The 72,089-nt window shown below is 37.6% G+C and overlaps 1 protein-coding gene across 1 annotated transcript; it reads right to left on the minus strand.

Annotated features, from left to right (window-relative positions):
• Positions 1-28,124: 28,124 nt before the first annotated feature.
• LOC114692397 (cysteine-rich secretory protein 1-like) lies at positions 28,125-44,455 on the minus strand. Its single transcript, XM_037199579.1, has 8 exons — positions 44,384-44,455; positions 40,630-40,746; positions 39,465-39,552; positions 36,639-36,784; positions 35,435-35,529; positions 31,985-32,073; positions 30,567-30,633; positions 28,125-28,811 (listed from the first exon to the last, which is right to left on the minus strand). Exons 1-8 carry the CDS (start codon positions 44,453-44,455, stop codon positions 28,688-28,690), a joined length of 798 nt encoding a protein of 265 aa, XP_037055474.1. The 3' UTR covers positions 28,125-28,687.
• Between the last annotated feature and the right edge of the window lie 27,634 nt (positions 44,456-72,089).

The raw sequence follows: 72,089 nt of genomic DNA on the forward strand, positions 1-72,089 counted from the left end.
ATATCTAACTTATCTTTTATCATAACTAAGGAAATTATAACTATCTAGTCTTCAACATAATCAAAGACCCCAGAAGGATATAATATTACCTGAGAAACAGGAGAAGGATGCAAGCAACTTTTGGAGTCTTCAGAGAGTAGACAGAGACAGCTGGCAACCTGGACAGTCATTCAAAATTCCTTTGTAAAGTCTGGGTATCTGTCTTCAGCCCACAGGCCTAGAGTCTCTCAGTCACTTCTCTGTATCCTGTAGAATGTTTGACAGTTTCTTCTGAGAAGCAGGAACCTGAAGGACCATTTTGCCAAGCAAAGTTCAGTGGTCACCTTCCTATGGGTCCTGCATGTCCAGTAGATCAAGCAGTCCAGGCAAGAACAAATTCTTGCCCAAATGGCTATTTTTGCCAAGAAGAAGATAAACTCCATATAGAGTGTCTTTGATGTCCATCCTCCTCTCTGAAGTAAATAGGTGCTGCCAGGAGCAGACATGTCTCATTGTTAGGAAAGTCTAAATTTTTTTAAACATTTTAATTGCCATATTCCATAGGTCTTTGAAGTGTTTGAAGAATATCTACCTAATTGAATTACATCTATGTATACCTAGAAAACTTAACTAACATTACTATAAGTTTGACTATCAAAGAAGACTGGGTATTAATCTGTATTTATTATTATCCATTACAATTTAAATGAGTTGCAGATACATAATACCTTAAACAAAAGTAGAAATATACATACAGTATAACAAAATTAAGTTTAAACTTGTATCAATAAACTAAAATCCATAGCAATGTAAAACATTTCAAACAAGTTGTAGCTCTTTAAAAGTAGGTTCAACAATGTATCCCTTTATCCCGTCATATCTAAACTATCTCCTTTTCTTCTTTAGAAGGAGACTGCATTTTTAATCAACCTGCTTTAAATAAAAATATTGGTTTTAGTCTGTTCCATACAAGAGCACTCTTCTGATATGGGACAGAAAAATCACTTGACCTTTTCTTTTAGCAATATGCTTGGGTTTAGAGAAGGAGTGAGCCAATCTCCAAAGCTAGCTTGGTATATTTGGGAATTTGGGCATAGCTTCTCATACTACTTTCTACTAGATGATAGTGTTGTATTCTTATGGGGATACAAAGAAAATTTTAGGATTTTAGGATTATGGGGTAGTCCATGAGGCTGTATTGTCTGAGCCAGCTGCCTTGAAACCATTCTGGATGTTGAAGCATCTGGGCCGTGGTGTCATCAGAGATCTTTCAGGAAGTCTTGGGTGGTCAAACCTGATGTATCTTAATTTGGAACAAATCCATAGCCTCTTGCTTTCTGTGGAAACAAAAGCAGATCCTCCTTTCCAAAGCAACATATTCTTAGATCCAAATTTTGAAGTCAAGGTACTATATATATATATATATGTGTGTGTGTGTGTGTGTGTGTGTGTGTGTGTGTGTGTGTGTGTGTTAAACTGAGCAGTCTTTACAATCAAACGTCTTTCTGCAGTTAAAAATCCCAAAGACAGCACAATCCAGATTCTCTGTGTGATATCCATCTTTACATGCATTATTTTTTATATTACTTTTACTTTCTCTTTAAAGACTTTATTTTTTAAAATTATCTATTTCTTTATATAGCTGTATATATTAATTTTTTTCTCTCTTCCAAGCCAACATACACTTTTACATACATTGTACACTGTTTAGAGGTTTGTCCCATCTGTCTTATTGTAAATCTATTGCTTTAAATTGCAGCATGCTCTGCCCACCTCAGCTTCCCAACATGGTGATGGTAAGTTTACCACCAGCTCTGGGAACCATGCTCCCACAGACTCTGGGAAGCAGTAGGTCTATGCTTCCATCCAACACCATGTAATCTAAAAACCTCTTTTTTTGTCTGTATTAGCAAAGGCTAAATCCATCCCATGTAGCAGCAGCATAATGTGTGGCTTGCAGATGCCTCATTCCCCCCATACTGTAGGTCAAGCACACACACCAGAAACCCGCCATATAGTGCTCAAGCATGCACACTGTGGCTAACTTGAAAGAAACTATTAGGAAGCTGTTTTAGCTCCATTTTAGAATCTTTTTTTAAAGCTTTCTCAGGTTTTAGGTGGAAATTCTTGCCCCACGTTCTGGCCCCATTTATAGTTGGAAAGTTTCTCTCTGGGTCCTGCCAAGCTCCCTCAGTCCTATAGCCCACTTATAAAATAATCACTCAGAAGCTTATATTACTTACAAACTGTATGGTTGTGACAGGCTTCTTGCTATCTAGTTCTTATATTTTAAATTCACCCATTTCTATTAATCTATACCTTGCCACATGGCTCATGGCTTACTAGTCTTTACATGTTGCTTGTCATAGCAGTGGCTGGCAGCATCTCCTGATTCGGCCTTCCTGTTTGCAGAATTCTCCTCTCTCTTTGTCCAGCCTATACTTCCTGCCTGGGTACTGGCCAATCAGCACTTTTTTTTTATTAACCAATCAGAGCAACACATTCACAGCATACAGAACATCCCATAGCACTCCACATTGTTATTTTTTTGTTTGTTTTCTTTTCTTTTCTTTTTCTAGCAGGGTTTCTCTGTGTAACAACCCTGGCTGTTCAGGAACTCACTGTGTAGACCACCCTGACTTTGAACTCACAGAGATCCACCTAACTTTGCCTCCAGAGTGCTGAGATTAAAGGCATGGGCCACCATTGCCTCCATATAGTTACTGAATGTGGAAATAAAACTGTCTTGTTGGTGTCTAACTCTGGTTCATTGAAGCCTAGTGGCCACACTATTGAAGCTTATTGGGTGGACTTGATGTTCATGAGCACAAGGTTTTCTCAGGACAGTCAAGACCAAGACAGTGGACAGGTATATCATGTGTTGAGTAACATTGGTCAAGCCTTCCAGTAATGTTTGGTCTTGGTAGAACCCCCAGAACATCATCTTCAAGACCTCTAAGATACTTCCTGTACCTTTGTCATCAACCTTGTTCAAGACAGCCTTGACATTTGTCTTGTCTTTGGCAGATAGGATAGATTATTTATGAGTCTGTTAGAAACCTGAAGTAGAAATGACTTCTCTCACAAGAATTATAGTTATAAATGTAAGGCCTAACCTTTGCATGTGCACCAGATTCAGTAAGATGGGATCAGCTGGGTGTTCATGGAATACCCTAGGTTTTACAGGGAATACTTGCCACCATATCATCTACATTTAGAGAGTTTGGCTCAGAGCAAGGGCAGACTTTCCATTCAGTACTAGGATTATTTCACATATTTGGAGTACATTTTTTAGGACTGGTCAATACCCAACTTTCAGATATTAATTCAATGAAATTCTTTCATTTTATTTGAGGACAGTAAATTGATCTACTGAAGGGATTCTCATTTTGTTCAGGTTAGTGGTAGAAATTCAACTGATGAGCTATTAGCACTGGTCCAACTTACACATTATCTGTAGATGTGTGTATATGAGTATCAAGTTCAAGGATAGAGCAATGCTTGTGAATTATTGGAACAAGATGTAAGGTTGGATTTACATAGCAGTGTGGTGGACTATGGCTGAGAGCAACAGTGTCATTATATATTTTCTCTGATATTTCTAGTAAGTTATTCACTCCACCATAAAAAAGATTGATTTCTTTAGATTCTTGGGATTCTAGCCTCATAGACTTCACCATAGAGTAAGGCAATTGTCTGCTCTCTGTGTGTATTTATCTCTTATTTTATTTTCCCAGGAAGAAGAGCATTAGTGAGTGCTTGAACAAATAGAAATAACACACTTACCAATTCCTTGTTGAAGGAGTGCACATGCTACATCTATAATAGTGAATCACAGTATTTTATCTAAACAAAAGCTGTCACTCCCATCCTATTTCTATTAAACTCAAAACCAAGTAAAAAGAAAATTCACTTCAAAACTGAAAAAAAGAGTTTCTGTAGGAGAAAAGTTAATGGCAATTTTCTGCTTTTTATGCTCTCTTCTTTTGTATATAAAACATCTTTTGGGTTGTCTCCAGGTTCTGGCTATTACAAATAATGCTGCTATGAACATATTTGAGCATGTGTCCTTGTGGTATGATTGAGCATTCCTTGGGTATATGCCCAAGAAGGGTATAGATTGGTCTTGAGGAAGATTAATTCCCAATTTTCTGAGAAACCGCCGTACTTATTTCCAAAGTGGCTGTACAAGCTTGCATTCCCACCAACAGTGTAGGAGAGTTCCCCTTAATCCACATCCTCTCCAACATAAGCTGTCTTCAGTGTTTTTTGATCTTAGCCATTCTGACAGGTGTAAGATGGATCTCAGGGTCATTTTGATTTTCATTTCTCTGATGATTAAGGATCTTGAGCAATTCCTTAAATGTCTTTCAGCCATTTGAGATTCTTCTGTTGAGAATTCTGTTTGGCACTGTAGCCCATTCTTTTAATTGGATTGTTAGATATTTTGATGTCTAGTTTCATGAGTTGTTTATATATTCTGGAGATCAGCCCTCTGTCAGATCTGGGTTTGGTGAAGATCTTTTCCCATTCTGTAGGCTGTCATTTTGTCTTATTGACCATGTCCTTTGCCCTACAAAAGCTTCTCAGTTTCAAAAAGTCCCATTGATTGATTGTTTTTCTCAGTGTCTGTGCTACTGCCAGAACCTGGAAACAACCTAGATGCCCTTCAACTGAAGAATGAATAAAGAAAATGTGGTACATATACACAATGGAGTACTACTCAGCAGAGAAAAACAATGACATTATAAATATTGCAGGCAAATGAGTGGACATAGAAAATATTATCCTGAGTGTGGTATCCCAGACTAAGAAGGACAAACATGGTATGTACTCACTCATAGGTCGATACTAGACATAAAGCAAAGGATAACCAAACTACAACCCACAGCTCCAGGGAGGCTAACTAGTAAAGAGGATCATAGGAAGAATGCATGGATTGCCCAGCAATACAGTAATGGATGAGATCTACATGAGCAAACTGGGGGTGAGGGGGGTAATAGAGGGCAAGTGATAAATGTTGAAAACATAGGGGAATGGGAGATTGAGGGGGGAACAGGGATAGACTGGGAGAGCAAGAAAAGAGATACCATGATAAATGAAGACATAATGAGAATAGAAAGACAGAGTGCTAGGGAAGTTCCCAGGAATCCACAAGGATGACCTCACCAATAGACTACCGGCAATAGTCAAGGGGGTATATGAACTGGTTTGCTCTGGTGATCAGATGGCTGAATACCCTAACTGTCATCATAGAGCCCTCATCCAGAGACTGGTGGAAGCAGATGCAGAGATCTAGGGCCAGGTGCCAGGCCGAACTCCAGGAGTCCAGTTGATGAGAGAGAGGAAGGATGCTATGAGCAAGGAACAATAAGACCATGATGGGAAAAATACAGAGACAACTAGCCAGACTAGTTGAAACTGTGGACCAATAGCTGAGGAGCTCCCATGGTACTGGACTAGGCCCTTTGGATAAACAGTTGTTTATCTTAAACTGTTTAGAGGGCCCCAAGGGAGTAGGATCAGAACCCATCCCTAGTGTATGAGCTAGCTTTTTTGAGCCTAGTGCCTATGGTGAGACACTTTGTGCAGCCTTGGTGCAGGAAGGATGGGTTTGGACCTGCCTCAGCTGAATGTACAGGCTCTGCTGACTCCCCGTGGGAGACCTTACCTTGGAGGGTGTGGAAATGGGGGGTAGATTAGAGGGGAAGGCTGGGGGGTCGAAGGAGGGAGGACAGGGGAATATGTGATTGGTATGTAAAATGAATTTTAGAAAATATCTTAATAATAATAATAATAATAATAATAATAATAATAAAGAAAATTAAAAAATCATCCTCTGAAGAAATGTAGATTTTTCTAATGAGTATTTTTGGAGCTTATACTAGGAGTCATGGAATTTTTAAAAAATTATTGAGAATAATGTAGAAAAATATAATATCTTAAGAGTTCAGTTACATGGACAGTATGTCATCAAACTTAGGAACCATCTTTATGTTACAGAAGGAGGAGGGGTTATATAACTCTTGAGAGTAAGGCAGTCTTCATATATTATAGAGTTTATAAATAGTTTTGGCTGTTGATCCTCAAATCCAACTTTATTTGATACAAGGTCCATTGTTAGCTGCTGGATTCCTCAGCCCCCATCTCACATTTGACAATGGGAACATTCCAATTGAAGACAATCTTCATATCTGAACTCAACTCTTCACGCTGCACTGACTGACATGCATCCCAATCCCCTTAATGTGCAATTTGATGTCTGGTTTGGACCATATCCTTGTAGTGCATTTCCCTTAAGTGTCCTGTTCCCACATGTCACTAGTGGGTACTATAGATGCCAGTGGTGAAGAGTGTAGCCTTACCTTTTATCTCCATAACCCTGTTTAGTGATCCTAGACCCCATGCAAATGCTGTTACATACCAGGCCCTCTGGATTGCTCTTCTCTCAAGTAGTGTACCATTTTGCATAGTTGTCAGGTATATCTGAGATGATTATCATTTTAATCTTACCTTTCCTTCAATGAGCGTAAATGACAGCAGCAGAGTTATGAGAAACAACATCCCTGAGAAGGAAGCTTTGGATGAAACCAATTAAAGAAAAAGGCCTGGTAGAATTAAGCAGTACATGGGACACAGACAGTAACTGGTAAAAGTTATGCCAAAGCAACTTTGGCTGAAAATTCATTAATAATATAACAAGGGAAGAGTTGCCATGTGGGCTCACAGTAGTGCCTATCTTGCCTGCAATAGGAACAATACATAAACTAGAAAAGTTTCCTGATGTCCTTGATGTGTAGTTGCAAAGGTTAGAGAATTCCTCATTTCTTTCTACACGCAACTATTCCTCAGTCTTCCAAAGAGAAATGTGGAAAGAAGATCCAATTACAAATTTTCAAAGTTGCTTTTTTATTTTGCTACTCCCTGTTTATAGTTTTCATCAATACTGGGCACTTGGGTTGTTATTATGCATCCATAAATTTACAAGCACCTAAGAAGTGGCAGTTTGTGAAGGACAATTGGAAGTTTTGCCATTTTTTTCTTATACTGGAATCAATATTCACTTTTTTCTTCAAGAAAAAAATACAAACACTACTCATGAATTTACTATCCAGTCAATTTAAGCTCACTCCATCTATTATTTGATAGATTAATAATTTCATATTTTCCTTAAGTGTTAAACATATTCTATTCATTATATATAATGTTTCTTTTCAATGAGTCACTAAGTCTTATACTCTTTAAGATGCTGCTAAAGGACACTTTGTATGGGATGCTTTATCAGTCCTGCTGGAACTCATATAGATGTCTTTCCTTTTAAATATAAAAGAGTGGTATCTTCTTTTGTATCCTGTGTAAACATTCAGCACCTCCAAATTCTTTTTTTTTAAGTATGTAATTTGCTTCAAATTGTTATCTGTATCAATGGCAATGGAGAGCCGCTATCAGCAAAGAACTAGTACATTTTACATTTTTATACAATTTTCTCCTTTCTTTAAATACATTCATATAGTTTCTAATGCTCTCTTTCAAATCACCATCTCCTTTTCTCTTGCCATTTATGACTAAAATCTGGGTCAAAATGTACCAACAGAGATCTGTAATGTCTTTTTCCTGTCTCTTACTTCATAGACAACCAATAACTACCCAGGATGTAGAAAACTTTCTGGATTACCTAGGATCTTTATATGCTTATTACCTATATCTTCCAGAGTGATGGCATTTACTATTATTTGTGGTGGGCCAGTAAAGTGTGAATGGTAATTAAGGTCTCTGCTCCCTATAGCACTTACTTTAGGCAAAATGTGGCCTCATTCTTTTATCATGGGGAGATGAGGAAATGCATTTGAAATGATGTTTCTAGTTATCAACGTGGTATGTTGCTCTATATTATGTCTCTCCTCCCCAGATTCACTTTTCAAGATTGCTGGGAAGTCCCTCCTTTTCCCCATATATTTACAGACTGAGACTCTCATGTGTCACTAGCCACTGCAATTTTAACTTTGTAAATACTGTCATCTTACCATGGAACTTGCTTTCATGCTTCATTTTCTTTAGTGGATATAGATGTAACAGTCTTATTAAATAATAAACACAGAGCCAAATGCAGAGTTAAAAGCCCAAGAGGTCAGAGCAGTAGCTAAGAGCTGAGACTTAAAACCACCTTCTTACCCTTCTGGCCACTGCCATCCTTCCCCTCAGAAAGAGGCCTATTTTCTGTGTGTCTGTCTTTATATTGACTTTTTGTTCTGCCTTCTTATTGGTTATAAACCCAACAATATGACCTCCTTGTCACTGTCTGTCTATACAGGCAGTGTATAGGTCACTGCCTGTCTAGGTCTCTATGGTTGGTATTGAGATTAAAGACATGTGTCTCCATGCTGGCTGTATACTTGAACACACAGAGATCTGCCTGTCATATGATCGGGATTAAGGGCATGTTCTAACACTGCCAGGCTTCTGCTATGGCTTGCTATTAGCTCTGACCCCAAGGTAACATTATTTTTTAACATACAAATAAAATCACATTTCAGTACAAATAAAATATCACCATAAGAAGAATCTAGCAATTTCCCAGCATCTGCCTGTTGATTCAATAAACTACTATTTTGTCAATGTTCCTGGAGATTTCCCCTTCTTCTTCTTCTTTAAAACAGGACATGGGGAGAGGAGACTCATGGCTCTTTCAACCCTTTTTTTTGTCTAGCACTTTAGGTCATAGTTATTGATTCCATTGTAGCTGTATTATGCAATATTTCTCCATTTTATCCAATCTTTCATATTGCTTTCAATGTTATCTTGCCTCTCTGTGCTTCTCACATTTTGATGACATGGAATTTTATGTTTGTTTTGTTACCACATTTGTGATCATTTAGTAGAATATTGCTTGCCTCAACACTGTCTTTTAAATGCCAACAAATATTGCAATAATTATCCTTGACATTATTAAAGAATCTTGATACTTGATACACATAATTCTCATGAAAGATTATGGTCATAATATGAAATGTCTTTGAGAAATATGGCAGAATAAAACAACAGTGCAATTGAGGAGTTGAAACCTATGGAAAAAATCTGAAAAAGAATTACAAGGGATTTGGTAGACAAAATGAAATACTTACATTGAACTAAGAAAACTGTTCTTAGTTTCATTTAAAGTTCATCTCTAATATCATTTTCATTCTAGAGTTCTCTTAGATTTACAGGGATTTGGCCAACACATTACACCACAATCCCACATGCTTCTCTTTCTCTGTCAGCTTGATTGGTTAGAGGACCTCATTTTAGCTTGGCATGTCTTCAAGAATCAGGATCCAACATCAGAGCTTAAAGGATTTTACATTTCATTTGTATTTCATCAATATCAATTTTTCCACATATCAACTTTTACATCTTCCAGAATCGGATCTTAGAATCCTATTTTAGTCTCTTGTTGCCTGCATATGTTTCCCAGAATTCTGTATTTCTCTGGAGTTTTAGTGTTGTGTGGCATATCCACACATTTAAGTAGATACCAAAGTAGATCTACACTTTGAAGAAAGTCCCACAATTTGAGAGTGACTGATGTTTTTAACTCATAATTAGACCCACAATATCTTAGTTTCCAAGTACTTGTTATTACATAAGTCAGTACAACAGTGTGGGCTTGAGGGAGGATCAACAGGATATAGGAGATAAGTGGGAAACAAAGAAACAGAGAGGTAGGCTCTAACTGGTGCTAGGGTGTGGTGATATATTGTGTCCCCCAAGATATTATGCATCCTAATAAACTTATCTGGGGTCAGAGGACAGACAGCTACTAGATAGACATAGAGACCAGAAAATGGTGGCACACATGCCTTCAATCTTATCACTTGGGAGGCAGAGATCCATCCAGATCTCTGTGAGTTCAAAGCCACACTGGAAACAGCCAGGCATGGTGATTCATGCCTTTAATCCCAGAAAGTTATGGCAGAAAGCAGAAAGTTATATAAAACATGAAAACCAGGAACTAGAGCTGGTTGAGCAGCAGTTCGGCTGAGAATCATTTGGATGAGGACTCAAAGGCTTCCAGTCTGAGGAAACAGGATCAGCTGAGGAATTGGTGAGGTGAGGAAGCTGTGGCTTGTTCTGCTTCTCTGATCTTCCAGCTTTTACCCAATCCCTGGCTCCAGGTTTGATTTTATTAATAAGACCTTTTAAGATTTGTGCTACACTGGGGGAAGGTCAATACAGAAGGAGACAGAATCACAGACAAATGACACAAAGGTTTACTGACACAGCACCAAGGCGGGAAAAATTTAACTAGAATTGTGTATAGATATGCATATATATCTATATATGTGTATGTATATATACACATATATACAGTGTGTGTGTGTGTCTTAAATGAAATTATGCTTCTCAGTCTAACAATACTGCCTCAAACAAGCATAGGTTTAAAAAGACCCAGTACAAGGAATAAAAACCTTTTCAATGGTTAATTCATCAGATTAGTCCAGCTAACTCCCATATATAGACTGTTGTTGTATTCTTTTGTTGTTTCTCTGAGACTGATTGTTAGACAGTATTGTTGAAGATGCTTAGGACACACAGGATTCAGATATTCTGAGTTGGTGTAAACATGAAAGCCTCCTTCCTGTAGTATAGCTTCCATGGTACCAGGCAATAGTGTACAAGCTTCTGAGGGAGTTAAGAAATTAATAGTCCTACAGAGACAATCAAACTACTGGGAACTCATGAAATTTAGATCAACAGCTGTGGAGACTGCATTGGACTGGATTAGGCACTGTAGGTATAGAGACAGTTTGTAGCATGATCTGCTTAAGGAGCCCCATGGCATTAGTTTCAGAATTCATCCCTGGTGCATGAGCAGGCCTTTTGGAGCCCCCTTCTATGATAGGACAACTCTCAGAGCCTTCAGGCAGGGGAGAGGGCTTGGACCTTCCTTTACTAAATGTATCTCCCCTTGGGAGGCCTTCCCTTCTTGTAGGAGGGAATGGGGATAGGTTAGGAGGGGGAAGCTAGAGGGGCAGGAAAAGGAAAGAGGGGGATCTCTGGTATGAAAATGAGTAAAAAAATGTTAATAGAAAAAAAGAAATTAAGAAAGCATTCAACCTATAAAAAATAAAAAAATTAATTTTGCTAGCTAATTGAATTAAGTTGAACTAATTTGAGAAGTAAAAGCTAATTCACACAACTTGATGAAAAAAAAAACAAAACAAAACAGGACCCAGGCAGTGGTGGGCATGCCTTTAATCCCAGCACTCGGGAGGCAGAGGCAGGTGGATCTCTGTGAGTTTGAGGCCAGCCTGGTCCAGAGCAAGTTCTGGGACAGGCTCCAAAACTACACAGTAAAACCCTGTCTTGAAGAAACAAGCAAAAACCCCACCCAAAACACAGTAAGGTAGAAATTAAGTTACTTTGTTAAAGAGAGGAAAAGGGGAAACAAAAGTTTCTATCCATTTTATTAAATTTCCTAACATAACTCATATTTATGTACTTTGCACTGTATTGCCATCTGGAGGAATGCCTCTTCTTCATAGTGTTTGTGTGTGTGTGTGTGTGTGTGTGTGTGTGTGTGTGTGTGTGTGTGTGTGTTTGCATGTGCATGCAAGCATGTGTATTGGTATATATATATATATATATATATATATATATATATATATATATATGTTATTAAGGCCAGAAGAGTTGGGCAAAAAAATAAGGAAACAGTTTCTGAATATTTACTTAAATGTAGTTTCTCCTTCCATTTTCCATCAGTAGGCTTGAAACTCTTGCTTGGGTTTAAGACTCTGAGGTGGCAGAACATTGCCATAATTTGGATATTTTCTCAAATACTCTGTTGTGGGTAAAGATATGCTAGAATGTTCATAAACTGTTGTGGATCCATGTGGACAACAATGCGATCTGTGCAACAAATAAACTGAAACATTATATTGCCTTTAAAAAAGATACCTTGGCCTGGGCGGTGGTGGCACACGCCTTTAATCCCAGCACTCGGGAGGCAGAGCCAGGTGGATCTCTGTGAGTTCGAGGCCAGCCTGGACTACCAAGTGAGTCCCAGGAAAGGCGCAAAGCTACACAAGAGAAACCCTGTCTCAAAAAAAAAAAAAAAAAAAAAAAAAAAAAAAAAAAAAAAAAAAGATACCTGGTAACACACAGAGATATATATAACAAAGTCATTTAATATTCTCTTGATGTTAAACACATACAGATTAAGGGTTTAAGTATATGAAATTGTATATGCTTCTTATAAGGGCCACACCCATTTGCTATGATTAAGTCACATAAATATATCATCACGGAAATGGTTGAGCATGTGTCTGTGTCAGCCACTTTGCCATTCACTTTGGCTTCATTTTACTCTTATCAAAGCCTAGTTGGAGATGGAGACCATTAAAGATGTTCCTCTGGTCACCTTCTTTCACACCTTCACACACCTAATACAGAACAACCAACCTATTATCAAAAACTGTTTCTCCTGCTCTCAGCACTCCTCAGGTGCCTGCAGATCTTTATGTAGGGTTGAGGTCATGCGGGCCTCATCTTGTCCCCATTCACTGTGGATGCCTGTTGGTGTCATCCATGTTCAGCTTGTGTTCAGGCAATCATGGTGAGGCTTTATAGGAGTTGCATCTGACAATTCTGGCAGATACAATCTCTCAGTAAACTCCCTGATCCACTGTTTCTTACAATCTTTCTGCCCTTTCTTCCACAATGTTCTCTTAGTGATGATGGAGTGCTTTGTAGATGTATCCTTTGGGGCTGGGCTCCTAACTTCAATTTGATATTAAGTACAGGGAAGCCAATTTCAGATGTCTCTGGCCATACCTGCTGATATCCTGGAGCTTTCCCCTTGGACTTTACTACAGGAGAGAAACTATGAGATTTTTTCTGGAAGTAAAATCTTCCCTCCCATGGTCTAGAACTCTTGTACTCTTGTTGACACTGGGTAGTCCTGCGGTTTTCTGATATTCTCCTGAATAATTTCCATGTACACACTGTAAAACATTCATGTGAATTTTCTGTCTCTTAAAGTTTACAGAATAAATTAAATTGAATATTCATTTAAATGAAAATGTTGTTTGAATAATATACCTGCTTAGCTATCACTTCTTGGGTTTAAAAATATGTTAAAGTTACTACTTACTTTCATTGCATGTTTTCAATTGACTTTTCAAAATTATAGATAAATGTACTACATTGATGAGTTATAAATGTACTGAAATGCTAAGATGTTTACCTTACTGAGCACCTTCTCTTGGTCCTAAGAACTGGGCTTCTACTTTCTGTTAGATGAAGATAGAAAAATACAAAGAAGGTCAGAGCTGTAAATAAATATTTTGCCTGTTTCCTTATTAAAATCTAATGGTGCAAATAAATCTCATTTAAAGAAGATTGAAAACATTTGTCTCATAAATAATTGCAAATTTTATTCTTGGTTTTGTTGTTAAGATTTTGACATTATTTGTCATTTTCCATATAAACAATATTAAATTTTTGTTTACTTTCTTTTTATAGTTAGATTTATTATGTATAAAGGCAAAAATGTAATGGAACATTGCCAATCAACATACACAAATTAAGTGACAGCTAACCATACATAAACCTTTGAATACTACTCCAGAGGTTCTTTGCAAGAGGAAATAGACATTGTAGAATTTTTTATAGATTTGTAGATTTTACAAAAAATATGCTATGTTGTTGCCATACCAACTACTATAACAAGTATGGATGAAGTAGGAGCTCTCAACAAGCAGAATAAAATTACATAGATGATATAATGGTCTATAGTATAGAGTCTAGAGGTTGATTTCTGTACCAATGTTTATCAGGTGGCTGTTTGACACTGACTGAAGTGAACAGGACCAGAAAAGAAACAAAATTTTACATGTATCATAGAGTTAAGATGTCCACAATGGGAATGAAGTGATATGTATCTTAGTTGCTACAGTGAGGATTCATGAGCCATGAAGGGTTAACAGTGACCACAGTCTACATCAGTTCAGAAAAGATACCTGGTAGTATAAGTTGTAGGAACAAAAGTCTCCATAAAAAGCCATTTGTGAAGATTAAAGTAAACTTGTCACTTTAAATAGTCATTTTGTGGCCAAAATAGGATGGCATTATATTTAATTAAGTTATTAACAAAGGGGATAATGTTTGAGAAAGAATCCTTCAATTTTTTTGCATTGAAATTGAGAATTTAGTTCAAAGCAAAATCACAACAACAATAAATACAAAGGAACTCAGCCACAAATCCCTTCAGGCCAGTCCAGAGGTAAGATCCTTCCAAACAAGGGTTCATGCATCTGTCACTTCCCACTTTGCTACTTTAAGTAAAAATAACCAACATAACAAATGGACTTTGTCTCTCAGACAGTAAACATGACCAGCTGTATCTTAGTGAACTTTTGGGGGGCTTATTTATATTAAAAAATTTATTAAATTTACATACCAACTATAGATCCCTCTCTTATCCCTTCTTCACCTCCAATCTTCCCCAACCACAACCAATCATACCATTCCCTCCTCCAAAAGGGTGAGGCCTCCAATCAGGAATCAGCAAAGCCTGTATATTCAGTTGAGGCAGGACTAAGCCCCTCCCCTCTGCATCAAGGCTGAGCAATGAGTCCCACCATAGGTAATGGGCTCCAGGAAGCCAGCTCATGCATCAAGGATAGATCTTGATCCCACTGACAGGAGCTCCTCAAACAGTCCAAGCTATACAACAGTCTTTCATATGCAGAAGGCCTAGTCCAGTCCCTGTCATTATAGAGCCTTACTCTAGTAACTGATGGAAACAGATGCAGAGGGCCAGAGCCAAGCACCAGGCTGAGCTCCAGGAGTTCAGTCGAAGAGAAAGAAGAGGGATAATATGAGCGGGGGGTCGGGGGGTCAAGATCATGATGGGGAAATCCACAGAGATAACTGAACCCATGCATGCTTGCTGGTTGTCACAGTTCCATCTCTGTGAGCTCCAAGGATCCCAGGTTAACTGATTCTGTGGTTTTTCTTGTGGTGTCATTGACCCCTCTGTCTCCAGCAATCCTTTCTCCCTATTAAATTCTCCACAGGTACCTGCCCTGAGGAGATTTCTACCAAGGTCCAGAACAGAAACTACAAGCAGGTAGAATATTGATCTGAGGGATATCAAATGAATCTAAGCACACTGAGTTCTTTAGTCCACTCACATTATTCTTGACAGTAAATTCTATCTACAGAGCTTTTCTATTCTCATACTTAGCTTCTCTCAGTCCCTTATGCTGTTTTCTTATATCTATCTAGTTCTTTTCATTTCTTGTCCCTCTTTGTTTCTCTAAGTATGATTATATATATATATATATAACTAGAAAGTAAACTTTCTGGGACAGGTATTCTGCTAAGAGTCACATTGGCAAAGACTTAGTTAACTTAATTGGTGACTGACAACAGCTGTAGGTTGTAAAATATTCTGGTTATCACTTAAAGGAATAGCTACAAAGGTTGCAAGGGAATAAATTAAAACAATGAGAGATTTGGGGAAAGGGAAAAGAATACATGTACTCTTATGTGATTAATAATATCCAGACATGGTTAGTTAGTTAACAGCATTTTTTGTTAATCACCTGAATCTCAGAACCTTTACATAAACAGTCTACTGAGCCTAAAGTCTTACATAAAAATATTGGTGTAGTAATAAGTTCAAAGTGTATATTGTATTTTGATCAGAGTGAGGAGGTGCCAGCGGAGGAAGCTTAGGGCAACACAAGTGCTGTTGATCTCTTGAAGGACTAAGATATACCAAGGCCACATACCTGCACTATCACTTCTAGTTCAATAATTGTTCTGAAGGGTTTTGTTCTAACAATGCCAGGCACCTGCAATTCTACTCTGTGAAAGTTCTATGAGGCCAATGTTTACTTTGTCCGTGGCTAAGGATGGAGAACAAGACCTCTAAGTGTCTACAGTCCACATGGCACAATAGACCCAGTTGTGAAGCATATTTAGTATGTTTCTAATCATAAAAATTGTACAGTTAAACAAGAAACCGTCTTCTAGACTATCGGTAATTATGTGTGCCCATATGACTGAGACACAGTCATGAGATTATATGTACACATAACATGGAAATGCACAATTAAAGAGGTGGTTTCACGGCTGATATTGCACAAGAACTTTACAATAAGAAACAGCCAATTTATTGAAAGGGAGTAATTCCATAATACCTTGTGTGATGGTTTCCTATAACAGAACACTTATTTCTGATAAGTTGACCTTCTGAACTCTAGTTGTCACCTGCTGTATATTCCCATGGTCTTTTGCTGGAAGCAGCTCTCAATACCTCCCTATCTCCTGAAGGATTTCATGAGCTCTGACTAGTATTTCACTGTGGGTCTGTGCATCTGCTTCCATCAGTTCTTGGATGAAGCCTCTCTGATGATGATTATGCTAGGCTCCAGGATGCAAGAAAAGCAAAGTATCATTAGGAATCATTTCATGAACTCTCTCACACCCCACGGTTGTTTCTATCCTAGGTCTCAGAGCTATCAAGCCTCTGGTTCCTGGTCCTCCAGGCTGTGTCAGGCATGGGCTCCCTCTGGTGGCAAGGGTCTCAAGTAGGACCAGTCATTGCGTGGCCACTCCCACAAGCTCTGTGGTAACTACCTTTCTTTACCCAGCACAACTTGCAGGCATGACAAATTGTAGGTCAAAGGTATTATGACTGGATCTGTGTCTCAATGCCTCCACTGGAAACCTTGCATGGTTACAGAAGATTTCCTGTTCAGGTTATGTATCCCTCATTACTATAGTTTTCAATAGCTTCACCCTTGTAAATTTCTGGGAGTTCCTACTGTACTAGGTTTCTACCCCAGCAAATGCCCTCCAGTTCCACCATCTCTCCCAGGACTCTCTCCTTCCATCCCCCAACCTGTTCCCCATGTTCCTATCTCCACCTGCCCCAAGTCCACCTGTGAAGTCTATTCTATTTTCCCTTCCGAGAGAGATCCATGTAACCTGCCTTGAGTCTTTCTGGGTATGTAGATTGTAGCATTCTTATCCATTATTTTACAAGTACAGAGCAGTCTTGTTTTGTATCTGTGTTATAAGAAGGAAAAATGGTGAAATGCTTGTAAAACCAGCTCCTTGGGGATCTGCTATAACATAGTTATTTTAATACAGTACCTGTATGGGTTGTGTTACTATGAAGAATATGGGATGGGATGTATTCTGCCAGCCTTGATATAGAAGTGGAAAATGTAAAATTTTTGAATGTTCAATACACAAGTAAGGCATCTTGTTTGTTTTTTTTTTTTTTCTGCAGTAGCAGTGTTAAGGTTACATGAGACCTGCATTTTAAACATATTATCTGCTTCAATAATAATAGATGTATTAATTCTATTTATGTACTGTGGACATAACCAAGATAAGCATATAGTTGTGAATATTAAGTTCTTATTTATCTCATTGATTCACAGTCCATTAAAGGTGGAAACCCTGATTGCAAATTTAGAGTAGCAGCTCACTCAGACAAGGTGCTTTAGCTCCTGCTTGTGACCTTGACTACATATCCATTTGATGTGGAACTACAAGGTAAATGGAATGAATATTTGTGAATCTGAGTCATAACACAAGCTGCATAGTGCTTGTGCTTTGAAGCAGGGGACATTGTTATTTTATGATAGTGGTCTATAGGCTACTTTCCACAGCATGGGATGCCTTGGTTGTAAAGTTGCTCTTGGATTTGTTACTATTATATCCAACCCTAGTCCTCTATATACACCCACCATATTCACTGCATGCTTTTCTGGGTATTGTTCTTGTCACACTGCCATGCCATAGGGTTGAAACTGGCTTCATCCTTGGGTCATATTGAGGATTCTAGGCATAGAATTGTGTCTGCAGGGACAGACGTGACCAACCCAAGGAGGTCGTATAGATACTGGAGACTAAGCTGAAATCCATCGTAGAGTCGGTAATTCTCTGCCTCTTGAGTTCCTTGATGCACATACAGGGTGAAGCCACCCCCACTGTAGTGTTAGGTTTTATCTTTGTCCAGGTGAGGGCAATCTTTGGTGAAAGAATGCTTGCTGCCTCCTGCAGGAGACTAGCACAGGATACTAGCAAAGAGAACATCACATCCTTTTCAGGAGTTATGATATTGTCCCTTTTCTTTTTTCCTTCTTTCCTTGACTTACTTCTTGCATAATTTATAAATCAAGTACTTCTTGAGTTGGAACTTTCTACCAAACTTAAAAATGAGTAAAAAAATTTCAAAAATATATTTATAAATGTTGGTTGAGTGATGAAACTAGTATGAATGATATCTCTCTAAGCTGCTCTTTTTGTTCAGGATTGCTTGGGCTGTCTGGGGTCTTTGGAGTTTCCACATGCATTTTGCGAGGTTTATTCTTCTGTTTCTGTGATGACATTCGTGTAGGATTGCTTTGAAATTGTAAATCAATTTAAGTAAGTTGACCAGATTCACAATATTATTTATACAAAACTGCAAAAGTGTGTGTGTGTGTGGGGGGGGTGTTTACACATTCTAGTGTCTTCCCCCATCTCTTTTAGAGATGTAAAGCTTTCATTCTCAAGGTCTTTCACTTTCTTAGTTCCCTCCCACAATTTTGTTTGCTTTTTGAGGCTATTGTGAATGAGAGTGTTCCCTCTTCCCATGATCTCTTTCTCCGGGTGTTTGTAACAGCAATATGGAAATCTACTAATATTTGTAAGGTAACTTTGTGTCCTACTTTTCTCAAATGTTGATAGTTTCTAATTTTTTTCTGGTGGAATTTGCTGCATCTTATATTTAATATAATATCATCAAAAAAGTAATAATTTGAGCTCTTTTCCTATCTGTATCCTTTTAATTTATTTCTTATGTCTTATTGTTCTAGCTACCCCTTCAAGCACTATGTTGCAAAAGTGTGAGGATAGTGGACAACCCTGCCTAATTCCCAATGTAACCAAATAACTGAGTTTTTCTCCATTTAGGGTAATGTTGGTTGTGGGTTTTTCATATAGAATCTTTATTATATTGAGGTATGTTCCCTCCCATCCAAGTTTGCTTCAAACTTTTATCATGAAGCCAGTCAGTTCCCAAATAACCACTGAGAGACATTATAAATTAGAAATGATCAATATATAGCTGAGGCTCATTTTTTTAGCTAGCTCTTATAACTTAAATTAACTTATTTTTATTAATGTATGTGCTGCCCTGAGGCTTATTTAACTCATGTACATACTTCACATCCTGCCTGCTCTGTATCTCATGGCATCTCCTCATGACTCTTTAGACTCTGCTCTCCTTCTTCCCAGCATTCTTTCTGCCCCAAATACTATCTAGTCATTGGCAAGTCAGCGTTTTATTAACAACAAGAGCAACACATTTTCAGTCTATAGAACGATTATTCCACAGCACTTCCCCTGATTTGTCTAATTAAAAAGTAAGGTTTTTATTTTAACAGAGTAAATTTATATACCACAAAAACAGTTATCAATTAAGAATTATAATTACAATATCCAGTCCTTTTGTCTTAGGCAAAATAGAGAAAATACTCCATTAGCTGTCTTCTGAAGAGTCCAGAGTTTCATATCTAATTTACTTTCTGCAATGATTTGGGAGAACAGTAACAGTAACTATCTAGTCTTCAACTACATCAAAGACATAAAACGGATAAAATAGTATTTTTGAGTAAACAGGAAGTGTAGAGCAAGCAATTTTCAATTTAAGACACCCTAGTTTCTTGTGTAACATTGAGGCACCCAACTTTATCCTAGATGCCTAGTAATCTGCCATATATTTTTGAGATGCAGGGAGTTTTGAAGGACTGTTCTAACCATGTCTTGGCCAAGTTTGGCAGCCACTCTTTTGTACATCTTGCTGGTCCAGTTTGAAATGAATTCTGTCAGAAATTGAGGCAAGTTTCCTTTGCCCAAATGACTAGTTTTAGCCATAAAGAAAGCAAAATCTGAATAGAGGTTCTTTGATGCCCATGATTCTCTTTTGAAATAAATTGGTACTGTCTGGAGCAGACATGACTCACTGTCATGAATAGCCTTTGATTATTAAACATCCTTAATGCCATATTCTGTAGATCTCTGAAGTGTTTGAAGACCATCTACCTAAATATATCTGTTTAACCTTGAAAACATTCTAATATGACAATTTTGATTATTATAGAAGACTAATTACTTACCTGTATATGTAATTTTAGCTAATTATAGTATAGCAAAAATAACTTTATATTTCTATCAATAAACCAAATCCATACCAATGTAAAATATTTTGAGATTAATATTAGTTTTTTGGATTAAAGTATATTCAATAATTTACCATTTTCCTATCATTTTTATATCTATATCTATATCATACAACTGTATTTCCTTTAGAAAGAGATGTATGATATAGATATAAATTCAAGGATCTCTTTCCTTTAGAAAGAATTTAACTCTTTGTTTAGCATTTTCTCTGACTGTGATCAATAACAATTTGTAACCAACCCCCATAAATAATGAGAAATATCCATAATCCATGGAATTACTAAAACCCACTTATACTCCATCTCTTGGGAATGTGGGCATCATTTTTTAGACTACCTTCTGTTATTTGTAGGTGATGATATCTTTGGGGAAAACTTGAGAAAATCAGGATAATTGTTAAGTCTTGACTAGAGTAATTTGTGAGGTTGGACCATTCAGCAAGCAGCCTTGCAGCTGTTTGAGATGCAGAATTCTGAGAAGACTGTAACAGAGACATTTTGAGATGCTTGCTCACCTGGGCCAAATATTTTCATTGGTGTCTGGTCTGCGTGTTCTGATAATACACAAACTTTTAAAGGTAACCTGCATGTCTGTATTAATGCAGTGTAGACTGCGTGTTTTACATAAGTTATCCAAAGATTACTTTTTGGTTTTATATTTGAGCAGATAAAATATACATTACCTGCTTTATAGATTTTCTAGGTTTATTTCTTTATGTATGTAATGAGGATTTTCAGGGAGATCTTCCCCTATCAACCCTGATCCATATCAACCTTGAATGAATCCACAGCCTCTCATTTCCTGTGGAAATAAAAGCATACCTTTTTTCCCAAAGCAACATATCTCTGACTTCTATTTTGAAGTCAAGATATTTTTAAATACATAGGTTGTTTTAATATGACAGCTTTCATAATCAAATGTCTCTTAGTTGCTATTGCCTCTTTATCAGTAGTCAAAAAATTTTAAAGACAACACCATAGCATATAGGATCCAGACTACCTGTTTATTTTCTATCTTTGCATGGCTTTTTCCTTCATATAACTTTATTCTTTCTTTAAAGACTTTATTATTTTAAAACTATTTTTATGACTGTCTATACCATTTCTTTTTCCTCTCCCAAACCTATGTACATTTTTAAACACACTTAAGAGGTTTTTTTCCTTCTTAATTTGTCTCTAATGCATATCTGTAATCTTTTCTGTCTGCATGAGCAAAACTTAAATTCACCATGCATTTTAGTTCATAGTGTTCTGGTGGAGCTCTCTCTGGCAGCACTTACACTGGCAGCTCAAGCCAGAAGGCAACAGCTGGGAGATGTATCTCTGTACTGCAGTTGGCATGAGAGACATGAGACAAGGAAGCCATGTTTGGCTCTATTTTTGTGTTTAGGACCTTTTTTTAAAAGATTTTTTTCAGGTCTTATGTGGATGTAGGTTTCCTACTTCGGGTGCCACATGTAGGCAGACTTATCTGTTTTACCAGTCAGTTGCCAAATAACCACATAGAGACTTATTAATAATTGTAAATGCTTTGTCAATAGCTTAGGCTTATTTTTTGCTAGCTCTAATAACTTAAATTAGCCCATTTTTATTCATGTATGTGCTGCCCTGAGGGTCATTTACCTCATACACATACTTGCCATCCTGCTCCCTCTGCATCTCATGGCAACTCCTCACGACTCCTCAGACCCCATCCTTCCTCTCCCCAGTTTACTCTCTGCACCAAATATCCCACCCAGCCATCAGCCAGTAGGCTTTTATTAAGAATGAGAGCAACGTATCTTCACAATGTTCAAAAGGTTTATCCCGCAACAGTGTTGGATTTTGTCAAAGGTCTTTTCTGCATATATTGAGCAGATTATATGATTTCTTATCATTTGTATGACTTATTGTGTTTATTGGCCTATGTATTGAACCACCTGTGAATCTCCTAAATGAATCCAACTTGATCCAGGTAGATGACTTTTTTTTATATATATATAGGACCATATGCAGTTTACAAGTATTTATTGAGGTTATTTCCCTTTATGTTTATTAGGGATATTGGCCAGAATTATCATGATCATCCATATCATTAATGTTATTCTCCTTTTCTTTTGCTTTCTCCCTCCTTCTCTCTTCTTCTGTTTCTCTTTCTCCTCTTCCTCCTCCTCCTCTTGATATTCTTTTTATTTTATAATTTAATTTAATTTTACATATCAGCCATGGATTCCCCTGTCCTCCCCCCTCCTCCCACCGCCTTCCTCCCAGCCCACCCCCCATTTCCATGTCCTGCAGGGCAAGGACTCCCCTGAGGATTCAGCTCAATCTGGTAGATTCAGTCCAGTCAGGTCCAGTCCCCTCCCGCCAGGCTGAGCAAAGTTTCCCTGCATAAGCCCCAGGTTCCAAACAGCCAGCTCATGCACTAAGGACAGGTCCTGGTCCCATTGCCTGGGGGCCTCCCAAACAGTTCAAGCTTATCAACTATCTGACTTATCCAGAGGGCCTGATCCAGTTGGGAGATCCTCAGCTATTGGTTCATAGTTCATGTGTTTCCATTAGTTTGGCTATTTGTCCCTTTGCTTTTTCCAATCTTGGTCTCAACAATTCTTGCTGATATAATCCCTCCTCCTTCTCACCAAATGGACTCCTGGAGCTCCACCTAGGGCCTGCCCATGGATCTCCGTATCTGCTTCCCTCACTCATTGGATGAGATTTCTAGCACAACGGTTAGGTTGCTTGGCCATCCTATCACTAGGGTAAGTCATTTCAGGCTTTCTCTCAACCATTGCCAGTAGTCTAGTGTGGAGGTATCTTTGTGGATTTCTGGAAGACACAGGGATTGCCCAATGACAGAGAAATGGACGAGATCTACATGAGCAACCTGGATGTGAGTAGTGGTAATGGAGAGCAAGGGTCGAGGGAAAGAGAGCTTAGGGGTGCGGGAGATCACAGCTGGATCAAGAACAGAAAGTGAGAACAAGGAATAAGAGACCACAATAAATGAAGACCACATGGGAATAGGATGAAGCCAAGTTGATGTTTCTGTACCTGGTTTCTGTTTTAGGTAATACCAGCTTTGTAGATGATGTTTTATTGAAGTTTCTGTTTCTAATGTTTTATTATTAATTTTTACTTCCTGGCTACTGTTTCTTCTTCTCCATCTCCTCCCAGTCCTTTACCTACCTCTCTTCTGCCCCAATATCCACTATTCCTCTATTTCTCTCAAATAAAGGGGAGATTTCTCATGGATATCAACCAAACATGGCATATCAAGTTGCAGTAAGTCTAGACATCTACCTTTGTATTAAGGCTAGATGAGGTGATCTGATAGAGGGGAAATGGTCAGAAAAGCACGCAAAAGAGTCAGAGACAGCTGCTGCTCCCATTCATAGGCGTCCCACAGGAAGACCAAAAGACACAACTGTAGCATACATGCAAAGGGTTTATAAAGGTTGGCAGTTCAGTCTCTGTGGGCCCCTATGAGGCCAGGTTAATGGATTCTGTGGGTTTTCTTGTGGTGTCCTTCACCCCTCTGGGTACTATAATCCTTCCTCCCCCTCTCCCACAGGAGTCCCTAATGTTGGCTGTTGGTCTGCATCTGTTTCCGTCAGTTGCTGGATGAATCCTCTCTGATAATCTTTGGCATCAATCTATGAGCATAATATAATATCATTAGGAATAACATAATATTGTGTTATTTAATATCCATGAGTTTATATAATTACTAGAGCATTGCTTGCTGTTGAATTTAAGCTTGTAATTCATGTGATATGTAAAAGATATGAAGTTATTTCAGTTTGTTTGAACCTGTTAAAATTTGTTTTGTGTCCAAGCTGTTGTCTATTGTAGAGAAGGTAAATAAAATGTGCATTTTTTGTTTTTAGTGAAATATTCTACAGAAATCCATTAGGTCTACTTGATATTTGATGCCATTTAATTCTGATGTTTCTTCTTTTTTTCTACATAATTCTTTTATTGGAGAAAGTGGGGTATTGAAATCACCTCTTAGTATTAGGCTTGTGTTAATCTATGTCTTAATTTCCACTAGTAAATTATAAAAAGATTTTTTTTCTGGCTCATTTTTTATTACAAAGTTTTTTCATTTTACACACCAATCAAAGATCCTCTTCTTCCCTCCTCTCACCCCCTTCCCTCTCCCCAACCCACTCCTCACTCCCCCCTACAAGAAGGCAAGGCCTCCCATGGGAAGGCACATCCAGTGGAGGCAAGTCCAAGCCCTTCCCCCTGCTTCAAGGCAGCACAAGGTGTCCCATCATAGGTAGTGGGCTCCACAAAGCCCCCTCATGCACCAGGAATAGATTCTGATCTACTGCCAGGAGGCCCCCCAAGCATATCAAGCTACATAATTGTCTTTCCATGCAGAAGGCCTAGTCCAGTCCCATACAAGGCTCCATAGCCATTGATCCAACTTTCACGAGTTCCCACTAGTTTGGTTTGGTTTTCTCTGCAAGTTTGCCCATTATGATCCTGATGCACTTGCTCATAGAATCCCTCCTTTCTCTCACTGACTGGACTCCTGGAGTTCTGTCTAGTGCTCGAAAGCCTGAAAGCTTAACCAGCCAAAAGCTTCTAGTTCCTGGTCTTCATGCCTTATATACCTTTCTGCTATCTGCCACCACTCCCTGGGATTAAAGGCTCACTTCTTGGGATTAAAGGCATGAGTCACCATGCTTGGCTGTTTCCAATGTGGCCTTGAACTCACAGAGATCCAGAGGGATTTCTGCTTCTGGAATGCTAGGATTAAAGGCGTGTGTGCAACCATTTTCTAGCCTCTGTATCTAGTGGCTGTTCTGTTCTTTGACCCCAGATAAGTTTATTAGGGTGCACAATATTTTGGGGAACACAATACCACCACAGGTAGGCAATGGAGGGTAGGGGGTGGGGATGAGAACATAAGGGAATGGGATGGTTGAGCTGGAACAGGGATGGAGTGGGAAAGCAATGAGAGAGATACCATGATAGAGGGAGATATCATTGGGATAGAGAGAAACCTAGTGCTAGGGAACTTGCTAAGAATCCCCAAGGATGACCCCAGCTTGGACTACTGGAAATAGTGGAGAGGGTGCCTGAACTGAACTGGCTTGTCCCAGAGATCAGATGGGTGAATACCTTAACTGTCATCACAGAGCTTTTCTCCAATGACTGATGGGGGCAAATGCAGAGATCCACAGACAATCACTATAAAAAGATTTTATATAACTTTCTATTATCATTATTATTAACCAACTGTTTATGCTTTAATAAAAATGTATTTAAAATATAGACACAACAGGGGGTTTGATCACTTTTCTAGTAGAATGTGTTTTCAAAACAGTAACTCGAGTTTCAGAAAATCAGGAGATTTAGGTCTTCATCAGAGTAACCTATACATACATGCAGTATGAAGTTTCCTATGCCTTAAGTATAAGGCAATCTATAAAAAAGAGCGTGTTCTGAAGGGATTTTATTTATTTATTTATTTTTTGAAAGCAAGAAAGTGGAGGGAACATAGGAGGTGCTTGGTCAGTTGGAAGGTGAGGGAAGGAAGAATAATTCAGTTCAATGGCCTAGACCATATTTCCAAAAAGATCATAGAAAACGTTCCCCAAATTGAGGGTAGACATACTCAAACAGATGGAGAAGCACACAGAACTCCAAATAGACAAGACTATAAAAGAAACACTCACAAAGTAAAAGATTTAAAACACTAAATAAATAGAACAAAGTGAGGATTCCAAGAGCTGCAAAATATAACTACAGGTCAGTATAAAAGAAAGCCTATAAGATTAACAGCTGATTTCTGAATGGAAACTGTAATAAGCAGAAGAGCCTAGAACAATGTATTTCACACTCTAAAAGACCATGAATGCCAACCTAGACTATTGTTCCCAGTGAAACCATCTGAATAGCTGAAGGAGAATAAAATATTCTCCCTTTTCTATGCCTAAAAGCCCAAGATTTAGTGCTTCCATGGTACACCACAGTTTTGCACATTGCTTTTTTGTATGTGCCTACTACATTTTATATTCTTTACTTGATTGGCCCAGTTCTTTTGACTTTTCTTCAAGTCCTGATAGTCTATCATCTACTTCATCCATTCATCTGTCCTTCCCCTGATCTTTCATATATATATATGATATATATATATATATATATATATATATATATATATATATATATACCTAACATCATTCAAGAACTACTTTATGTTATTTCAGATGTTTGTTCATGTCTTCTTTAAACTCTTCATATTTCTTGATAAAATTTTGTGATGTTTTAAAGTTTTTGTGTCCTGAGGTTCATTCTCAATGTAAAATATTTCTGTAAATGTAGTGTATTTGGTGGGACGCCATCACACTGCTAGGCTGTATATATCATGTTTTAGCAATGAGACCAGGGAATGTGGGTTTCTTTCACTGATTGTATGTCTGATGTTAGATTCTAGGGTGCCTCAGAGTTATCCCAGCAAATAAGATGTCTTAAAGTTGTGATAATACAGTTGATCTAGATTCCACTGCTCTCACCAGTCTGTGAGGGCATAGTGGATATATGATCTGGGCTAGGCCTAAAGGTTGGATATGGCTTGCCAGTGTAGGGTCAGAAATATTTATGAAACTGGGCTCCACTATTACTTATTAATTGAAGTGTGTACTGCTTACTGCAAACTCTTGTGAAGGCTAAGAACCTTAATGTAAATAAAAATTAAGTAAATGGTATCATAAATATTGTAATACCATACTAGAATAAACAAACTCCAAATCAGAAATTCAAACAAATACTAGGGGAGGATTAATATGCAAATAGTAAGATTTATTTAATTTTTTTATTGTTCTTATTCATTAGACATGATTTTTTTATTTATTTTACAATACTATTCAGTTCTACAGAATAGCCACAGATTCCCTTGTTCTCTCCCTTCCTGCCCCCTCCCCTTCCCCCCAGACCACCCCCTATTGCCACCTCCTCCAGATCAAGGTCTCCCCCGAGGACTGGGATCGACCTGATAGATTCAGTCCAGGCAGGTCCAGTCCCCTCCTCCCAGATTGAGCCAAGCGTCCCTGCATAAGTCCCAGGTTTCAAACAACTAACTCATGCAATGAGCCCAGGACCTGGTACCACTGCCTAGATGCCTCCCAAACAGATCAAGCCAATCGACTGTCTCACCTATTCAGTGGGCCTGATCCAGTTGGGGGCCCCTCAGCCTTTGGATCATGAGGTTTGCAGGCAAATTGATGGATCTAGAAAAAAATCATCCTGAGTGAGGTAACCCAGACTCAGAAAGAAAAATATGGTATGTACTCACTCATAGAAAGATGCTAGATGTGGAACAAGGATGACTGGACTGCTACTCACATCACCAGGGAGGCTACGTGGAAAACGAGACCCCAAGAAAGACATGGAGAAATGGATGAGATCTACATAAACAGCCTGGACATGAGTGGGAGCAATGAAGGGCGAGGGTTGAAGGAAAGAGAGTGGGAGATCCTAGCTGAATCAAGAAAAGAGAGGGAGAACAAGGAATAGGAGACCATGGTAAATGAAGACCACATGAGAAAAGGAAGAAACAAAGAGCTAAAGAGGCCCACAGAAATCCTCAAAGATACCCCCACAAAAGACTGCTGGCAATGGTCGAGAGACAGATGGGACTGACCTACTCTGGTGATGGGATGGCCAAACACCCTAATAGTTGTGCCATAAACCCCATCCAAGGACTGAAGAATCTGGATGAAGACATCCACGGCTAGGCCCCTGGGTGGAGCGCTGGGAGTCTAATTAGTGAGAAAGAGGAGGGTTTATATGAGTGAGAATTGTTGAAACCAAGGTTGGATAAAGCACAGGGACAAATAACCAAATGAATGGAAACACATGAACTATGAAACAAAGATTTATTTAAATTTTTTAAAACAATCAAGGTCAGTGCAATCACTTGGACATGCAAAATTTATTCATTAAGTTAAATTTTATAAGGTGCTTAAAAAACCCAAAAACTAAAATGTAAATTGAAGTTTAGAATTTGAACCACTAATTCCGTTGCATGTGAAGAAGAGCAAATGGTGGGAAGAAATCAAAGAAAGCTATTGGGAATTTGTTTTCAGATATAGTTAGCTAGGCAGAGCTAGGAAAGATGACTGACAGTTACAGTGGAAGTTTATGCTGTTCTTTACTCCATTGTCCTCTGGGAACCTGATTCTTATTTTCTGGATGGATTTTCAGTGACTTTAGTCATACAAACAGTATAACCTTGGGCTTGTCTCAACTCAATAAATGTGTCACAGCATTCAGAGGTTAAGGTACAAAGGTATTATTCATTATGTTATTTCAACATCTTTGGGTGTAAAATATTTTTACTAAATAGAACAATACAGAAGAAAGGAATGTTTACTGTGTGGAATCATTTCATTGTATCTATACCTCTAATTCCTAGTGGAATGTGACTAGCCTAAGTAGAGGAGGTGCTCTTTCTTCACATGGCCCTGTTCATTTGTACTGGAAATTTAATGAATTTTGCCTTCACAGTTGCATGTAGCTTTGCACTCTTGTTTAACCATTGGATAGTCACAGGTTAGTGAAGCCTTCAATTCTGCAGAGTTAGAATACTTATCTTCATATTCACATTTACTGAATATTCAAGTATTCATATTTGCTGAAAAAAGAAACAAAGATATTCATTACTTTGTTATTATTTTCCTCCATTAGCAGTGACAAAATAAAACAAATGAAATGGAAGAAGGGGATTGAGCAAATAAATGAATATCCTTTAAAATTAGAGCTTTATGACATGCCTTTGATATGAATTAATGTATTTCTTCACTCAAAAATGCTTGTGAAAATTAACTTCAGCAGTTCTTTGAGGAACTAAACTATCTAAAGGCTAGAAAGATGACTCAGTGATTAGGAGTCCTTCCTCTTGCAGAGAACTGGTTTTGATTTTCAGAATCCACATCATGGCTTGAGACCACCTGTAACTACAGTTCCATGGGACCCAGTACTCTCTCCTGTTCTCCATGGTCACTGGGTTAAAATGTATGTACATAAATACATACATGCACATCAACATTTATAAACATAAAATAAAGATAAATACTAAAAAAGAACCTCACTATTTAAAATGTCAGTCATTATACAAGTACCTTCTAAACTTGAGTATGGTTAATATTTCAACTCTATATTCTCAGCAAAACAAGATTCATTGATATGTCATATAGCTACTGTGCCTTGCAGTCAACCTCTTTATGTAAAAATACTGACCATTAAATCATTCCATAATATTCTGTTGTCCAAGATTGCCCTAAACTTTGATTCTGTTTTTCATACCAGAGGAGCTAATTTTATGAATACAGAGATTTGGAAAAGTAGATAGTAGAGAGTTTTCCTCTGATAATTAAATATTTATATTAAAATGTCCAGCAGTGACCACAAACTCAAGAAAACTCATTTGAATTTCATGACCCTACAGTTTTTGTCATGTCTTAGATATATATCGACAACTCATGGACCTCCATTCAGCTCACCCAGTCTCAGAGATTTGGAAACTCATAATTACCAAATCATTCAAAATAACTTGTTTATACCCTGTACTTTGGGTTCTGTTTATTGAGACAGAGTCCTATTTGTTGCCTAGGCTAGAATCTAGACCATACAATCACATACCTCTGCTAATTCCACCTCCAGAGAAGCACCACTCAGGCACATGGCTAGTCCTCTTTCACTTTGTGTGGTGGTTCTCTGCAGGCTTTACAGCTAGCAGGAGGAAAAATAACATAATCCATGAAGAGATAAGAATGAAAGTCAGCCTGATTTTATGGTAACAGTGCTCGGCCAGGATTTCTATAGTCTAGCCCAGACCATTTCACATTAGCCATGTTTAAGTCCAGCATAATTTTGGAAAAAAAAAGTTTTCTGATAACAATTAACTCAGTCCCAAGTGCACAGCAATTGACGACATGTTTACATTGAGGCTCTTTACAAAGTATATCTGTCTTCCTTCATAAGAGTGGGTACTGTTGACTCAGAGATAGTACCCAGGATTTAGGGTCTAGGAAGATGACTGATGGAAACATAATCCCTGCAGGTGTCAGGATTGGCCAGGCTCTAAGATAACATAGAAGTCACTTAGGCTGTTAAATGCACAAGTGACATCACTCGTAAGAATGGGTTTGATGACCTAACATCAATGCTGAAGATTTACAGATAAAGGGTCTAGGATAAGTAAAACAAATTCTGGTAGATACGATGGAGCCTGTCTCATCAGACAGCAAAGGATCACCAGGATGTAAAACCTTGTAATTCCTGACATTCCAGAAAGAGCAGTTATGCATCTCATTCCACTGAAGAGATAAGCTATTTGTCTAACTTTCCTCACTTCCCTGGTACTTATCTGTGTGCACAAGGCCTTTTTGCCCTTTAAACTTGTTGGTGTACAAACCTATGTTTATCAGCTCTGGACAAACACAATTAGCAAAAAAATATTTTTATTCTACCTTCTCTCTCTGCAAGTCATTTTCATAACTTTTAGAGCAATAAAACAAAAATAACTAGTTCTGTATCTATATCTCCTAGCTGGCTCTTTCAATATGCTTTTCCTAAGATCTATTTGGAGGATACAATTTTTGTAACATGTGGGAAATGATCACCAGAAATTCCAGAGGACTGGAATCAGACTATACTACATAGTAAGTTCTGGGTCAGCTTTGGTTATATAGTGAGATGCTATTTCAGAACTGAAAATGGCCTAAACCACAAATAAGTAAATTTAAAAACTACAAAAATAAAAATAAAGATAATTTTCTTTCTATTTCTATTTAAGTCTTCTATTTGTTGTTTGTTACTAACATAGATCAATTTATCAAACTGGTTAGGAACTTCTGATGCTCCTTTCCTCTGCCCTCAGAAAGTTGGGATTATATTTATTTTTGTATTTATATTCATAATAATACTAATAACAAGATACTATGACATTCATTTCACTCCCTTCTTGTGATGAAACACTAACATTTTAAAAGTACTCGTGATATGTATAGACTTGATTTAGACTCTAATCATGCACAGAAAATGGCTTAAAAAATCATGTAACTGATGACTAAATGGAAGGATATTCAAATAACAATCTAGGGCCAGTGAGATGGATCAACGTAATAGTACTTGCCACGAAGCCATCTCTCATACCTCTATCGTGGAAGGAGAGAACTAATTCACACAAGTTGTCCTCTAATATCAACACACAATCATACACAGAAGCCATTTCACACATGCATGTGTCTGTACATATAAAGAGAGACACAAATACCCATGCACAAATAAATATGTAATACAAAATTCAAATGATGTTCTAGAGGAGCTTGAGAATTTACTGTGCTAAGCTCCTTGGTGGGCGAAGAATTGTAGTATATTTCTTAATTCTCTGTGCTGACCTGTGTACTGCAGTCTCAACCACTTAGATTTATAGTGCTTTCTCTTCTTAAAATGCCAATGTTAAGTTCCTAAAGTCATTGAGGATAAGAAAATTCACTTTAAATTTAGTGAATTATAGCCACAGAAATATTTCTGTAGACTCCAATAGCAATAATAATAATATAGTTACAAGCATGCACTGATTTTAAGTGTTTCCTTAGACAACATAAATTATCATGTTTTTCAATGTCAAAAGTACATACATCCTAAACAAAGGAAAATATGTAATTCCAAAAATAATATTAAGTACATTTTTGTCTCTTGAAAATAAGGCCATGCTATTAAATCTAAAAACAGATTGATATTTTATATTATTATATTAGTATGTAAATAAAACTTACTGCATAGTCCATCATCACAGTGATCAGAACAAAGGGCACACGGTGGTCCTATTGTGTAAGGTATGTATTGCCTTCTTATAAAATTACCACTGAAATTGAAATGCAAAAATCAAATGCTTTTAATTTTTCTCTGTACACTCTAATGTTTGCATATATCACCAATATATATTTTCATATACATATGGATTCCTATTAAAAACTTTAGCTCTGCCATACAAAAACCTAACATTTCCTAAGAGTATTCAGACAGAGATGTGAAAAAATGGGGTAATTAGTCCATGCACTCTTTCCCACAACCATCATCTCAGAACCTGAGCAACTGAAATAAAGTAAATAAGAGTCTAAAGGTTATAAATGTTTTAATGTTGAAACACTCTCTTCATTTCTTGATAAACCTGAAAAATAATTATTTCAGGAATGTTGCTTAGGTATAAAATGTATTTCCTATAGAGAAAACTAGATACAGGTATATGCTGTGATTCCTATAGTGTGGAGGAGGTCCCATTGATGATGTACTGAGTTTCAGGTATTTAAGTGTATAATTGTGAAAGTCCTAGTGCTTAGGAATGTTTGGGGTTTTCTGAAGGTAGCATGTGGGTTTGAGACTTCTATGTTTATAAAAATGAGAATATTAATGAGAAAAACTCTTTATATAAACTATCTGAAAGTGATGCCCAGTCTACGCATCAGTAGGAGCATCACTTCCCTGATCATCCCAGGAAATTAGAAAAGTCAGACTGTCCATTGCACAGGGGTGTGTGTGCAATGACCAAGGGCTTGCAGCAGAACCTCTCCTCTATATGCAGACCACAGCTCTAAGTGTATGAGCAATGTTAAGAATGAAAAAGTCGGGCTGGAGAGATGGCTCAGCGGTTAAGAGCACTGGCTGTTCTTCCAGAGGTCCTGAGTTCAATTCCCAGCAACCACATGGTGGCTCACAACCATCCATAATGAGATCTGGTGCCCTCTTCTGGCCTGCAGGTGTATATGCAGACAGAACACTATACATAATAAATAAATAAATTAAAAATAAATAAATAAATAAATAAAATCCACACGCATCTCAGTGTGTTAAAGGGAACTTGAGTGTGTGCATCTTTCTATAGGGAGGCAGAGCCAGGTGGATCTCTGTGAGTTCGAGGCCAGCCTGGGCTACCAAGTGAGCTCCAGGAAAGGCGCAAAACTACGCAGAGAAACCCTGTCTCGAAAAACCAAAAAAAAAAAAAAAAAAAAAAAAAAAAAAAAAAAAAAAAAAAAAAGTCAGAAAGCAGTGTAAAAGATCTAAAGATCTGTCACTTGCTCCTCTTCATTACTCATCTGACACTTCTAGGTGCCAGGCTACAGATGCCTACTTGACCAGGCAGCTGGATGGATTCCAGTGGCTTCCTTCTTTGTCCAATAAACATGTTTGAAACTTCTTTGAGAATCCTACTATTCAACCCACAAACAGATTAGAAAGGAATCATTTAAAAGACTTGATTTGAAGACCCTCAGCCTCTTGTTGTATATGTTTCTTGTATTAAAAGGATAATAGAGGTAGAGAGATGTCTCAGGACTTAAGAGGACATTCCCCGTTAATAGACTTGGGTTTGGTTCCCAGCTTCCACTTCAGGTGGCTTGCAACTGTCTATAACTCCAGTTACACAGAATTTGATGACTTTGTTCTCTTCAGTATTTAGGGTTGACATCCTGGCACTGGATAACGTATCAGGGGTCTATTCCCTGAAGAAACTGATCCTTTCTCAACACCCATAGCTTACCCATAGCTCCTTATCCGGGGCAATACAACCTTTTGTTATCATCCTTGGTTACCTCCCTGAATCAAAGATAAGAGCCTATTGTTAAAAACATCACCAACTTCAGACACAGGAGCTGGAGAAATTGAGCTGGAATTGACCTGGAAAACTCTTTCTTCCAGATTAGCTCTCATAGTATTAGAAGATGCTATGTAAACTGCCAAGGGAAAAAATAACCAATAGTTTTATCTTTCTGCAAAAATGTAACAATGACTAGCCTGGTTGCTATTTTTGCAAGCTTAATTTTTGTTGCCTTAGTTATGCATGTGAACACCCACACACCCACAAAGGCCAGAAAAGGTCCTTAGTCCTAACGTTAAAAATAGATATGACCTACTTGACATTGTAAGGAACCAATCATGGATCCTCAAGAACAGCAAAAATTCTACACCACTGAGTCATTTTTCAGCCCTGTGTTGCTACATTATACTTCTAAGAATTTACTAACTCTTAAACTTTAAAGGCTCTTTGAGGGGTCCTTAGTGTATTTCAAATAGTTTAGAAAGCTAAAATCTTAATTATTTCTCCTAAGAATTTACTAAAAATTCTGAAAAACTCATTCTCTAGGTCTTGATTTTAAAGCCAGAAATTCACTTCCCTTCTATGCTGTGTTTGAGCTCTTAAAAAATCCCCATGAGAGCCGGGCAGTGGTGGCGCATGCCTTTAATCCCAGCACTCGGGAGGCAGAGGCAGGCGGATCTCTGTGAGTTCGAGGCCAGCCTGGGCTACCAAGTGAGTTCCAGGAAAGGCGCAAAGCTACACAGAGAAACCCTGTCTCGAAAAACCAAAAAAAAAAAAAAAAAAAAAAAAAAAAAAAAATCCCCATGAGAAAAAAAAGAATGTATTTTCATAATCTGTTAACTTAATTTGTTTTTAAAAATATTTTCATTACATCTGCATCTACGTCTGTTCATGTGTGGCTTTGTGCATGTACAATAAGAAAACTGAAATCATGAATTTGCCAGGGAGTGTGAGGTATGAAGGTTTTGAGCAGAGGGAAGTGTGGAAATGATGGAAATACAGCACTCCTATATGAAATTCACAAAAAAATAAAACAAACTTTTTTTTTGGACTTTTGAGAAAACGGTTCTCTGTGTTGCCCTGACTGGCCCCAAACTCACAGAGATTGCCTGACTCTGCCTCCCAAGTCCTAGGGTTAAAGGTGTGAACCACTACTGGGCCTTAACAATTAAATTTGAAAACAGATACAACAACCTATCAGGGGTAGGATCAAATAATTAGAAGCCCTACAATCACTAACCCATGTCATTCACTCATGTTCACTCCTGGTCTACTATTAAAAGTTTGCTTTATAGCCTACAAACATTGCATGAACAGACAATATGAATTCACAATCTTTATACTTGGGTCCTCATGAGGTCAACATTAGTCCAGAAAACAGCAATGGAGGAGGGAAGGGAAATCATTTTTAAAGATAAGGAAAATGCTTCTAAGGGTCATTCATGGAACTGTTGAGACGGACACTTCAAAGATTTAGTTAAATAAGTTTTATATCTAGAGACTATTTAGAAGTATTTTTATTTTTCTCTCCATGTATAAAATATATCTTTAATTTGTTTTTATACCATGATAATTTTAAAATGTCAAGTTTCATTTGACGTTGTTGAAAATGAACTTTGAAGTGGATACTTACAGAGGACAGTAGTGACAAACATATATGAATTGCATTAATTCCCCAGAGCACTTAGCAACTCCACATGCAATTTGGTTAGATGTATTCCAAACAACCTATACACCCAGAGAAGAAGACAGGGTGCAGGTCAGAGAGGAAAATAATGCAGAAAAACAAATTCAAATTTTAAAACACCACTGGTAACTTTGTTTATATATACCTTACAGATATATTTATGTGACTGAATCAAGCTACAGATGTGAGAACCTCCCTAAGGGGTGGCTGTTGGTCAGGTAGTCTGGCAAAACTTTCGGGAAGTAGAGTTTATGAAGGCTGAGAGTCGCTTCAGCCCCATCTCAGAGAAGCTTTCTTCTTCTTTGTCATCTTTGACAGTTTCCAAAATGAGGAGGATGCAGAAGCCCGGGCTGCAGCCAAGGTGCTTCATGTCAAAATGAAAGGTAGCATGAAAGAATCCATGGACACCAGGAGGATCCTGGTGTGATGTAGAATTTCAATGGTTCCAATCCAACAGGCATATGATCATAAACAGCTAGAAGGTAACCTGGATATCAGGTCAATTCCTGGTCAGACATCAAACTGACCAAGATGTTCCTGGTGACTATTCTGAAGTGCTTTTATGAACGTTGGCTTTGGAAGGTGAGCCAGAACTTCCACCCTGCATCTCAGAAAAGACTTGCCAGTTTAATACTAAGCTGTGATCATGAGTATCTTCTTTTCTAGGTGGGCAGGGATCAGGAGTGGCTGCAAGCCTTGCTTGGTGGAAAGCTGATACTCAGCATATTTCTTAGAAGTTGTATGTGGTAGTTGTTTCTGTGTGGAGCTTTGGGCTTGAATATCCTGGTTCCCTGCTGAAACTGTGTTTCAGCTCAAGTCTCTCAGACTGCAGGATATGATCAGGCCAGTGATTTGGAGCTGCTGCATGCCTGTACCACAACTGGATCTTCTCTCTACACTGCCAAGCAGGAATCCCCACATCACCTTCTTCCTACGTTTGGAAGGTCCTCTTGACAGTGGACAGGATGGAGCCACAATCTTATAATTCTTGCTAAAAGAGTCATCTCTTTGATAGGAAAGGGCGCAAGGCCCTGGACGTTAGATCCAACAGGAAGGTAGCTGTCAGGGTTTCCAAAATTCTTTATTGAAATCAGTCAAGTAGTTAAAAATATTTCCTTGCCTAGAACTTACAGAGTGTATTTTTTCTTACCTGAGTATAATGTCCAATTAATGCATTAGGTGATTTCGGGCCTGAATTAAACCTGAAATCTTTGGCTTCATCATACCAGGTTTGGATTGCACGAGACCATGATGCTGGGTAACTTGACATGAAGATATTCTCACCACATATTAAGTCTAAGGAAAAAGACAGAACACTCTAAAAGACAGTAATAAAGAAAAAAGAGGAATGCACACACACACACACACACACACACACACACACACACACATCCATGCACGCACACAAATCCCTACTTTTTAAAGTCATTGCTCACAGTTTCTTTTGTTTATTTGTGTTTTTTCTCTTCTTTTTTCTTTTTTCTTTTTCTTTTTTTTTTTCTTTTGGCTTTTCGAGACAGGGTTTCTCTGTAGTTTTGCGCCTTTCCTGGAGCTCACTTGGTAGCCCAGGCTGACCAAGAACTCACAGCAATCCGCCTGGCTCTGCCTCCCGGGTGCTGGGATTAAAGGCGTGCTCCACCACTACCCGACTTTTTCTTTTTTCTTTTCTGTTATTTTGTCTTTTTTTTTCAGAGCTGAGGACCGAACCCAGGGCCTTGCAGTTGCTAGGCAAGCACTCTACCACTGAGCTAAATCCCCAACCCCTCACAGTTCCTTTTGAATATTGCATAAGAAACATGATTCAGACCTGACGAACCTTTAGCTGCAGAGTAGCCATAGGGATTCAACATGTGTGTTAAACACCATGAGCACTAAGTAGATAGAGAAGTCTTTTTTTCAGTAGCCTTTCTCCTTGAACTCATTCATCCACACATTAAATTCTCCACATCTGTGTGCACATGTGTATGTATGTGTGCATGCCTGTGTCTCATGTGTACCAAATGTGGATTTGAAGTCTTAAGACCAAGACAAACTCCATTCATGTCTTTCCTGAGTAGCTAGATATTATTTATAACAATTTTACATATTTACGATTATTGTTCTGTGTGAGCCTTTTTATAGTCATCCTTTAAAAACTACAAGTACAGAGCAAACAAAACAGAAGGGATTATATTTTCAAAGTTTATAGGTCATGTGTGGTGATATTTTATTTGTGCTCTAATAAAGCTTTCATGGAGATGAGAGGAAAAAGATAACTACTATGTTAAGCATAGAGGCTAGGCAGTGGTAGCACATGCCTTTAATCCTAGCTTTTGGGAGGCCGAGATTTATCCAGATCCCTGTGAGTTCAAGGTCCCACTGGGAACAGAGCCAGGCCTGGTGCCACAGACCTTTAAGACCAGCACTAGTCAACCATAGAAATCTAGAGGATTATACAGACAGACAGGAAGTGATGGAATAGGGTGGGAAGAGGAAGTGATGTAGCTGGGTGGAGAGAAGAGGTAAGATGGCTGGGCTCAGAAAGTTATATAGTCATTAGTGTACAAGAAGTAGGTCTCTCTTTGCCTGAGGATTTCCTAGAGGTAAGACATGGCTGGATCCAGGTATTTTATTAATAAGACCATTTAACAATTCATGTTACAGTCATGTCTTAACTAGAAAATTAAAACTCCAAGGGCCAAATTTTCTTCAGAGAATGGGAAAAAACATCTTTTAACCCCCCAAAATGGCTTATTATTTTTATCAAGCTCTGTAAATAAAAAATTACTTTAAACTGTAACTGAATATTGTAGCCTTTTTAATGAATTTTTAGTCAATTAATTATTAAATTAGAAATGTCTAAGAAGTAAATCTTTAAAAGAGGTTATTAATTTATTAGGTTCAAATTGAGCCAAAGGTGATCATTTTTAATATTTCAAGAAATATTTTGTCTCAAGGCCCACTTATTAATTTTGTTATCATTTTTACACTTACCTATGTAAATATTGTTTCATAGATTATTTTTTATTTAACATAATATGTTCTTTCAGGCACTCAAAGTGTACAAAAGTTGATCTCACAAAAAAATGAAGGAAGAGCTGGGTGTACACACAATGGTGGCTTACACATAAAATCCCAGTACTTAGGAAGCTAAGGCAGGAAGGTCAGAAATTTGAAGATATCCTGGGCTATACAGTGGGATCTGTCTCCTCCCCACCAAAAGTAATAAACGAAGTAGTAAAGGTAAATGCCAAGATATTTGATATTTCTTAACAAAAATGAAGAATTACTTGATCAAATTAAATATTTTTATAATTAAAAATATAGCTTGGAAACACAAGCCACAAAATTAATAATTGGGTTAAAGATAGAAATTCTAATTTCAGAGTGCTGGAGAAATGGCTGAGCATGTAAGAGTATACCTTGCTATTTCAGCAGACTTGAATCCAACTCCTAACATCCATACAGTGTAGCTTACCACCACCTGTGACAACAGCACTGTGACAACCACCTGTAACCTGTAAGCTCCAGATGGTCTGGTGCATTCTTCTGCCCTCTAGAAGCATTTTTACATACATGCACACATGCATAAATATGCAGAGACACACAAACACTAAATAAAACCATTATAGAATAAAATAAAGACTCTAATTTAAATTTTCCTTTGTAAGGCCATAATTAGTAATTATTTTCATCCAGACATCAGTTTCTAATCTTCAAACAGAGGAAGAGATGATCCATACCTTGCTTCACTTGTAAATCTGATTGTAAAGCACAAAACTGGCATCAGGAAAGACAGTTTGTATAAAATATAAAACATTCAATAAGATCAAAGTGGAGCCTTTCAGAGCCATTTCTGTCCCACAGATATTTAACATTTTAAAAAGGCAGTATCAAAATACGTATTTATTTACGACGTTTTGTCGACATTGTATGAGAAAATGGACTTTCTTTTGTAAGTCTCCATTCCTTTGCAAGTAATTTTGAGTTTACATACTGGTGGTCCTGGCTTCTAGAGCACTGTGTTCATAAGTGCACTGGCTTGCCCATCTCTGTGCATTCACTCTGACATCATTGCTCCATTGCTAAAGAGAAAAAAAGAAAACAGCCAGAGAATAACTCAAACATCAGAGTCACATGATCTTTGCAGACAGGCTAATATCATTGCAAAATATCTGTAGGCATCTTCTGATTTTCATCATAATCAATATATAATATGGTATGTGTCTAAATTTTTGTGTTAGCATATATATGATCAACAATTATTGTGGCGTTTATAAATAAGTTTATTTTTGCATATTTTCCACCCCTATCTTCCTGATCTTGCCCATTCTCCCATGCATACCCCACCCACAGTCTCTATTTAATGTCACTCATGTTCTCTTTCCTTCCACTTCCCATGCCGTCTAGAATCCCTTCCCATCCCCCAACATTGATCTTCTTACTAGTTTCATAACCTATGTCCAAAGTTACTCCAACTTGTATATGGCCTCTTCTTTACCAAATAAATACAAGTAGTCTATCTTGCCAAGGCCACCAAAAATGCTAAACCTTTAATGGTCTAATCTCTTAGTGAAATCACAATAGGAATCCTTAAAAATTGAGTAATTGCTGTAGAGTGAGTAGCACTAACCATGTTGATGTACTGAGACTATTTTTACACCTGTAAGAAGTTGCCTCATTAATCCTAGCTTCATTTTTCCCCTCATTAAATGAATTTAAGAAACACAAGGATGTTGGTTCTGGATCCAGAGAGTAGACTACTTAGTTGAAAGGTCACTGAACCTTAAAGGGGAAATGTTATGACACTGATTAGGAGATAGAAGAGTGAGCTAAAATAACATAGTGGCATTTCACTGGAGACCAAACTCAAAAGACTTGTGTATAGCTCCATAACACCAATGAGTCATTGTTATAGAAGAAATTTAATAAATTCTACTCTTATCATTGCATAGCTAAAGACATAGAAGTAGAGTACCAACTCTGATATAATGGGCACACACCCACGGACATGCACATAAACAAAAAGAATAAATTCGTGTATTTTTTAAGAGAAACTGGAATAGAGGCAGACACTCTTAAAGCACACAGGAGAAGCCAGAGGCTATCCTCAGGCTCCAAACACAGCACTCCAAGTGCACTGTCCTGTTGTGAGCCCTCACCATCTTTAGTAAGTCACTACCAGGTGGAGAAACCATTCTTCTCAGTTGGTTGTGCTTGTTTACAATCTCTTCTTGGACTGACAATTTAGTGGTTGCCAAATCCTCAAAATTTTTATTCTGAAAGAAAATAAAATTAAAGTTATGTTAGTGTGCATTAATGGCACAGCTATATCTGAATGGAATGGCAGAAGTCATAAAGCCAGCACAGCTGCTTGACAAAGATCTAGCAAAGCTGAGCCGCATGATGGCTGTCATGCCACTTTTGGTTTTCATCTCCACCTGTTACATACTTGCGGCACTGTAAATATTTGTACAACTTGAGGATATTGGGTTAATGGAAAATTCATTATGAATTATTTATGCCTTCTCCCAGGAATTCTGCTTCTAAGCTTATCCAGGAAAGTCCTTAACATTCCCCACACACAATTTGAGGGAGATAGCCTTATCTACTTAAAGGTGTTCCTTATGCCTTGGAGTGTGTGACACATAAAGAAGAAGCCAGAGGTCTCTTCATGAGGCTATGAGACATTTTTGAAACATCTGTCCCTGCACTTACACTGGAAAAAGCTATTCAAAACAAAGTAAAATTAGAAAGGTCAACAAGATTTAGTGGGCTAGAGGAATTGCCCACAGTTCAGATTACAAGCTTCTTCCCACTGAACACTCAGACAATTATGTCACATACAACTCTGCCCTACATAGAGACATACTGATGAGCAAAGTATGAAGTGGAAAGATTATAAAAGTATGAGATGTTAGGACCTCCTTCTGTTAGAAGTTAGTTCATATAGAAACACTATAATGTCATATGACCAAGAAACAACAGAATGCCAGGATTAGACATATAGACAAATTCTATAAGGATATTATTGTGAACATTGATTGTATTATGCCAGAATTTAAATAATAACTGCAGCAGTTTTAGCCTGAGGATTATTCCTGGGCACTCTGATCATTAAAAGTTAATAATACATTGATTGAAACATGGCAAAATGCCCAGGGTGTTTGAAGATTTTGTTTTGATTTAGTGTTCTTGAAGCAACCAAAACAACCAGCCTGAGCACAGGCTGTCATATGCCTCTAAATTCTCAAAAATTGGGTTATGGGGTTAATGATTAGGAATGAGAACTCTGCTTATTAATGATATCAAAACTTGAGGGGGAATGATTGGAAATGATAACTCTGTTCTGTCATAGTTTCTTAATGATGACAAAAGATGAGCAAAAGAAAGTGAAACACATATCCAAAAACAAAAATGATATGATCTATGTTTTGGAACATCATGAATGTATCCCTGCTAAGTAAATTCTGTATAAATAAAGAAACACTCTGGCTGCTAGTCAGTCAGGCTGCAATTTTCTCCTGACCACCATGGCCTGGTTCACTTCTTTTCCCACTGACTCCTTACACCATCTGCAGGACCCAACCATCGCTGGGGATGACTCCCAGCACATTAAGATATATAAAAAGGTGAATAAGTTGTCTAAAGTTAATGAAAGTCATTTTAAAGTATTCAGACCAATGTTAGTCATTAAGACTTGATAATTAATTTAAGAAAATCTATGCCTTTTTATTAGAAACACTTTAAATAAAAATTTGGAGAATAGAATGAATGTCTGACATGTCAAAGTAAAAACTCTTCTGAGGCTACAAATGTCAATTTTGATTTAAGAGAGATCTATAATAATAGCCATGAATGGTAGAGAGCCTTAAGTCATTCACAGTCAGTTAGGCTGTAGCAAGGAAGTGCTAAGGATGAAGAAATATAATTTATGATAGATCTTAAGAGGCAATAGCCATCTGGCCAGGAGTTTGAAAGCTTGTGAGATAATGTGTAGGCCCTTAGCCAATACATGTGTGCATTAGAGAATTTTATATGTAACAGGGTTTTGTGATCACTCTGAAGACAGCTTTATCTAATAGAACATACAAGTCAATTTGGAGACAATGGGTTCTTGAAAATAGTTGAGCATTACTGACTTTACATTTCACTGGACAGTAATAACCCTGATAAGTTAGCTCAGATGTTGATGTTTAAATTTACCTTTTTCATTTGTGTGGCACAGGTGGATGGAGTGATATTATGTGAATTGGCAGAGATATAAGAGCCACTTGCTGATATAAACATACTAAAAAATGTGCTGTTTTATAGTGTAGAGCAAGATGTTACAGCATAAGTATTCATGGACTGACTCTCACATACATATCTCAGTGCTGGGATCAGTTTCTCCTTCCTGCAGTCTTACTTCCCTCAAGTCTCTGTGGACATTGTATTCATGGATCTAATCACACTGCATTGCCAGTGACTGTGACATGTCTATCTCTCCCTGTTTTATGTTCCGTAGGCACTATGAAAGCCTTGTGCAAAGAAATCTCTCACAGCTAGTGGTTTCTAAGGCAGAAAGGATATACATGTTAAAGTCATTGATTGAAAATCCTCACATTTTATTTTAATGTAAAGTAACAATATCCCAAGATGTTTATTTATTAAGGAAATGGCATAATTTTCTAATTTTTTTAAGTTAAGGGTATATGTTTGAGTTGAATATGGGTTTGTGGAGAAGAGTGCAGTGCTAGTGGAAGCATTAAGAGAGTATCAGATGCCCTGGAGTGTGTGTTACAAGTGGATGTAAACCACCTGAGGTGGATGCTGGAAACCAAAGGGTCCTCTTCAAGAGCAGTAAATGCTCTTATCCACAAGCCATCTCTTCAATACCCCCCCACTCCCAGATATTTCATTTTAACCTGAAACTCTACCTAAAGAAGTTTTGTTTCCAAAGACAAAATATATGGCTTCTGAGAAAGCTGTTATTATTTTCTGCTTGTTATGCTACCTTGTGTGGTAGCTAAAAATTCCATGAGACAACAGTGTGCTTCTTTCTTAGCAGGAATTTGTGCAGATTTAAACTAAATCACACTAGGAACACTGAAATATGAGAATAAAATGTTTAAGGGATTGTTTTGGATAGAAATGTGACCTAATAATTACAACACCACAATATAAAATGAAAGAAACAACAATAAATGATACTTAGAAATGAATCAGTTCTCCATGGTAACTCTCAAAGAAGCCCTCATTCATAAAACATGGCTTGAATCTCTCTGCTATTAGATCTTGAAAATTTATAAAGAAGTATCAATAGACCAAAGAGAGAAGGCAGGAATAAGGGATTAAGAGAGGGAATAATACATGGTTCAAGGTGCCTTAAAATACAATCATTTTAGGAAAGAAACTGGTAAGGCGAACAACTTTAAAGAACACCTAGATAATTGTCTCCATGTTACTAATTTGATTATGGTAACACAAGACATATAACTTATATTCCAAAACAGGTTTAATCAGATATTGTCACTCCATAATTTTGAGGAACTCTAGTAGTCTTCAATGCAGAAGCCAAAGAAGAAAATGAAGGCACAGCAATGACCAATGCTTCTAACTTTTAGTAGCTTTCCAACTAAGGGGAGAGAGTATTTTTCTGGTACTATACATTCCATCATTAAAGAAGGTGACTGAGCTTCATTTGGGATTTGCTGAGTATGAGAATATATTATAAATAATAAATACTTGGATCATGTATATACTTATTGTTTGCATAGTAGATATACTTAAACACTCGTGTGTGTGTGTGTGTGTGTGTGTGTGTGTGTGTGTGTGTTTGTGTGTGTGTGTTGCTGAGGATCAAAGTGACTTACTCCATACTCTGACCTTTTAGTTACCTAAATTGTTCTGAAAAGACACTAAAGCTTACAATACCTCATAGTCATCTTGAGGAAGGGATGGGGGCAATACAGCAACCAGGAACAACAATAATGTGAATAATGTCATGTCTAGAAAACAAAGAAGAGGAAAAAGGTCTGCATTTGAATGTTTACTACATGGAGTTCTGAGTAACACAGAAGGTATGGAGGAAGTGATGAGAACCATTTCCTAGATTTACTAGCAATGTAACAAGGGGGACATCTATTTATATCATCAAAATGATAATAAAATCAACTGAGGAATCCTACTGCCAGCTGGTGCAATAAGAAATAAATCAAAGTACCTAATGAAGCTCTCCAAAGCATGCACCTATGAGTGCTCCAGGTGATTAGTGTCTCCTCCCCGTCACACTCTAATCCATGGAGGTCCTCTCTTCAGATTCTAGAAATTTAGGAATTCTTCATTTGTCCATTGAAGAACAGCAAAAGCACCCAACTATTGCCATGGCCGGGCAAGACTACGATATGATATATCCTTATTGGATATTTTAAGCTCTGCCTACTCTATTATAGGATGTTTGTTTGTTATTCATTCATTAAAAAGTTTTTCTTTTCTTTTTGAGACAAGATTTTACTAATGTACTCCAGTCTAGCTTCAAACTTACAACTTTGCCTCAGAATCTCATGCACTGAGACATATCTGTACATTACCACACAGTTCTGTCATATTTTTACATCAATGTCCATAACTTGGCTCATGTATCCAATGTATTATCACATTTATTTTCAAAGTCTGGTCCATAATACCAAGATTGAACCTTGAAAATCTTAAACCTTCAGCATCATATTTTACATAAAACGGTAATTATATGGTAAATAAACGTCATGTCCAACAACAGGGAAACCATTTAAATAATTTGAAATACATTCTTTTATTAAGGATATTAAGTAAAATAAACACACACATGCATGCACACACACAAACTTCATATATATATATATATATATATATATATATATATATATATATATGCATGTGGATACCTGACCTGAGGCAGACATTAGGTGTTCCCAGTTGCTCCCGACCTTATAAGTTGAGACAGGATCTGTCAGGGATCCCCAAACTCACCATTTCAGTTAGTCTAGCTACAAAGCTTGCTCTGGCTAATCTCTTTCTCTACCTTCTGCCTCCACTGAAGTTATTAGCATGCAGCCACACCCACCTGGCTTTAACATGGATTCTGGTGATTTAAACTCTGGCGCCCATGTTTGCATAGCAAGTGCATTTTCTACTGAGACAAACTGCCAGCATCTACAGCTTGCTTTTAATGATTTCTCCTAACCAGAAAGAAGTTTGTCTTACTCTATAATTAATAAAGACATATATATAGATGGATGCAATGCATAAATAGGTAATGTTCAAGAAACTTTGCAAAGCACCCTTTGACCCAATGTAGACACACAAAATAGCATAGACTATGTTTGGTGTCATTTGTTATGTGACTCTCTATGGGCTCTGTTTAAAACTCATAAAAACCTAGCAGTTAGATACTGTGACTCAATATCCCACTTTACACATGAATAATATCAGTGTTAGAGATTTAATACTGACACGTCATAAGAATTTTGGGAGCACATCTGAAATCTCAGTACCGGCTCTGTGGCGTCATAGCATTCAGTTCTGAGAGCCAGAGGATCCGGTGATTTAGAAGATTATGTAGACAAGGAAATATGTCAATCGAACTCCAGCAGAGGTGCCTGGGGTGAGTGCATTACTGGAAGAATCACATGGTAACCAGTCACATTCTTCTGAATATTTACTGCAATATTTTGTAAATTCCAATGTCATATTCAATCATCACTCAGTTTGCTTTGTTGTGTTTCTCTGATATATGAAGCAGTTAGCACAGAACATAAATACTATAGAACAGCTAGAAGTTATTATGGACACAATCTAGACAATATCTTGTAAGAACAACAGTGTTGTCAATTCCTGAAAAGCATTCTTTTTTATGTTTTCATTTCAAAGAATAAATACCCCTGCTTCTTTGAACTTGCTAAGCAGTAGCACTGGAAATCTGGGCTATGCCTGATCTACAATACTTGAAATTTCTGACTCGCACTTATGTAACTTACCCCTGTTTTTTGTAAAATGAGCTGTCTCTCCTGAATGATTGAGGTTTACCAAATAGCAGACTATTATCAAATAGCTCTTGGGATTGACACTTATCATAACTTTGACTGATTTTTAATACAACATCACAAGTTTAACCAGATTGGCAGGCTCTGTAGATTCAGATGTCGAATCGTTGAGTACATTATTGAAACACAGGAAGAAAAGTATCAATAAATCACTTTTGGAATTACAATCTTCTCCAAAGTCATATAATTCCCTATTAATTGATATTAAGTAGTATCCTAATATCCTAATATTCTCCAGAACCATTTCCTATCTGACCCAAACACAAATATCTATGAGGGAAACTGCTTTGTCATATAAGATATCCACACAATTTATACATGTACAGAACCTACAAGCTACCTGAGTATATTCACCTATGATCAGAATAATGAAATATTTTGTTTTCTGCTTGTCTTGAGTATATTTTATGGACCAGATATATATTCTGATGATCACCAATAACACATTTATTTCAAGATCAGTGCTATAATGTTGAGTTGGACAATTTAAATAATTAGCAAGGCTATCTTCTCATCCATAATCTAATAATATCTCCATTATTGCACAGAAAATTTCTTACACTCCTAAATCGTAGTTCTAATAAAGGTACCTCTGATATAACTACTTTAGAAAGTCACAGACATTATTTCTGATTTTACTATAAAGAAATTCATTCCAATATCTCTTTAAAAAAGCATTTTATGGTAACAAATAAGATACTTATATCATGTTTACTTAGCTTTAGAGTTTGAGTAAAAACAATTGTACTCAATAAATGTATCATTAGGGTTCTGACAACAGTCCAGATGGGCAATCACTAATTACAACATTTTGCTGCTGATGAGCTATAAATGCACAGGCATCAGGAGATTCATCTTCAAATAGAACAGTGCTATTTACTAGTGGTGTCCAAGCAGAATAAAGTGTTGGTTTGCTGGAAGAAGAAAGGTGGTGACAGACGAGAGTCAGAACTGTCTATCTGTACTCTACCTATTTCCTGCTTTGACACAATCTGATTGTGTAAGAACATCTTGGATAACAAGGTATGACACAAGATCTGTGATGGTAGATTTGTGTAGCTGGTCATCTAACTGAAATTTTGACATCATATGGTGACTCTGTATATGGCTATCAGAAACAAATTATTAGAGAAGTTTACTAGCTCTTGAGTGCTCATCTAATGTCATAATGTATGTATATATTTGTCAGTAGATGCCCCTAACCAACTCATTTTCATCTTATCAGAGCTGTATTTCTTTCTCTCTTTTAAGGGGGCTGCAGAGACGCCTCAGTGGTTAAGAGTAACTTATGCTCTTACAGACAACATTGAGTTCACTTCCACCCATGTCATTTGTCTCACTACTGCTTGCAACTCCAGCCTCAGGGACCTGACACCTTCTAATCTCACTGAACACTTTATTCACACGCATATACCTCTACACAGAAGCAAATATATACATATATATGCATAATTTTAAAAAATCCTTTGATAATAAGTGTTAGATTATATTATTCATGATCTCTAGAGAATTCAAGATGTCTTCACAAAAATCCAAAGCATCTCTGATTATTTGTTGGACCACATAGATATAGAAAATAATTGTGTCCTTTACCTTTGTAAATTCAATGTGATAGTGCTTTACACAGTATATTGGTAAAGAATCCCAGAGCCCTCTGATATTTTTAAGATCCCTAGTATTAGCTTTTATTTTCTGGTCGAATGAAGTTGAACACATATTGAGCAACATATTAAATTGCTATCATTTGAGTATTAAGATCCACACAAGGTTTCATGATTTCTAAGCTTGTTTTGACAACATAAAGTAAAAGAAGGATAGACTAATAACAAGTTTCCTAGGCAATGATGTTAAGAAATCTTTTTTGATAAATAAACAAGAATAAATAACACAATCACAAGTAGTACATACATAGCACTGAGAGGCATTTGTGGGGCACATGCCTTCATATATATTGAAATATATCATACATAATTCAATAACCTATTCTCATTTTCTTATTTATCTTTAAGTTCACTGATTTATGTGAAAAAGATATACCAGGGGAAAGATCTACTCAATACATGTTTGAATTGCATTTAATAATAGGCTTGGGCTGGAGAGATGGCTCAGAGGTTAAGAGCACCTATTGTTCTTCCAGAGGTCCTGAGTTCAATTCCCAGCACCCACATGGTGGCTCACAACCATCTGTAATGAGAACTGGCTCCCTCTTCTGTGTACATAATAAATAAATAAATTAAAAAAAATAATAGGCTTACCTATTAGACACTGTTTCAGACAATCTTTAAAGGTCAGGGTGGACTTGACCATAAGAAATTAAAGGCTCACAGCTTGCTTAACTCTCTTTCATCAAGTCCACCTGTGTATTTTTTAACTATCCAAGTGAGAGCTGTGTGTGGTTGGTGCACAAATATAATGTAAGCACTCAGGAGGCAAAGGCAAGTGGATCTCTGTGAGTTTGAGGCCAGCCAGATCTACAGAGTGAGTTCCAAGGCAGCCAGAGCTACACAAAGAGAAACCCTGTCTCAAACAATAAATAAATAAATAAATAAATAAATAAATAAATAAATAAATAAGTAAGTAAATATAGATATACAAGTGAAATATGAGCTCTAAGTAATCCTGAATCTCATTACCTTCGGATATGCTGTCTCTAAACTCCAGCTTTCTATGAAAGAATGTGTCAAGAACATGTTCAGAAGGGTCGCTATACTCACCCTGAAGGCTGCTTAATGGTGTGCAAAGTTGTCATAAGCTTGAGATTTCTGTTCTCATGAACATTGGTAAAATTTTTATAATGATATCCACTTCAAAGAATATGTGGGGAAATACTCTTTAGTTTACTTGTGATAAGATGATAGAGTACATGTCATCCATTGCCGTGTAGCAGTATTTTGTGTGTTGAATGCTTCTTTTCTTTTTTACCAGAATATAAGTACTCTACACTTCTGTGAATTACAAGAGAATAAGTTGACTTTCCTAACTAATGAGAAGTAACTGGTTTTGTGGAATTACAATAAATATCTGATATACTGAAACATAATTTCAAAAAAAGACAACCTCTTTACTAAAAAATGATAAATAAATGACAGGAATTGTTTCCCAATTCTGTTACTCCACCGCTAAGAAGTGTCCAGCAGGGCAATCTAAAATGTATAATCTGAGAATAATAGCATTTTTCTTAATATATAAATTTTCAGTGGATTTTCTTCCACAGTTTCACTGCATTTCCCATTTTACTTATTCAGAATCATTGAGTTAGTACAGTTAGTCAGAGCATTTTCACATATTGGTTTAAATATGTAATCTAAATGATGAAGAAAACATTTTTATATTTACAGTTTTTTAATCCATAAAATTATGCTTATTAACCAGACTGAGAAATCAGTTCCTTCTCTGGGTGGATGATAACTGATTCAAGATACAAGATAGGCTTAAGTGCCTATACCACTAAATCACCTTCTATCATTTTTCTCAGTTTACAAATCTGTAGAGAAAACCACTGCACAAATGATATTTCTTTTTCTGTATTTTTTAGTACATAGATGATTGCTTGTAACTATTTAGGGGAAATAAGGACCCATGGTTTTTTGCATTTTGTAACTTGTTTGTTAATCTTTGATCTTAACTTTTATGCCTTTAAGCTCTGTTTTTTGCTAGTTTTAAAATTATCAGGAAGAACATTAAGGTCACTGAAGAAAACAAATACTACTTTCTGGATAAATAAGCTCCAATCAGCTGGCTGTCTTTTGGAACCATGTAAGCATAGCTCATATATTCATTTAGAAATACATACCTGAATGACTAAATCATGCCATATTGATATTTTCTCATCTATGATGAGAAAAGACATTTTTAAAATATAATAAGTCACAATAAATATCTGTGTATAGATATGTCTTCCACAGGATGATGAGACTTCCTGGGAAGGTGGCACTTGTGACCCAAGGAAATCACTTGATCAGAGCCATAGATCAACACTGTTGGTCAACACATACAACAGTCGAGGACACAGTCTTCTCAGAGTCCTTCTTCCTGCTGTTCTGTGCCATCCCTTTGGGATACGGAAACAGACTCTATCGTACTATGATATTTGCAGTGTTACAAAAGAACATATCACAAAGGTGATGTTGAATTTTTAAGACAACTTATGCATGACTCACCCTTTATCATATCCAATGTTGAGCACAAACATGTTTTCAATAATGCATATTTTTTACTGAATATCTAAATCAAGAGGAAATGAGAAATAAGAGGAGGGAGAAGCAGGCCAGTTTAGAAGGACAAGGAGGGAGGAGGGACAAATAACAGAAAGGATGTTTGAAAAAACTCTAAAGAATTATGTTATTTTGTGTTTTTCTATAATTGCATATAATACATATAAGCATATGTATATATGCATACACATATACACACATATATACACACAACCTATATATATGCATATATATACATATGTATATGAAACTTAATCATGCCAGTGAGGCTATAATACTCCCTCTAAGAGCCATAGATTATTTAACAGAAGCTGTAGTACCCTTCATTAGAAAGTTCTGTTGAATTTTTGCTTAGGGAATCCAAGTGAATCCTAAAACAATATAGACTTTTTGTTGTTTCCTTTTGATGCAGCCTAGAAGTTAAAGGTAAGTCTCTGTTTCTTAAGACACCACATGCTTCAGATACAGGGCTCTGTCTCACTGGCTCTCATCTGACAGCTTCCTTCTAGAAGTTGCTGTGCATGGTAAGACATTCTCAAAAGTTCATAGTAGCAGTCTTATGTAGGCTGTAACCAACAACATCTAATTGTACTTAATGAAACCTCAATAAGGGGTAAATTATGCTTAGTACTAGAAACCTAGCCTAGTTAGAAACCCAGCGCTAGTTAGGTCTTGGGTCTTAGAGGAGAATTTAACATCACTTTACTAGACCAGTATAATTCCTGCTTTGAAAAAGCACCAACTGTACAAATTGTTCAGAATGCTATGGTATGAGTAAGGCTTATCTATGCCCTGCTGGGGACCAGTTTCAGCAGAGATCAGACTGGAGAAGGGTGGATGCACCAGGCAATATAAAGAAGTTGCACCAAACAACAGTTTGAATTTTTTTCTGAGCCTCTAGGATGATATTTGATACTGTGCTCAGGTGGCAGTATATAAAGAGAATATATATTGCCGGGCGGTGGTGGCGCACGCCTTTAATCCCAGCACTCGGGAGGCAGAGGCAGGCGGATCTCTGTGAGTTCGAGGCCAGCCTGGTCTCCAAAGCAAGTTCCAGGAAAGGCGCAAAGCTACACAGAGAAACCCTGTCTTGAAAAAAAAAAAAAAAAAGAGAGAGAGAGAGAGAGAATATATGTGTATCTCTCTCTTCCCAGGGCCACAGAGTTTACTTTTTTATCCTACAACAATGATCACATCAGTCTATATTTGCATTTCAAAAGTAATGAATACATGACTATTTTCCCAATGTGAACCAAAACATCCTTAAAAAAACATCATCATAAAATTCAAGGATCATAGTTACTGGAGCAAGTAGACAGAGTTTAACTGGGCTGGGTAGGAGAGTCCTCTAATGTTTTCTCATGGTCACTGATGCCAGACCATTAGAATATAAAAGGCTAATTTTTAAAATAATAAGCAAAACAAAAATTCTTATCAAATCATACCATAATCTATTTTAAACCATTGTATACAACCTAATTTATACATCTATGTAATTTCTACAACATTCCTGACTTTTTATTTTATAATCTTCTAATGATTAACACATAATGTGAAATAATAATTTTTCTTGATACATAGTTTTCAAATTTGTATTTTATATCTATAAAAGCATTAATATCTTCACTACAAAATAGGCAGTAAATGTTCCCAAACTCATTTGTGGGTTTTTTGTACTTTCCCAATCTTGATCTTCATCTCCATCTCTGCAGTTTAGTAAGAACATACTGTTCAGCCATTTCATCAGTATTAATACTTTCAAATGAATAGGTTTAATATTACTTTTCTCAATAAAGTTGTTCATCTTAACTCCTTTCCAAGAGCATCTCAGACCATCAATATTTTGAGGGCAAAAATGAGCAAGTCAGTGAATCCTAAAACCACTACACAAATTACTTTATTTTTTAAGTAATAAAACTAAAGGAGGAAGTGGGGCTGTAACCACTCAACCAGAAACCGGACTTTGTCACACAGTTTCTAGCCAAACAAGAGTCCTACAAGTCTCCTTAGCTAAGTGATGAGAACTGGAACTTTGTCACACAGTCTCCTTAGCCACACAACAGTCATACATTCTATTCAGCTAAACGGTGAGTGGAGCCACCATCTTCCCCTTTTTTATTTTTAGTAGATCCATTTGAAATTTCACTGACAGTGTTCTGATGCCTCATGCTAGTCATTGTAAGATGATTTGGAAAAGAAAAAAAAATAAGGAAGAAAATAAAAATTATCAATCCCAAATTAATAAAAAAAAAAAATGGCCAAACAGTATTGGAACCAATGGCCTAAACGACAGAAGTTGAGACTTCTTCCACTTTGGAAGAATCAATATGAGCTTTGCACATAACAGAAATTTTTTCAGATAGATTATGAAGATCCAAAGAAAAGTTTGAATAATCCCAAACTCCCTTAAGATGAGCTTGAATCCTGTCCCAAGAATGTTCTGAAGCATTGTATGATAAAGGAGTATCACAAATCCAGTGGTTTTGTGAGTGACATTCCATTGATAATCTAACCTTAATATTTTGAATTTGATTTCCTATATAAACCATTGCTTCTTCCAAAGCATTAAGTCTTTCCTGAATACCTCAATCTATGTGTTCCTGAATCAAAAGGGCAATAGAAACATTTTTTTGATAATTTATTCACATGATGAGCTGCATGAATATGTTTAACCAAAGGAGCAGTAGAAAAAACTAAACGATCTGCAATAGCAATTAATGCAGTAACATCTAAAATTAATGTTACCACACAACGTTTACCTCTGCAGAAAGAATATACAACTTTATTAATAACCTGTTACCAGGATTAGCATACCAATTTCCAGTAATATTAACAGAAAGTACAACATAATGTGGTTGGCCTAATATAACAAATCCTCATCTGTTACATTAGAAGTAATACAATTGGGACCTGGATTACTGAATGTACCAGACTCCGCTGACTCCCCATGGAAGACCTTGACTTTGAGGAGGTGGGATTCAGGGGTGGATAGGGTGGGGAAGGTTGGAGGGTGGGAAGAGGGAGGAGGGGGATCTATGGTTGGTATGTAAAGTAAATAGAAAATTTTGTAGTAATAATAATAATAAAGAAGGAATAAAATTAGAAAGTACTTAAAGCTTAAAAATTATTTTAAATGAACTATTGTTATTTTCCAAAATATATAAAGAACCAATGGATTCACTATGTAAAGTTGCATAAGGAGCTCCAACATAGGCATCTCTTGAATATTTGTATCTAACATTACTGGATAACACCTAAGCAAAGGTTCCCCTGTTCTGTCAGCTTCTCTAACTGCTACACCAAAACCTACAGGGTCCTTTTCTATTTTTGGCCTCTTTTTAGGTTTCCTTTGAAAAGGAAATACTGAGGTGGGCAATCCTCCTTAAAACTTTAAATTTCTTCTTACTCTCAGTCACTTTCTGTTTGAAAAGACTCTCCATTCTTCTTATATCATTTCTCCTGATTACTAACCTGCTTTCCTAATGGATCTTTAAAAAGAAGAGGAGCAATTGATTTATTTTGAGGAGAGTTTTCTGTAAATTTTTTACATTTAGGTAAATCCCCAACTTCCACTGGAGTCAAAGCCTGCTTTATTAGTGACCAATAAGCTAAAGCATTTACAGGCATGCCTTGTGGCCCATTGAATTCATACCAAAATCTAATCTTCTCCTACTTTATCCCAACTATCAATATCTAGGGATCCTTGATCAGGAAACCAAGAACTAAACTCATGTACGAACTGTAAAATCTCACAAACTTGGTTGTCATCAACTTTTATTCCTTTCTCTTTCAAGTATGTTTTAAAATATCAACAAAAAAGCCTCTTAGACTCAACCTGTCCCATTGTATTAATTTTTCTTTTCTCTTATATACTCTCCTAGACCTATTCAATGACCAGGAGATCTTTATTAATTCTTTCATATTACCCACTTTCGCCCAGCCCAACTTTTTGACAAGGAGTCAGCAGCACCCTTGTGGGATTCTCTCTACACCAGAAACACCTTATTAATACTTATCCTACTTCAAGTCTCCTGTTCAGGCACCACTTATGCTGGGCACCAGCTGCAGCAGAGATCAGGACTGGAGAAGGATGGATGGAGCAGGTGATAGAATTTGTGCTGGATAGCAGTTTGAACCTTTTCTGAGGCTCTAGGAATATTTTCTTTGATATTGTACTCGAGAGGCAGTGTATAGAAGAGAATACATGCCTCTCTCTTCCCAGAGCCACAGAGGTTTTTTTATATATCTTACAACAATGATTACATCAGTCTGTATTTGCACTTCAAAAAATATCGAATATGTGAATATTTTCCCAACATGAACCAAAATGTCCTTAAAAAGTCATAATCATAAAATTCAATGATCACAGATCCTGGAGCAAGTAGACAAAAAATAACTTGACGGGGGAGGCAAGGCCTTTAATGTTTCCTCATGGTCACTGTTGCCAGACAAATGGAATCTAAAAAGCTAATTCTTAACTTATAATAAGCAAAACAAAAATTCTTATGAAATTATACTATAATCTATTTTAAACTTTCATATATATCCTAATTTATACACCCGTATAATTTCTGCAACATTCCTATCTTTCTTATTTTTATAATTTCCTAATGATTAACTCATAATGTAGAATCATATCCTTTTTCTTGATTCATAGTTTTCAAATTTGCATTTTATATCTGTAAAATCATTAATATATTCACTACAAAATAAGCAGAAAATGTTCCCAAACTCATTTGTGGGTTTTTTTGTACTTTCCCAACTTTGATCTTCTTCTACATCTTCACGGTCTAGTTTGAACATTCTGTTCAACAATTTCATCAATATTAATACCTTCAAATGCGTAGGTTTTATATTACTTTTTCAATTAATTTATTCATCTTATTTCCTTTCCCAGACCATTGGAGACCATCAATATTTTGAGAGCAGGAGGGAACAAGTCAGTGAATCCTAAAACCCTCCTACAAATAATTATAGTTTTTATGTACTAACATAAGAAGGAAGAGAGGCTTTGTCCACTCAACTGTTAATCTCAAAATACTTTATGTTGATATGGATTTTGTTTATTGATATAAATTTAAGGTCAATTTTGTTATACTGTATGTATATTTCTACTCTTGCTTAAGATATTATGTTTATGTAATTCATTTAAAATTGTATTGTATAATTAAGAAATACAGATTAATATTTAGTCATCTATCATAATCAAACTTATAGCCTTGTTAAATATTCTAGATATACAAAGATATATTTTAATTAGGTACTGTGGATGATTGATTGATAAATAAAATGCTGATTGGCCAGTAGCCAGGCAAGAAGTATAGGCAGGATAAAGAAAGAGGAGAATTCTGGGCACAGGAGGGCTGAGTCAGCAGATGCTGCTAGCTGCCACCATGAGAAGTAGATGTTAAGATACCAGTAAGCCATGAAGCACATGGCAACTTCTAGATTAAAAGAAAAGGGTTAATTTAAGATATAAAACAAGATAATAAGAAGCCTGAGCCATGACCGTACACTTGTAAGTAATATAAGCTTCTGAGTGATTATTTTATAAGTGGGCTGTGGAACTGCAGTGGTTTGGCAGAACCAGAGAGAAACATTCCAGCTACAATTAGGTAGGCAATCTACATATACTTCAAAAACCTAAAGTTATGGCATTTAAAATATTTTAAGGACCTAGACTTTTCTGGACAGGGAGACACGTCTGCTCCTGGCAGCACAAATTACTTCAGAAAGGTTGATGGTCATTGAAGAAACTCATTATAGAGTTTGCTTACAATGTGGAAAAGGCTAGCCATTTGGGCAAGGAACTGCTCTTGCCTGGACTGCTTGATAAACTGGACATGCAGGACCCAAAGGAAGGTGATCAGTGAACTTTGCCAAAACAAGATGAGATGGACCTTCAGGTTCCTACTTCACAGAAGAAAAGGCCAGACATTCTGCAGGACACAGTGAAAAGTGACTGATCAATTTTGCCATTAGGCAGAACAGTTCTTTAAATTTCCTGCTTCACTGGAAAGTCTGCCAGATACTCTAGGTACATAGGTTGCAGATGGATGCCCAATGTTACAAAAGCACTTTAGAGAGTATCCAGGCAGCTGCCTCTCTCATTTCTTGCATGCTTTAGAAGTTGCTTACAATGCGCTTCCTGTTTTACATTATTATGACATCTTGGATGGAGTTGAAGACTGGGTCATTATAATTATAGATTTCTTTAATTATGATAAGAGATAAATTAGATATAAAACTCTAGACTCACAAAAATAAGGCGGATGATAGAATATTTTCTTTAATTTTACCAAATCCAAATAGACTTTAGATATTGTAACTGTAATTCCTTCTTGATAACTGTTTTGTTATACGTCATTTTACTTTATTAAAATGAAAATCTTCCTTTTTGATTAGATAGAAAAGGGGAAGTGCTGTAGAGTGGTCTTTCTGTAGGCTGTGAATACGTGTTGCTACCCTTGGTTAAAAAAGAAGCTGCTATGGCCTATGGCAAGACAAAATAGAGCCATGCAGGGAATCAAAGCAGAGAGACAAGGAGAAAAAGGCAGAGTCTGTGGATACAAGATGAAATGGAACACAGGTAACAACATAAAGCCCTGTGGCAAAACACACATTAATACAAATGGGTTGGATTAAGTTGTATGAGCTAGTTAATGATAAGCCTGAGCCATAAGCCAAACAGTTTGTAATTAATATAAGTCTCTGTGTATTTACTTGGGACCATGCAGCTGTGGAACACAGAAAATCTTCAATCAACAATGAAAGAAATGCAAATCAAAATGATTCTGAGATACCATCTTATGCCTAAGTGGGAGAGTATGTTGAGTAAGAGGGTTACTCCTACAATGCTGGTGGAAGTGCAATCTTGTGCAGCCAATCTTGAAAATCAGTATGGTGGTTACTTAGAATGTTGGGAATCAACCTACCTCAAGTACCAGCAATACAACTCTTAGGCATATACCCAAAAGATGCTCAACCATACCACAAGGACACTTGCTCAACTATGTTCATAGCAGCATTATTCATAATAGCTAGAACCTGAAAACATCCTAGATACCCCCAAACAAAGAATGGATAAAGAAAAATTGGTGCATTTGCACAATGGAATATTACTCCACAGTTAAAAAAAAGTGACATCATGAAATTTTTAGGCAAATGTATGGAACTAGAAAAAATTATCCTGAATGAGGTAACCCAGACCCAGAAAAGCAAACATGTTATATATTCACTCAGAAGCGGATATTAGACAAAAAACCAAGGATAACCAGGCTACAATCCATAACCTCAGAGAAGCTAGGAAAAAGAGGACCCTAAGGGGGACACACATGGATTGAACCAGGATAGGAAATAGTTAAGATCTCTTAGGTAAACTGGGACAAGGGAACAGAGGAGTGGTTTGGAACATAAGGGATCAAGATGGCTGAGTTGGAGGAGGGACAGAGAGGAAGAGCAATGTATAAGATATCTTGACAGGAGGAGCCATTATGGGGTTAGGGAGAAAACTGGTTCTAGGGAAATCCCCAGGAACCCACGAGAATGACTCAAGCTAAGACTCCTAACAATAGTGGAAGGGGTGTCTGAACTAGCTTTCTCCCCTGTAATCATATTGGTGACTACCCTAATGGTCAACATAAAATCTATATCTGGTAACTTGTGGAAGCAGATTCAGAGACCCATGGCCAAACACTGGGCAGAGCTCCTCGAATTCAGTTGAAGAGAGCAAGGGGGATTATAGGAGGAAGGTGTTCAAGATCATGGTGGAGAAAAACACAGACAGCTGATCTGAGGTAGTGGGAGCTCATGGACTCTGGACTGACAGCTGTGGAACCTGTGTGGGATGGAACTAGGCCCTCTGAATGTGACAGTTGTGTGGCTTGATATGATGTCGGGGCCCCTGGTAGTGGGATCAGGTCTTATCCCAGGTACATGAAGTGGCTTTTTAGAGCCCATTTCCTTGGGTAGGATACCTTCCTCAGCCTTCATGCAGCAGGGAGTGACTTGGTCCTCGTCCAACTTGGTATGTCAGCCTGTGTTGACTCACCAAAGGAAGCCTTACCCTATGAGGAATGGATGGGGGGGGGGAGGTGGAGGACAGTGGGAGAAGGAGAAGGAGGGGGAACTGTGGTTGCTATGTAAAATGAAAGTAAACCTTTTAAATAAATTTATAAAAAGAAAATTGACAGTGACCCTGACAAAAAAACACACAAAGAATCAACAATGAAAGAAAATTGCAAAACAATTTCCTTTATGAACATAGATGCAAAATGCTCTATAAAATTCTGCAAACCAATTCCAAGAACACATCAAAAAGATCACTCACCATGTTCCAGGAACCATGGAGTTGGCCTGGCCTAGTTGCCTTCCAGATATTTCCAGGTTATAATCAGGAGCTCCTAAGGGCATTGTGAGTTTTTCAGTTCCTGAGAAACCAGGGTACTTCCTTAAGCAGTGAAGCATTCAGGCCACTCTGTGTTTTTCTGTGTGTCTCATAGAAGTAAAAGAATCATGAAAGATTGACAACCCTAGACATTAACCTTTGTACCATGCATAGCATAGAAATATCACTGTATCCTGGCAACTACAGCTGTATTAATCCTAGCAATTTCCACTATATGTATTTCTGAGAAATGTATAAAAAGTCTGATTTCACCCCATAAAATTGTCACAGCCTCATTCTTGCTGTAGTACCTCCATGCCAAGCCTATTCTAATTTCTTGATGAACCATATCTCATAACTTTGGCCAGTTACTAAATGTGGGGTATTGGTGAAATTATTAAGGCCACTCCACGTAGATAAAAGGATATTTATTTAATGGCGTAACTTACAAATTAAGGGATAGTTAGGTCGTGGGATCTGAGGAAGGTATATCACAATCCAGCAGTGTTCTCTGGAGCTCTGCTTGGTCCACCTCCACCGTCCAGGGTCCTGGAACAGAGAGAGCACTGGACTATCCAGATCTCGGGTCTCCAGGTGCATCCCTTGGCCCCTGCCTTGTAGGCGTGACAGTTGCCAAAGTCTCAATGGGGGTTGGAACTTCCAGATCAAAGCTGAAATGGCTACCCACTACAATGGGGCACTTGAACCATGCTCAAATAGACTAAATCCCAGAGATGCAGGGATGGTTCAATATACAAAAATCAGAAATGTATCCCACTATGTAAACAAACTGAAAGAGAAAGAACACATGATCATCTCATGAGATGCAGAAAAGGACTCTGACAATATCCAAAACCTAATAAAAGTCATAGAGAGATTAGGGATACAGGGACACATCTCAATATAATAAACGTAGTTTTCAGCAAGCCCAAAGCCAACATCTACTTAAATGGAGAGAAATCAAAGTAATTCAGCTAAACTCAGGAACAAGAAAAGTTTGTACACCCTCGCCATGCCTATTCAATGTACTACTTGAAGTCTTAGCTGGAGGGTTATGGCAAGTGAGGGATATCAAGGGGATACAAATTGGAAAGGAAGAATTCCTCACATTCTGATAAATTGAATTTCATTGAAGACACAGACGTAAATCCACATACCCATGGACACCTGAGTTTTGATAAAGAAACCAGAAATACAAAGTAAAAAGACTGTAATTACTATAAATTTCAATGAACTTTATGGCTGCAAGCTGAAAAAAGCAAATAGATCCATGTCTATCAACTTGCAGAAAACTCAACTCCAAAAGGATCAAAGACCTCAACACAAAATCAGATACACTGAACCTGATAGAAGAGAAAGTAGGGAATACTCTTGGACTCACAGGAAAAACACAGGAGAAGATTTCCTGGACAGAACAACCATAGTACAGGCATTAAGATCAATAATTAATAGATGGTACTTCACAAAACTGAAAGATTTCTCTTAAGGACACCATCATTTGGAAAAAATGACAGCCTACAGAATGGAAAAATGTTTTCTCCAAATCCATGTCTGAGAGAGGAAATACATCCAAAATATATAAACAATTACAGAAACTTACTTTCAAAAAGCCAAATAACCCAATTCAAAAATGGGGTACAGATCTAAATAGAAAATTCTCAATAGAATAAAACAAAATGGCTGAGAAATACTTTTAAAAAAAAGGTTCAATAGCTTTAGTAATCAGAGAAATGCAAGTCAAAACTACTTTGAGATTCCATCTTATACATATTATATGGTTAACATGAAATACATGTTGGTGAGGATATGGAACAAGGAGATTCCTCCTCCATTTCTGCAAGGAGTGTAAAGTGATACAATCACTATGAAAATGAATATGGTGTTTCCTTGGAAAAATGGGGCTCAATTTACCTCAAGACCCAGCTGTACCATTCCTGGTCAGATGCCCAAAAGGAGGCTCTATTCTTCCACAGAGACATTTAGTCAACCATGTTCATAGTAGCTTTATTCATAATAACCAGAAATTAGAAACAACCTAAATGACTGTCAACTGAAGAATAGATAAATATTACATTTACACAAAGGATTATTTGCTCTTTAAAAAAAATGACATCGTGAAATTTGGTGTCAAATGAATAGAAATGAAAAGAATCATCCTGAGTGAGGTAACCCAGACCTGGAAATCAAACACAGATTATATGGACTTATAAGTGAATATTAGCTGTTAGGTCAATGATAATCATGCTACAATTCACAGACCCTGAGAGTCTATGTGTGGTGATATTTTATTTGTGCACCCCTATAAAGCTTATCAGGGGATCAGAGGAAAAGTCAACCAGTATCTTGAACATAGAGGTTAGGCAGTGGTATCACAAACCTTTAATTCTAACATTTTGGAGGCAGAGATCCATGTGGATCTCTGTGAGTTCAAGGCCACACTGGGAATATAGCCAAGTGTGGTGTCACATGCCTTTAATCCCAGTACTAGTTAACCATAGAGGTCTGGAGGTCTGGACAGGCAGACAGGAAGTGATAGAGCTGGGCAAAAAGAGGAAGTGATGAAGCTGGGCAGAGAAAGAAAGTAACATGGCAGGGCACAGAAGGATATGGAGGCATGAGTATAGAGGAAGTAGCTCTCTCTTTGGCTGAGGATTTCCTAGAAGTAAGACGTGGCTAGCTTGCTCAGCTAAGTAACAAGAAGGGTTGTATGGGGGATGCATGGATCTCCTTGGAAAGGGGAATTGTATGAGTAGAATGGGTGTGGGTGGGAACAGGAACAGGAGTGATCGGGTTGGGCGGGGGGATAGAAAGAGAGAATATGAAGAGTGGCAATTCGGGAGGATTTGGGGTACAATGTGGAAATCAAGTCCAGTAGAAAATCTCAGGTTTTTAGGAGGGTGACCCAAGTGAGGACTCTTGATAATGGAGGATTCAGAGCCTGAACCAGCCATTCAGTTCAAAAAGGCAAGACTTTCAGAGATGGGACTTCAACTCCAACCAAGACACAAAACATATTGCCTCTAATCTGTCCTACCTGCAAGACATAGTGTGGCATTAGAGGAACAGAACTTGTGGGATGGCAAAACAATGACTGGTTTAATTTGAGTCCCAGTCCATGAGAAAAATCCCATACTTGACACTGACTGGAACACCAGGAACTGTAGGCTGGATAGCCCAGATACCTATGACAGAAAAAAAAAAATCAGTGAAATGATACTTAATGTTATCTTTATATACTGATAGATTGTTGTCTATCCCAGGGGTCATCAAAGAGGTTTCCTATGACAGAAAATGGAAGCAGGTACAAATACTCGCACCCAAATGTGAGGCAGAGAGTAAGAGTCCAAATTGGATCCCTCCCCTTGGAGATTGGGGAACCCCATGGAAGATGGAGAGGATATGCCTAGGAGGCCTGCTGTTCTCTAAAAGTAAACAGATTAGGAGTAGTTCTGGGAAAGAGAGGAGGTAGGAGGGACTGGTGAGAGGAAGAAGGGGAAATTGTAGTCAGGAGAACTGAAAACAAAATTATTAAGAAAAAGTAATCCCAATGCAATAACTAACATAATTTTTATATCAGATATTAGATACCATAGATTACTTTTCTATCTTTTTTATGTATATTCTATCACACACACACACACACACACACACACACACACACACAAAACACGTCATGGTCAAAACAGAGCAATGGAAACTCCAGCAGTTAAAGGGGTTCAAAGAGTCTGATATTCTTGATTCTCATGGCTAATAGTGTTGCTAAAGGAAATCCACTGCCATATTTAGATGAGATATTAATGATTCCAGATGGAGAGGTATTCCACTCCAGAATCAATCACAAAATCAGTGCACTGAACCAGGCATCAGAGCTGAGACAAAGTGAGATACAGGAACTTGGAGCCATAGAAGTAAGAGGCAGTAACCACCCAGAAGAACAAAAGACTGGACAGAGGGGTCAAAATTAGCGTAGGTTGTTTGTGCTATGGGGTGGGTTCCCTGGTAAAATTTACTAAGTTAAAATGATCACAGGCTGCATTCCATTGCATGAATGTCAAAATAACAAAATCTGTTTATATCGATGTTTCTTGCTCTAACTTTAGTTATGTAAAAATGTCTAGATTTTTGTAAGTCTTAATATTGCTAAGCCAAGTGCTAAAGAGTTGACCTGACCCCAGATCAGTTCAGCTCCAGAGGAGAGATAAAAGGTCAGATCTGGATAGACCAATGGGTGAGTGGATGATTCGACATGTGTAATAGGCCATGCTAGCAGTGGAAATAAGATGAGCTAGATTCCCTAGGAGAATCTGGAATTCTCTGCATTTCTGTCCCTTGAAATACAAATGGGCTGGGACTAGCTACATCTTAATGCTGTCTCCTCTTCACCTCAACCAGGTAAGGTTGCTCTGATCTTGCAGATCTTAAAGTCTTTGCCTTTGTTTTCTTGACATGTTTTGAATACTCTCTTGTGTGTGGACTGTTCCAGTCTATTTTAGTAAGTTTATAACTAGGTGTCATTTTACTGGAGAATATGTTATTTGTCATTCTCTTCCTCATGGGTAGTTTGGGTGAAAATGGTTTTAATGTTCACAGGAAGGTAGAGAGTTACTTGGCCTATGTATTAATTTGTAAATGAAGAGAATTACTACTTGCAAAGCAGAGACCCTCAGGGGAATGACCATGTGGAAAAACAGGTTTTTACAATGGGGGGTGTCTTCCAGTAGGGCCTACTCCATGGCAACAGTGTTAGTGTGAGGAATGAATAGAGAAAAAGTGGGGGAAGAATTGCAAATTTTGCCTTCTGCTTCTTCCCTTCAATAGAGGGATGCAGTTCACCTTGCCATTGTAAGAGAACAGGACTGAAGCTCCTGAAACTATAAGCACAAATAAAGATTAATTGATAGCTTCTAAAATGTTGTTGGTTATTTGTCCTGGTGAAAAAAGTCTAACTGGAGCTCCTTGATTACCAACTCAAAAAGGTTTAAAAATAAAAGCAGAAAACATTTCAGTGCTAAAACAAAACCCAGTGGTTCAGAATTGTACTAAACACTAGAGTTTGGTTTTAAGCAACAAGAACAGACACAGGAATAGGTAACAAAATCTTTCCACAAGAGAGAATTGATGTAGCTCATGTGCTCAAGGAATACAGGAACACAAAGAATTTTGTCAAAAAGGGTTACTCAGACTATCCTGCTGTTATTGAAGTGGAAGGTGGTGAGGCTGAGTTGTATTTAGACAAAAGATGAAGGATTTGTATAGTCTAGAGAGTGTAAGTTATGCTATAGAATGAGAAGTACCTGGTGTAACCTAATCCTACTGACCAAACTTGTTTTGCTTCATGTTTATTCACAGAAAAGCCAGCATTAGCAGATTTATACTCCTTGACATTATTTTCCCTTCTTTCCTGTCACAAAACAATATGTGAATGTCTATGTTTAGAATTTTAAAATGTGTTTGAAACTATAGTTTAAATTACAAAATTAAAAGCAGATTTTGCTGTCTTCTTCTGTGTAATAAGGCTTAGTAGCTGATACTCTGCCCTGCCAAATTGAAAAAAGAAAGCAAACTTAAAAATCATTGAAGAACCAAAGCACCCCCATTTCAAACAAGCACCTCACCCCAGCTTGAAACAGGCCTGAGTTTCAAGATTCTCAGAACTGCTGACATAGGTCCAAGGACAAAGTCAAGATGTTTGAAGGACTATCTGGTAACAATTGATTATCCACAGAATGCCCCAATACCAGTGGTAATCTATAAATTTTGACAAACAACGGGTTAAAACTACAAACTTAGATAACTCAGAAATTCTGAAAAGCCCCTAAAACTTGAGCCAATCAGAATTATACCCTTACTAGCACCCCAAATGATGTAACCTTGTAGTTTTTGCCTTTAAAAACTGAGCTTGCAGAGAGGCGGGCACCTCCTCTAGCCTCCACTGTGTCTGGGTGCTGGACCAAGCTCCCTGCTGTGGTTTGAATTGAAATAAACCTTGCTTTTGCATTTCAGTGAGTTTGAGTCTCTGGTGGTCTCTTTGGTGGTCTCTCACCAGTGGCACAACATTTGGGGGCCCGCCTAGGATTTTGGTGGACCTCAGAGACCACCTAGAGACCCTGAGCCTCAAACAGTTATACCAGCTGATCGGGTGAGTCTGTCTGTCTTGCTTGTTTGTTGGTTCTGTTTTCTGATTCTCCTTTCTGATTGCTGCCAGCAGCTATCTGTATCTGAGAGGCTCTGCACCATAAAAGCGAACCTGGAGGAGTGGGGAGATGTCCCCTCTCCTCATCTGGGCAAAGGTCTCCAGTATGAGGCCACTTTGCCAGGAACCCACAAGGGTCCCATCTGTATCTGGGGATTGGGAGACTGTAGACTTGTCCCCATCCCATCTGTAGGTCTTTGGCATAACCAAGGCTCCCTCTCTGGACACCCATCTGCCTGGACCATCTGTCCACTGAATTCTGTAAAGGGCCCTTGTTCTTCCTTTTGGTCTGACTGTCTTGTCTGTCAATGTAATTTGTTATATTTCTTCTCATAATTCATTTGCTAAGACACTGCAGACCGTGACACAGGGGTTTTGTCTGCAGGCACCAGGAGAGCTGTTTTGTTGTCTTGTCTTACGTTGTAAAAAATTTTGTTTGCATTTCTGTTGGAATGTCTTACCTATATGAATGCATAAGTATGTAAAAAAATGTGGCCACAAGTATGTGTGTTTTATGCCTGAACTTGTGTGTGTGTTGTGTGGGGCATTTACCCACCACCCCCATCGTTCCCCAGAGTTTTCTTGAGTGCAATCAGCAGGAAATATTAGATAGAAGGATTTATTGCAGAGAATATCGCAGAGATAAATAGATAGAAAATAAAGGATAGCCTCGAGAGGGCCTAGAACCTATTCCAATGGGCCCCGACTGTCTCTGGCCCAGGGTTTTTATAGAGACACCAAGGGGTGGAGCAAAAGACCTTCTCCCCCAGCACAGCCAAGTGCAGACCATCTCAGACACCTGCACTCAGGCCCGTGGTCCTGATCATCCTCTATTTGGACCTGCTGGGTAAAGCCACGAGGAACCCAAGAATGGGCTCCCACAGGTCCCCCCTTCTTAATATATAAAAAAATAACTATTAATGACTTACAGCAATCTCCATAGCTGTTACACCTCCCAGTATGGGAATAGAGGATGATATAGATGGCATTTCTCTTTTGAATTAGGTCCAAGGTGACCACAGCAGTCTTAGCTGCCTCAAGCCCTTTCTAAACCAAAAACTCGGCGACTACAAACTTAAAGAATCCCTTAGCTTCATCATTACCATTAACAGGTTAACATAAATATTGCTATACATAGTCACAATTCTCTCATCTTACAACTCAAAGCAAACTCTTAACAGAACCATTTGAATTAGCATATATGGTGCTATATATAATTAACAATTTTCTCCATCTTACTTTAACTCAGTCATTTGAATTTTCTTGTTAACAGAACATAGGGAAAACTTCGATGTATTCACATCAAACTTAAACATTTCCTCAACTCCACAAAACCAGGGTGCATTAATATCAATAGGTTTCTGCGACCATAATTCAATCTCATAGCTCCTCCTTTTCTTTATAATTTTTAAACAAAAACTCAAACCTAGTTAGAGGAACCCAAATTTACAGTTCCTATCAACCCGTATTAAATACAGTATTCTCAACCTAACCATTAACACTTTGAAAACTTTTAGCAAAACATCCAAAAGCAGTTTCTTAATAAAACTCTTTACACACTTTAAAAGTAGTCTCTTATACCCCATTTGCAATTTCTTACTAACAAAAGATGACATTAATCCACTCAAACAACAATTTAAATTAAATAGACTAAGGAATATTAACTCTCCCTTTTCTTTATAATTTTAATCAAAATCTCAAACCTAGTTAGAAAAACCAAACTTTTCTGTTTAAACAGTTCCATTTGTAACACAAAACCAGTTCCATAAGTAATTCCATTTTTACATAAACATTTCCACAAAATAATTCATAAATCACCAGTTAATAAAGCATATATGCATACACAAAATTGCATCTTGATTCTAAGTAGAAATACATTTCTTCATTTAAACAGTTCCATTTTTAGCCCAATTCCAGAAAACCATTCCTAGGTCATTACTCAAGACTGTCCCATTGCAATGAAATTTCCATTGTTATTTTCTTAAGTCTTAAAATTCAAATGATAAATTCTGGCACTAGCCTTCCAAATATGAGAAATCTATAACCAAAATCTTTTTGTAATTTTATCTCATTTTAAGTTCAAAAAGTTCAAACAAGAAAAATTCTGGTATCAGGGTTTTACTTCCAAATATGAAGAGACGTTTTTCAACCAAAACTTTTTGCAGTTAATAATTTTTGTTCAAACAAGCGTCTCTGAACTTTTGTTCTCAAGCCAGAGACCTTTTTAGGTACAGTAGTATTCTAAACCGCACCGTTTTTGATGTTATCTCAGGTTTTTCTGTGTTGCGTCGATTTTCCACGGATCTCAGCTGCGAATGCCTTGTTCTGGTTCTGGCGTCCACCATTCTTAGCTTCTTAGCGGCTTCTGGAGCTTTTGAAACCATTCAGACTGCCTACTTTGCAGTCTACTGGGACACTAACCTTCTGTGTCTCGGGTTCTTTCACCATATACATTAAGAGTAGATTCACACTTAACATTTATACTTTTTTACAAACTCACATAACATGTGCTTAAGCATAAACTCACTCAACATTTACACATTTTTACAAACTCACATATAACGTATTAACATCTACTTATTTTTACTTTAAGGAAACTATAGAACTACTTTAGCAAATATATTTCTTATTAATTCTTATATACTTATATTCATTCCATCTTATTTCTTATTTAAACTTACATTTACAACTAGCATGTTACATGTCTTAAGACTACCTTAGATACTTTTTACAAACTTATATTCTTAAAGGAACTCTATAGATCTATTTTACAAACTTATATAGGCTACCATTAGCATATATCTAACTTAGCAAACACCTAAATATTTCTTAACACAGATCTAACAAGACAGAATTTTTACAAACTCACATATCTTATTTTCGTCTTTCTACTTCTTACTCTTAATTATTATCACCATCTCTATTAGAAAGATTCTCTTAACTAGATAGGAAGTACGTACATCATTTCTAAAGCTTAGAGTTTATAGTCAGCTTTGTTATAAAGCACTGGGATTTAGTGAGTGTTGTTGTTATAGAATTGTGATAGTTGTTGCTAGAGGATTGTAATATTCTCGGGACGACGCCACACTCCAAAGTTGCCAGTTCTCTCAGCCGTTCTGGACCAGCAGAGATGCACTGTCAACGGTAGACGGTTTTTAACTAGAGGCTGTCCCTTCACCCAAATTCATAATAGTCCCCTAAGTGCTTCAATTCAGACAAACGTTTCTATTACAGCAGTGTTTTTGGTTTGTTCTACTGAAAAACTTCACTTCACGCTGAGGGTGAAATTACCTTATTTAGCTGCTGTAAAGCTTGTCGCCAAATACTGCACAGCTACTAGGTGATATAAAGTATTTTTCTAAAGGAGCTAGTAAAGCCAAAAGTGGCACAGCTCTGAACTCTGTTTCCTCACTGTTTGCATTAACCACTGACAAAACCTCAGAAACACTAATCGAGCCACTCTCATTCCGCTTTCTTTATAGGAACGTCATTGGAGCTGACTTTTCTTAGTTCCACGCTCCTTACTGTCATCGGAGCTGACTTTTCTTAGTTCCACACTCTTTACCAGATGCTCTGGTAACCACGGAGCTTCATTCTCCTCTTGTGAAAAAACACAAACATGTCCTCAACCCCATATTAACACAGGATCGGGACCCTTCCATAATCCCGAGTAAGGATCTTTCCATTTCACTTGAGTTTCAGGATTTAGTATTTTCCCTTCATTAGCTTTAACTCTTGATGTTATTAGCAGCGGTGATATTTAGCATTGATTTCTTATAGGGATCTTTTAGGTGAAGCAACTCTTTTGTAAGACAGCTAGATTTTCTGAAGTTTGTTTCCCATCTAGAAAGCAGTCATTTCTTTTTTGAATGCCTGTTTCCTTGTCTCCTTATTAGATTTGCAAAGGAATTACTCATTGCAGGCAGTTTGTTCAAAAGGCAAAGAACTTTAATTTCAACATAAGTTTCTTCATATCTAAGACAACGTTTAGTGTATAAACTGCTTTCCCTTGTTTTTAGGATTTTAAAGTGGCTTGTTTGCTCTTAAAGGTAGCTTTTTGTCATCCAACTACCATAAAAACTTTGCATGGCTATTAGGGTAAATAAGGCATTTTACCAACGGAGCCCCAAACTGCGAAGCACCTAGTTCTGTATCCTTTCAATTTTTCATTGGAACTGACACTTAAATCCTTAGGCGATTTTCCTCCTTATTTTTAAAAGCTGTATTTTAATTTTAGAGCTGACAAAAGTGTTTCAGGGCAATGTCGCCATCTTTAGTGGAAAAACTACCTTTCCCAGAATGCATTTCCCTTATATCAGTTCATAATAATATCAGTACCTTATATCATTCCCTTATTGCAAGCTAGCTTTTGGACTTCATTTCTTATCGTTCTTTTTGGGTCTGAGAGTCAACTTCGAAGTTCTTTTTTACCAGACTTGCTTACAAATTCTTGCCCTGGAGGTTTGAACAAAGTCTCTTGCCTTTGCAACCGGAGATTTGAACAAGCATTTTACATTTTCAGCTATGGTACATTGGGAGGTTCTGGTCTCTCCTCAGCTGGCTTTAACAGGTGTCTCGCCTTCATTTGACACTGGCCCCGGATCAGAGCTGCACCTGCCTCATTAGCCAGCATTGAGGCTGGCATTCCTGATAGCAACTTTCTTCAGGGCTTGTGTTTGCCTTAGCCAGTCAGTGAAAAACAAGATCATTTGCAACAGAGCTTTTCCATACCGTCTTCAGAGAGATTTTCTCCCACTGATCTTATTCTCATTTTGCTTCTTCCTTCTCCCCCAGATGCAGAGCTTATCTGTCTGCGGCTCTGTACCTCTGCTAGCTGCCTTTGGAGGTAGGGTCTTTTTTTTCTCCCCCGAATATACCTCAAATTCTAGCAGCTTTGTCAGGTCATGCATTTTCTGGGGAGGAATCTGTCCCCTCTGTTTCTTCAGAGTCTTTCTCCCAGACAGTTCCCAGTTTGGTCTCAGTTTATCCCCTCTACCCCAGAAACAGTTTCCGACACTACAGCTGCGGCTTTCCCTGCTACTGAAGGTAGGGGCTTTTTGTCCTTTTCTGTTTTCAGGGTCTGTGTGGTTTGCATACAGACTGAAAACAAGGAAAGGTTTTTGCCATTTCTAAACTCCCATTAGGAGAGGTGTTTTGCCTCATCAGGCCTTCACCTGGCCCAGTCCCCCAGTGGGTTGCATTTGCTTGTCTGGGTGCTCAAGGACAGAGCTTATGTCAGAGGCAATCACCCCTCAGAGCTACACTCCCTCAGCTCACCGGGAGTCAGCTGAAACAAAGCTTTCTCAAAGAGATGCTTTCTCTGACAGAAAAGAAAGCTTTACTCCTGGATAGTTCTGTTCTGCCCTGGTTGGGCTCTTTCCCCAGACAGCATTCTGACTCAGCAGCACGACTGCTTCAGACACAGTTCAGCTTTACTGTTTTCCCAGAACGGTCCTTTCTCTGATAGGAAAGCTTTTTCTCAGATTTCTTTTTGCAGCTGTGGACCTATAAACCCGGGACTTGTAGGAAAGCAGACAACTGTGCTGTTCCCACCGGCTTTAGCTTTGTTTATTAGCAGTTTTCCCCTGGGTCCTGCACCTTCCCTCCTCAGCTCTGTGCTCCAGGAAGTTTGCAACTGCAGGAACCCTAGTATCCCCGAAATGCACTCCAACTCAGAGACATTGGCCAGTCACCCCTGGGTTTTTGGTCAGAAGTGAGAATACAGTGCTAACAGTTTGCATTGCTTCAGGGGATCTTTGCATTAGGACGATAGGGAGCACCTTTTCATTCTGAAATGCTCACTCAGAAACAAAACCCTTGATGCCTCAGCTTGGCTGTAACTGAAAAGCTTGGTTTTTTGCTTTTCTCAGGCAAAGTTTCCTGCCCTTTTGGGGCTCTCTGTAGCTCTTCACCCACACTCTCCCAAGTGTTTCCCTCAGGGTACTCTGACCCACTGTCTTTTACTAACTTGAAGAGACAGAGCTTAGAAGAGGTTTTTAGGAACTTGTCCCTGCCTCCTGCATTGCAGGGAGGATTTTTAAAGCTTGAAAGAGAACTTAGAGGTTTTGCTGTCTTAGGTTTGTTGTTTTCCCTTAGAGCTAATCACAGGTGGTCCCCATACTAATATCTTCAGGTGATTCTAATTTTAGTCCTTCTAAGAAAGAGAGTTAAAGGCTTTAGTTTTTAAGTTTCTTAAGAGAGAAAGATTAAGGCTTTTTAGAGAGATTCCCCCCCCCCAATTTTCCAAGAAAAGCTTTTAGTTTAAGAGAAAGATCCCCCCCACATGAGAAAGACCAACTTTTCCCAAAACTTCAACTTTAAACTTTGGCTTCTTATACCCCCATTTTTGACTCAGGGAAAAATCACTTTCTCCTGCCACTTGGACTTAGCATTTCAGCTGTCCCCAGGTCAAAAGCTTCCATAGGAAACTTTTTCTTCCCCATAAGCTCAAAGAAGAGCTTTTTTACTACCTGAAAAGCCCAAAAATAGATTTTTTCCCCAAGTTTGCTTTCATAGTCCCCAAAGTTAGGAAACTGAAGAGTTTTTCTGTCTAGTTGCCTTACTTATTCCTACACAATCTTACACTTCTAAGTTTTTCCTACACTATATTACTACCCTATACCTTACTTATTTTTCACAGATAGAAATTGAGAAAGGGATAGAAGATAGAAAATTTTGACAGAAGAGAATTTCGCTGCAGCATCGCACATGCTTCCAGTCCGCTTTCCTTTTCTCTCGAGGATAAAACCCCTGCCTCCCAAAAATA

The sequence above is a fragment of the Peromyscus leucopus genome, chromosome 16_21 (genome assembly GCF_004664715.2).
Source record: "Peromyscus leucopus breed LL Stock chromosome 16_21, UCI_PerLeu_2.1, whole genome shotgun sequence".
NCBI lineage: Eukaryota > Metazoa > Chordata > Mammalia > Rodentia > Cricetidae > Peromyscus > Peromyscus leucopus.

Coding starts and splice junctions, on each gene's coding strand:
- LOC114692397 (XM_037199579.1), bottom strand. CDS start 44,455: ATGACATTATTCACATTATTGTTGTTCCTGGTTGCTGTATTGCCCCCA. Junction 36,785..39,464: donor TCTAGAAGCCAGGACCACCA/GTATGTAAACTC, acceptor CTTTTTCCTTAG/ACTTAATATGTGGTGAGAAT. Junction 35,530..36,638: donor TAATTGGACATTATACTCAG/GTAAGAAAAAAT, acceptor CTGGGTGTATAG/GTTGTTTGGAATACATCTAA.